Source organism: Zingiber officinale, chromosome 8A (assembly GCF_018446385.1).
Source record: "Zingiber officinale cultivar Zhangliang chromosome 8A, Zo_v1.1, whole genome shotgun sequence".
Taxonomy (NCBI): domain Eukaryota; kingdom Viridiplantae; phylum Streptophyta; class Magnoliopsida; order Zingiberales; family Zingiberaceae; genus Zingiber; species Zingiber officinale.
In genome coordinates, this window is record NC_056000.1 from 129141974 (window position 1) to 129214062 (window position 72089).

Consider the following 72089-nt stretch of genomic DNA (forward strand, 5'->3'; position numbering starts at 1 on the left):
TTGGGAGAATTTAGGAGTCACTTATCAGAAGTAGGGATTCAATCCCAACTAACTGCACCTGGTACACCCCTATAGAATGGTGTAGTAGAAAGAAGGTATAAGACTCTTATAGAAATAAGGAGATTGATGATGAATTACCAAATTCATTTTAAGGATATGCTATGGAAACGAAAGTGAACATAGTACCTTCCAAAGTCATAACTCTCTACTCATATAGAATTACTGAATAGGCGTAAACCTATTTTGAAGCATATTCGGATTCAGGTAGTCCAGCACATATGCTGAAGAGAGACAATGATAAGTTGGACAGGAATTCACTTGTTTGTGGGTTATCCTAGAGAAATGAAAGTAGGTTTATAGTCTTAAATATCAGAAGGTTATTATTAGCATCAATGATCGATTTTTAGAAAAAGACTATGTAATAAATCACGTGCCCATAAGAAAATTTGTTCTTAAGGAAATAATAAAAGACATGTCTAATCTAGTACCAACTGTACAAGATGAGATACCACAAGGAAACTGCAGCACATATCACAAATGATACACAATTGCAGAAAGTACCTCGTCGTAGTGGGAGGGTTGTTAGGCAACCTAAAAAGATTCATGTTTTGGGAGAGTTTTTGGACTCGATCCCTGGAGGACATGAACCTGATCTCCGGATATATGACGAAGCAATCCAAGATAAAGATGCAGCATCTTGGCAAAGAGTAATGAATAACAGAATTAGAATATATGTATTCTAATAAAATCTAGAAGATTGTAGAACCACCAAGTGGTGTAAAAGCTTTTGGGTGTAAAAGGTCTATAATAGGAAAAGAGGGATAGACAGGAAGGTAGAAACTTTCAAAGCAAGGCTTGATGAAAAAGGAAATATTTTCACTGGCAGTCATGCTTAAGTCTATCCGGATTCTTTTATCTATTTGGCAAGTAGATGTCAAGACAGTATTCCTTAATGGAAGTCTTAAAGAAAGCATCCATATAAAGCAACCAGAAGGGTTCATTACAAAGGGCTAAGAGCATCTTGTGTGCAAGCTCAATCAGTTTATGGACTGAGACAAAGCTTCAAAGGTCTTGGAACATCCGGTTTATCAAAGTTATCTAGACCTATGGATTTATTTAGTAACCGGATAAGTCTTGTGTATACAAAAGGTGTGATGAAAACGTGGTGGTATTTCTTATACTATACGTAGATAACATTTTTGGTAGTTGGAAACAATATCAAAATGTTGTCAGAAGTAAGGGTATGGTTGTCCAAACAATTCGATATAAAGGACTTGGGAGAATGTATATATTCTTGAGATCAAAGTAATAAGGGATCGCAAGAAAAGAATATTTTACTTATCCTAAGCTTCATATATTGGAAAAATCCTTGCTCGTTTTAAGCATGCAGAACTCTAAGAAAGGTTTCTTACCTTTTAGGCATGGAGTAGCTTTATCTAAAGAGATGTCTCCAAAGACATTAAAGGAAATAAAGGACATAAAGGCAGTTCCTTATGCTTCGGCTCTGGGAAGCCTAATGTATGCAAGATATCTGTTTTGCCGTGGGCATGGTTAGCAGATATCAAAGTAACCCTAGACAAGGACATTAGTCTGTAGTAAAGCATATATTGAAGTACCTTAGAGGCACTAGAGATTATATACTAGCTTACAAGGCAGCTATTTTGGTCCCTGTGAGTTGCATGGATTTTGACTTCCAATCGAATAAGGACAATAATAAGTCAACCTCGGGGTTTTGTGTTTACTTTAGGAGGTAAAGTCATAACTATGGAAAAGTGATAAGCATAGGTGTTTTTTCTGGACTTCACCATAGAAGCTTAGTATATGGCAAGCCTCTGAGGTAACCATAAAAGCTGAATGACTCAATAACCTCAAGATAGACTTAAATATGATTTCTAGTTTGTCCAAAGATTATTACAATTTATTGTAATAATATTGGTGCAGTAGCAAACACGAAGAAACCATAAGTCTATAAAGCAAGTAAACACAATAGAGCGCAAGTACCACCCAATACGAGAAATCGTATAAACGAGGAGAAGTTGTTGCTGCCTAGATTGCATCAGATGATGATCTATAGATCTATTCACTAAGGTCCTAAAGGCAAGAGCTTTTGATGGACATGTTGAAGGGTTGGGAATCAGATGTATGGTAGCATATATGGCAGCTTAGTCTTTTAGTATAAGTGAGAGATTGTTAGAATGTATACTAAAAGCCTAGCTTTTGGTATAAACATTTATCTAGAAATAAGAATCACATTGGTCAAATGTCTACATTTATGATAAATGTAGTTGTTCAATTAATTTATATTGTAGATAACATGGTGTGTGGTGTCACACACAGAAGATCATGTTATCAGTACCTTATAAATTATAAACAGTAGCTCATGACCAAAATGGAAAGGAACAAACCATTGGAAGGTCGTAGTGTAATTAGGAATTAGTTTATCTTAACTATATAATTACACTAGTACACTTAGAGTGTATTGAGTAGGACCATTAGAGGTAGTTTCTTTTATACTGACTTTATAAAGAAACAAAGACCTCAGTTATTATGGAAGTGTGTGCTCTTAATCCTAATATAATAACAAACACATGTATTTGATATTTATTTCTTTAATTTATCAAAGGGTGAGATTTAGTTCGATGAATCAATAAGCCCGATAAGTTGGGAAATGATATCACTTATAGTGTGTGTTGTTGATTATAGAAGGAAGCTGTGTCCTAGAGATACTAGGTTGATAATGTCCCCAAGAAGAGCTCATAAAGATTGTCATGTTAAACCCTGTAGGTGGACTTAGTCCGACATGACGATAATGTTGAGTGGTACTACTCTTGGACTAAGATATTAATTAAATGAGTTGTTAGTAACTCACTTAATTAGTGGACATTCGATATCTTAAACACAGGGAGACTAACACACTCATAATAAGAAGGAGCTCAAAAATGTAATTTGGGATTGATGTGGTAGTTCAATAATAGTTCTCTAGTGGAATGAATTATTATTGATAAAATTAAGTTGTGTGTTCGGGGCGAACACGGGATGCTTAATTTTATCGGGAGATCAAAACCAATTTCTCCTCTCGGTCCCTATCGTAGCCTCTTATTTATAGAGTACTATACCCACCTATATCCACCTTCTATACCCACCTAAAGGGGGTCGGCCAAGCTAGCTTGAGAATCAAACTAGGGCCGGCCTAAGCTTGGTTTATGGGTGGTCGGCCCTAGCTTGAACCCAAGCTAGAGAGGGCCGGCCATAATAAAATTAAAAAGAATTTTAATTTTAATTTTTTATTATGTGGAAGATATAATTTATTAAAGAGAATTAAAATAAAAATATCTCTCTTAAAAGGATCTACAAAAGATTAAAGAAAGAGATTAGATCTCTTTCCTTATTTGTAGATTGGAAAGATATTTTATTTTCTCTTTGAAAATTATTCATATGTTGAAAAATTAAAATTATAGAAATTTCTTTTTATAAACCATGAAGGGATTTTTGAAGAGAAATTTTATTTTTAAAATTTTCGGAAACAAATTAGGAAGTTTTATTTTGTTGATTGAAACTCTCCTAATTTGTCTATTTGAGGTGGCCGGCCATGATTAATAGATTAAGAAATTTTATTTAATTTTTATTAATTAATTGTTGTCAAGGAAAGTTAAGGAAATTTTATTATAAATAAATTTCCTTATTTGCCAAAGCCAAGGAATATAAAAGAAGGGGTGAGGGTGCCTTCATGGGTGACAACCTCTATTATTTTTCTCCCTCTCTTATTCCTTGGTGTGGCCGGCCAACCTCTCTTCCCCTCTTCTTCTTTGTGGTGGCCGAACCTTTCTCTTGGCTTGGAGCTCTTGTGGTGGTCGGATACTACTTGGAGAAGAAGAAGAAGAAGGAGAGAAAGTTTGCATCCCTTGGAGCTTGGTTGGTGCTTTTTTTCTTCTTCCTTGGTGAAGCTTTCTTGTTTTGGCCGAACCTAGCTAGGAGGAGAAGAAGGTGTTTGGTGGTTTCTCATCTTGGAAGATCGTTGCCCACACAACGTCCGAGGTTAGAAGAGGAATACGGTAGAAGATCAAGAGGTCTTTCTAAAAGGTATAACTAGTAATTTTTCTTTCCGCATCATACTAGTTATTTTTGGAAATAATACCAAATATAAGAGGCATGCGATTCTAGTATTTCGAATTTGTTTTCAATGTTGTGTTCTTTTGTTTTTTCTTTTTCTTGTGATTTGATTGTTCTTTTCGGTTGACCTAAAGTTATTTAAGGAAATTAAATATTAGCTTTCCTTAAAAGACTTTGTCTAGGTGGTGGTGGTTGTTCCCATATCCAAGAAGGCCATGTGCCTCGCCATGCAGTCCTGGAAGCCAATTTTAGAAATTAATATTTAATGGAATTAATAACCTAGGTGATTTGGATCAAATGTGTTAAGTTCCGCAGGAGATCCAAGTCTAAACCTAAAAGAACAAATAGATTAAACTTTGGATCAAACGTGTTAAGTTCCGCAGGCGATCCAAGTTTAATTTAAAAGAACACATGGTAGCTAGGAAAAGGTTCAGACCTTTGTACAAAATTTTTGTTTAGTGGAACCATTAGGTTTTCCGAGTAGCAACCAACAGGACCTAGAAAGGTCAGATTACACCCAAATCAATTCACATGGTTTTTTATGCATCAAGGACTCCAATGATGTCATCTATTGTTGATTTAGATCTCCCCGGAGCTAATCTAATCTTACGATAAATTTTAGCCAAAACGTGGGCTTGATATGGGAACATAGTAGGCCAACCAGTGGACTTAATGTGAGATAATATCAGGCCCAAGCTAGGTCTGGTATGAGAAAATATCATGCCCACAATGGATGGGCATGATATGGGATCATATCAGGCCCAACAGTAGGCTTGATATGAGAAAATATCAAGCTCTTTTTAATCCTAATGTGAGAATTGTATAGTTGAATTATTTCTTGAATAACAAATAGGGTTGTAAATTAAGTTTCAACTCTAAGTTACGACCTAAAAAATAGGGTTTTGTTGTTCTTGTAAAATAAAACTCGAAAGTGTGTGTTGATCATTGAATTTGAGCAACGACATTGTTCCGTGCCAAATGGCACGACACAAAAAATTCATTTACAGTGGTTAGAACCTAGATATGATATCATATCTTCCTTCTCCTCACTTAACCCTTCCCAGTGATCGATATTTTGGTGAAATCTGACTACCCTAGGTCCATCAGTGGATTTTGGTCAAACCCCACCGATGGATCTAGAAATGTTATATTGCACCCAAATCAACTCCTGTTGCTTTTTGATGCATCAAGGACTCCAACGATGCCATCTATTATTTATTTAAATCTCTCCGAAGCTGATCTAATCTTACGATAAATTTTAGCCAGAACGTAAGCTTGATATGGGAAAATAGCAGACCCGCCGGTGGGCCTGATGTGAGATAATAACAAGCCCAAGCTGGGCTTGATATGGGAAAATATTAGGCCCACTGGTGGGCCTGATATGGAAAAATATCAGGCCCTTTTTAATCTTGACGTGAGAATTATATAGTTAAATTATTTCCTGAATAATAAATAGGGTTGTAAATTGAGTTTCAACTCTAAGTTACGACCTAACATGTAGGGTTTTGTTGTGCTTGTAAAATAAAACTCGAAAGTGTGTGATGTTCATTGAATTCCAGCAACTGCACTATTCTGTGCCAAATGGCACGACACAAGAACTTCATTGATAGTGGTTAGAACCTAGGTTTGGCACCATGTCTACCTTCTCCTCACTCAACCCTTCCCAGTGATCGATATTTTGATAAAATCTGACAACCCTAAATCTTTCAACCCACTTAAGGACTTAGAGAGGTCAGATTACACCCAAATCAATTTATGTGACTTTCTGATGTATCAAGGACTCCAACGATGTCGTCTACTGTTGATTTAGATCTATCTAGAGTTGATATAATCTTATGATAAATTTCAGCCAGAACGTGAGCCTAATATGGAAAAATTGCAAGCCCACCGGTGGGCCTGATGTGAGATAATATCAGGCCCAAGCTGGACCTAATATGGGAAAATATCAGGCCCATAGTGGGCTTGATATGGGATCATATCAGGCCTAATGGTGAGTTTGATATGAGAAAATATCATGCCCTTTTTAATCCTGATGTGAGAATTGTATAGTTGAATTATTTCCTGAATAACAAATAGGGTTGTAAATTGAGTTTCAACTCTAAGTTATGACATAAAAAATAGGGTTTTGTTGTGTTTGTAAAATAAAACTCAAAAGTGTGTGTTGTATTGGGACGTTGACGTCTGCCCGCCAGGGGGTGAATAGTATCTCAACTAAAACATCAGTTCCTATAATTGTTTGTATGCAGCAAAATATAAAATAAACTAACAAATAGAAAGACAAACCCAATGACACATTGATTTAACGTGGTTCGGAGATAAAACTCCTACTCCACAACTGTCTGTAAGGTGGAAGATCCCGATCCGTTGACGGATGATTTCTCAAAAAACCTCCGGCTAGCTCACGTAGCTCCTTGTGGGTGGAGAAACCACACCATAACTCACACAAGCATGCTTGGGATGCTAGGGCACTTGGAAGACTACTAATAGGGGTTAACCATCTCTATTTCGTCAACTTTGCCCAAACACTCTGAGCTCTATTAAATAGAGCTCGGGAGGAAAACACCAAGCTCTTTTCCTGCCACCAGTCGACTGGTAAAAACACTAGTCGACTGTTCTTAAGTGGAATTTGACCGTTACAGGTCAACGGCTTGATACCAGTCGACTGATGAAAGTATCAGTCGACTGCTCCACATGGGTTGAGCGAATAGAGGCATTCTGTTCGCTAGCAGTTGACTGATAAAAATATCAGTCAACTACTACAGTATTGCTATAGTAACTACTACGGTAGAACCCTAAACCTAAAATTTTAACCCCTGAGTAAATTCATTCAGTACTCGTCCTTGCCTGACCAACCTAGACCCAGCCTCCTCCATTATCCTTGCGTCCCTTGGATGCTTCCCCATCTTTCACGGCATGCCTTCAAGAGCTTTCTTTGGCCTTGTCATTATTGTCAAATCTTCCTTTGCCAAGAGGTCGCGCCTCCGGGACTTCAACCTTTACCAAGTCACACTTGGACTTACATTGCCAAGACTACATACTTGGACTTACACCGCAAAGACTCCTCTTGGACTTTTCTCCTTTGCCAAGATCACACTTAGACTTTCCTTGTTGTACCTATATCATGCACACTCACAATGCATATTAAATACAACAATAAACTTAACTTAATCTATGCCCAAACATCAAAATCTAGGGCACCTAGATTACTCCAACAATCTTTCCCTTTTTGATGTTTGACAACCCATTTAAGTTAAGTAAATATAAATTCAATAATAAGACAAATAAATATGCATATATACTCATGTATAAGTCATGAAACCTAGCCTTAGGCTCCCCCTTCACCTAAGCTCCCCCTTGAGATATAATTTCTCGCAAAGTGAGACTTCTCCCCCTTTGCCAACAAGTGAGCAATTGCTCCCCCTTCACCTAAGCTCCCCCTTTTGTTAGGACTTCTTGCAAAGGTGTGTAAATTTTCCACTTAAACCGAACACTTCTCCCCCTTTGTCACACATCAAAAAGATCTCTAAAATTATCCACAATTATTGGAATCTTTAACTTCTAATGACCATAAACATAACGTATTAATCTCCCATACGATTACTTACATATTCACCATCCTTTAGGTCATTTCTTATTGCTAAAATACATTTTCAGACTGTGTCAGTCGACTACCATTAACCCCAGTCGACTGACATTAAAACAAGCTTACAGAGACATCTGTTCTCATGAACAATGTTGTTGGGACCGAAATGTAGCTAGAGGGGGGTGAATAGCTCGGCGTGATCTCATGCTCTTCGTTGCTTGTTTCTTGTGGTGAAATACAGCGAAAAATACAAAGAAACAACACTCAATGCTAACACTAGGGATTTACTTGGTATCTACCTCAAGAAGAGGTGACTAATCCAAGGATCCACACACTCACGCACCCTCCACTATGTAAACACTCATTTTCGGTAATTACCGAAGGCGGAGAAGCCCTACAATACTCTCAATACAACAAGAAACAAAGAGAAGCAAATACAAGGGAAAGCTTACACAGTTTACACATTAAACCCTAACCCTAGCTTCTTCTTCTTGCTGTGGATTAGCCTCTTGACTTGGAAATGCCTCTAAGAACCTTCAAGATCTGGCGTGAGAGTGACTATGGAGAAGCTCTGTGGTCGCTGTTATCCCTGGAGAAGAAGCCGAGAGATCTGCCGAGAGAAACGCTCGCCAACAGCTAAATACGACGCCAACGGTCGAATCCCAATCGATTGGGGAGGCTTTGGATCGATCGACCGATCGATCCAGAGTGCCTCTGTGCTCCTGGGAATCGCCTGGATCGATCAGCTGATCGATCCAGGGCTTATCGCGTAAAATCGCAGCTCCCAATCGATTGGAGGCTCCCAATCGATCGGCCGATTGATTGGGAGGTATTCTGTGCGATCGGCAATTCTCCCCAATCGATCCACTGATCGATTGGGAGGTTCTCCTTCCGCGGGACTCACCCAATCGATCAACCGATCGATTGGGCATGAGCCAATCGATCGATTGATCGATCCAACCCATGTAAGACTTGCCAAATCAAGTCCAAACGCCCCTCAAACCAACATCCGATCAACCATTACCTGTTGGGACATCGTGCCTAGCATCCTGTCACCCTTGACCTGCTAGGACTCCCTCACCAAGTGTCCGGTCAATCCTTTTGACCCACTAGGACTTCCACCAGATGTCTGGTCATCCTTTACCCATATGGATTTCCTGTGCCTAGCTTCACTCACTAGGACTTCCCTTCTGCCTAGCTTCACTCATTAGGACTTCCCAACTGTCTGGCTTCACTCACTAGGACTTCTCTTCTGCCTAGCTTCACTCACTAGGACTTCTCCTCTGCTTGGCTTTACTTACCAGGACTTTCACCTAGCTTCACTCACTAGGATTTCCCAACTGCCTAGCTTCATTCACTAGGTCTTTCACCTGGCTTCACTCACCAGGATTTTCTTCTGCTTAGCTTCACTCACTAGGACTTTCACCTGGCTTCACTCACCAGGATTTTCTTCTGCCTAGCTTCACTCACTAGGATTTCCCAACTGTCTAGATTCACTCACTAGGACTTTCACCTAGCTTCACTCACCAGGATTTTCTTCTGCCTAGCTTCACTCACTAGGACTTTCCACAACTGTCTGCCTTCACTCACCAAGACTTTCTAGTCTGCCTAACCTCCCAGTTAGGACCTTCACCTGACTTCACTCACCAGGATTTTATCCAGTCAACCTTGACCTACTTGACTCTTCTTCACACTCTCCCCACATGAACAATTGTACCTGCAACCTCCATGTCTTGTCTCCATGTATTGTCAAATATTGAAATCCAAACATCAAGACTCGAACTTGACCCAATTCAAGCTCAGTCAACCAGGTCAACTTTGACCTAGGGAATATTGCACCAACAATTTCCCCCTTTTTGATGTTTGACAATACCTCCTTTAAGTTAGGCTAATCTCATTGCCTCAACTTCCTTCATGTCAATGAATGAATGAGGGTTTCCTTCATTCTCCCCCTTTCCTAGAGGGCAAACTCCCTCTTTAGGTAATGAAGGCCTAACTTAACCACACATTCTCCCCCTATTGACACACACCAGAAACTCTCCCCCTGAATAGTTACCCAACATTATTTACAACTTCACTCGTTGTTTACAACACAATAACGAAGGTCTCATACCCTTCATTATTCCTAACGCTCATCCTTGAGCATATACCACTTGGTATATTCACACACGATTCAAATGAAGGTCTCATACCCTTCATTGTCATCAAATGCTCATCCGTAAGCATACACCACTTGAATAATGAAGATATCCACTCTCCATTATATTCTAATGCCCAACCTTGAGCATTTTCGCTAAAGAAGGTTAACCACCTTCCAAGGTGTATGAAAAATAGATTTTCATGTCCTTAAAGAGTAACTCCCCCTAAAAACATGCACGTAACTTCTGTCATTGCACCAACAATGACTTGGAATCCCTAAACCTTTAGGAAACCCAAATTTTGAAGTTTTGAGGTTCAAAAATTCAATATTGAAACCAAATCTCAACCTAAACCTCTACTTAGTCTTCCTTGACCAATGCATCCTTGTTTTCATCATGAAAACTCCCCCTAAATATATACAAATATGTTTTGAGAGGTTAGGAATGGTTACCTAGACTAAATATGGTTCAAAATGCTGAAATCAAGTTTTCCCAGCCAAAATCAGCATTCCCAATCGATTGGAGTTGGGTCCCAATCGATTAAACCTGCTTGAATTGATCCACTGATCAATTCAGCTAGTGTGGATCGATCGGTGGATTGATCCAGTGAGCGTCTGTTTGTGAGAAGCTCACTCTCAATCTATCGCCCGATCGATTGAGACCCTTCAATCGATCGGGTGATCGATTGAAGGTATGAAGTTACTAAAATTTCATTTCAGTCAACTTCAGAAACCCTTGGAAAATTCTACAAAATTCCAAAAATTATGAAAATTCATGTAGACATTATTTAGGGTATATATTATCAAGAAAAAATAGTTTTCTATGAAAATACTTTCTATTTTCAAAGATTGACACAAATTTGAAAACTTGGAAAAACCTTAGTGTTTTCTTCAAGTTTGTGTCTAACTATTTAATGATGATCACTATCAAAAGATAGTCTTCATCAAGGTTTTCCAAAAGTATTTTAAAATCATTTTCAAAACCAATTTCCAACCATGTTCTTTGGGCTCAATGCACATAACTTGTACATTAGCTTTCCCAATGATTGGAAAACACATAACTATGTGTTTTGATGAACTTAAAACTCAAAAGAATGCACTAAATCAACATCTTGAGTTTTGTTCATCATCCTAACATCTCACTTGTATTCAATGTGTATGAAACCACATACAAGTCACCTTATAATTCTTAGTGAGATGTAAACTTTGGTTTTTCCCTAATCTAGGGATCATGCATATCTATCTAGACATTTTAAGGTTAGGAACATCCACCAAGAATGTTACTTGTTAATGAATACCATTTGTCCTTAGTTTGCAAGGAATTAAAAACAATGCATGATGTTTTATGGCATACATCAAAGATAAATAATTTTTAAAAAAAAAATTCCTATGACTACATGATGTATGTATGACATGACATGATATTTTTGTGTTTTTCATAATAAAACATGAATGCAAAATATGATGTCATGACATATGATGGGCAAACAACGCATGGTAAATTAGCATAAATGAAATACCTAGATTATCTATCTACGTATCCTTAATCCTTAGCTAAATTAAAATTTAAACCCTAGATTGCCCACTATTTCCTAAGAAAATGCCAAAATTCAATTTTGACATTTCTTTTAATTTTTCTAATTTTGTGCCAATTTAAATTAAGCAAATTCCTCAAATTTTTGGCATAAATTACTCTTTTAAAGAATAACAAATTAAGTTAAGGCTTAAATTGCCTTTAATTCCTAAGAACATACCACAATCCCAACTTGGTAGTTCTTATGATTTTCCTAAATGTGCCAATTTAATTTTAAAATCAAATTTCTCACATTATGGCACATCTTACCATTTCCAAGAGTAACTTAGTTATCCATTTCATTTTCAAAGGTTAATAATAACCTTGAAAATGCTCTCCGAGTGTCAACTTCATCAAAGTTGGGTTAACTACCCTTCTAATCAGAGTTGACACTCTCTATTCCATCTAAGGAGTAGAGAAAATGCTCCTAGGAACCCAAAACCTATTGGTGCTCTTTGGATGCTCTAGATATTCACTAGGGATAACTTCCCTAGATACCTTCCTAGTGACCTTGTTAGACTTCTTGGAAGCCTTAGTTACATTTCCTAGATCAACTCTAGGGATTGCCTCCCTTGTGATCTTCTCAGTGACTTTCTTGGACTTCTTAGAAGTCTTAGTCACGTTTGTTGCAAAAATACTCTTAGGAATAACCTCCCTAGTATTTTTGACTTGACCATTTGACCTAGGGTTGGTTCCATAATTATATGGAACCATATGGTAATAAGGCACATCCTTTTTAATTTTAGGTTTGTATCCTAAACCCCTATGGCCCGTGGATGACCCTTGTAGTGCTAAACCTAGGTTTTACTCATTTTGCCCTTTTAGGATACTTTCCATCCTCTTTAGGGTCTTTTCCATTTTATCAAGCCTTGACCTTAAGACTTGATTTTCTTCCCATAAATCCCTAGATTTTGATTTTCCCTTTAATCCTTGCCCATTTTTATTTCTAGGCTTATAACTATGGTCCTTAGTATTATTGCCTAAACTTTTACCTACCTTCCTAACCCTAGGTGTGATAGTCCTAGCATGGAGAGCCATATGTTTTTCTTTAATGCTATCATGCTTCCTATTTTTATGGTAAATAGCATTAAAATGATAAAAATTAGAATTAGCATGATTTTTACCAGTATTTAAAGGGGTATACTCAATAAATGATACGTTTCGTTTTACCTTGGAGGCTCCCCCTTGACTCATGCTTCCTCCCTTAGGCTTGACCGCCTTCTTCCCCTTAGGACATTGACTTCTATAATGTACTTTTTGGTTGCACAAGAAACACACAATGTACTCCTTGTTCTTCTTTATTGTGGGGACGGTCTCCTTGGGCTTCTCCTTGCCCTTTGGTGCCACTTGACCCTTTTTCTTGGCTAATTTAGGGCACTTGCTCTTATAATGCCCATGTTCCCTACACTCAAAACATATAATATGATTTTTATTCTTAATTGAAATATTTATACCTTCATGTGTAGAGATGACATCTTCTCCTTTTGATCCAGAGGTAGAAGCTTCCTCTTGATCCGACAATGATCCTCCTCCAATAGATTTGACTTGACTTGTGGAGGATGCATTGTCTTCTTCTCCATTAGACCCGGATGTAGAAGCTTCTCCTTCTTCTTGATCCGGTGTCAATGAAAATCGCTCCCCCTCAATCCTAGAGGTGGAGGCTTCATCATCTTTATCTTGTACATGGAACAAAAAGTATGCTCCTTCTTTTCTCTTTTCATTCCATTCCTTTGAAAATGAGGCTTCGTAGACTTCTTCTTCGGAAGTTGAGCATCTCTCAACGTCGGAGTCCACTTCCTCTTGATCTTGACCCACGGAGTCACCCTCTTTGTATTCTTCTTGAATCGGTACAGTGGAGGGGATCTCATGAATTGTTGCCAATTTGCTCCAAAGCTCCTTGACATCTTTGAATTCTCCGACTCGAGCCAAAATATTGCTTGGCAATAAATTGACCAATAGCTTGGTCACTTTGTCATTTGCCTCGCTCCTTTGTACTTGCTCTTGGCTCCATTTGCTCTTCTTTAAGATCTTACCTTTTGAATTTGTTGGAGCCTCAAAACCTTCCATGAGAGCAAACCATTGCTCTATCTCCACCATCAAGAAATTCTCGATCCTTGATCTCTAAAGATATAAGCTCATCATTGTGAATGGTGGAGGCACCCTTGTATCGAATCCAAGTCCGTCTTGGAATTCCATCTTTAAGTTGAGCCTTTTTGAATTCTTTGACTTGATGAATTTGCTTCAACTTCTTCACCCTCTAGCTTTTTTCCCCTTCCGGCGATGATTCCGGTGAAGAGCGATCTCTCTCTGATACCACTTGTTGGGACCGAAATGTAGCTAGAGGGGGGTGAATAGCTCGGCGCGATCTCGTGCTCTTCATTCTTGTTTCTTATGGTGAAATGCAGCGGAAAATACAAAGAAACAGCACTCAATGCTAACACTAGGGATTTACTTGGTATCCACCTCAAGAAGAGGTGACAAATCCAAGGATTCACACACTCACGCACCCTCCACTATGTAAACACTCCTTTTCGGTAATTACCGAAGGCGGAGAAGCCCTACAATACTCTCAATACAACAAGAAACAAAGAGAAGCAAATACAAGGGAAAACTTACACAGTTTACACAATAAACCCTAACCCTAGCTTCTTCTTCTTGCTGTAGATTCACCTCTTGACTTGGAAATGCCTCCAAGAACCTTCAAGATCTAGCGTGAGAGTGACTGTGGAGAAGCTCTGTGGTCGCTGTTGTCGCTGGAGAAGAAAGCCGAGAGATCTGTCGAGAGAAACGCTCGCCAACAGCTAAGTACGACGCCAACGGTCGAATCTCACTCGATTTGATTGCTCCCAATTGATTGGGGAGGCTTTGGATCGATCGGCCGATCGATCCAGAGTGCCTTTGTGCTCCTGGGAATCGCCTGGATCGATCGGCTGATCGATCCAGGGCTTATCGCGTAAAATCGTAGCTCCCAATCGATCAACCGATCGATTGGAGGCTCCCAATCGATCGGTCGATCGATTGGGAGGTATTTTGTGCGATCGACAATTCTCCCCAATTGATCCACTGATCGATTGGGAGGTTCTCCTTCCGCGGGACTCACCCAATCGATCAACCGATCGATTGGGCATGAGCCAATCGATTGGTTGATCGATCCAGCCCATGTAAGACTTGCCAAATCAAGTCCAAACGTCCCTCAAACCAACATCCGGTCAACCATGACCTGTTGGGACATCGTGCCTAGCATCCGGCCACCCTTGACCTGCTAGGACTCCCTCACCAAGTGTCCGGTCAATCCTTTTGACCCACTAGGACTTCCACCAGATGTCTGGTCATCCTTAACCCATATGGATTTCCTGTGCCTGGCTTCACTCACCAGGACTTCTCTTCTGCCTAGCTTCACTCACTAGGACTTCCCAACTACCTGGCTTCACTCACCAAGACTTCTCTTCTGCCTAGCTTCACTCACTAGGACTTCTCCTCTGCCTGGCTTCACTTACTAGGACTTTCACCTAGTTTCACTCACTAGGATTTCTCAACTGTCTAGCTTCACTCACTAGGTCTTTCACCTGGCTTCACTCACCAGGATTTTCTTCTGCCTAGCTTCACTTACTAGGACTTCCACTTGACTTCACTTATCAGGATTTTCTTCTGCCTAGCTTCACTCACTAGGACTTTCACATGACTTTACTCACCAGGATTTTCTTCTGCCTAGTTTCACTCACTAGGACTTTCCACAACTGCCTGGCTTCACTCACCAAGACTTTCTAGTCTGCCTAACCTCTCAGTTAGGACTTTCACCTAGTTTCACTCACCAGGATTTTCCAGTCAAGTATCCAGTCAACCTTGACCTACTTGACTCTTCTCTCCCCACATGAACAATTGCACTTGCAACCTCCATGTCTTGTCTCCATGTATTGTCAAACATCGAAATTTAAACATCAAGACTCGAGCTTGACCCAATTCAAGCTCAGTCAACCAGGTCAACATTGACCTAGGGAATATTGTACTAACAAGTGTTACCAGTCGACTGGTAAAAGTATCAGTCAACTGGTACATTATTTTAGCTAAAATCAGTATTTCTGATCTAAGTTTAGAAATACACCATAAATTTCATAGACCTCCAAAAATTCTCAAATTTTATGGAGAGGTATATTTTACCAATGTTTACTTGGAAAAATATATATAAAAATATATTGATCATGGATTTCAAGATTGATATAAAATCTAAAACTAGCTAAATGGTTCATTTAAATCTTGACCTAAAGTCCTAGTTTTGACTCCTCTTGATGTATCTACCCATACTAAACTATAATGTATCCCTAACATTGTTTATATGGTATCTATACATAAAAACTAATTTTCATGCAATATGAACTCAATTTATATTTTCATGCATGAAACTAAACCCAATTATGTCAATTTCTTGGATTTGAAATTCAAGTCTGTCTCCAAATCACTTGGCACATTTGATAACCCATCTACCATGAGCCCCAAAGGATCTGCCTAATCTTAGGACTCTTAATGTTAGTCACTTTGCTAGGTGACTCATCTACCATGGCTACACCCACATGGTGTACCTTAGTTGACTTCTTTTTCTTAACCTTGGGCACCTCATCATTTCCATAATCATATGCAACCCTTGCATATTTCTTATCATGGACCTTTGATAATTCTCCCTTGTCCTTTGTCACTCCTCCCTTGTGATTGTCACGTGTCACCCGAGCACTTGACCCCTCTTGGCATGGGAGGGATCCAATTTGACACTTTTGGATCTTTGACCATTCAAACACATGTCAAATCCTCTAGATTTTCCATTTCTTCAAGTCTTACCTTCAAGGCTTGATTTTCCAATTCTAGGGTTCTAACTCTAGAGTCAACATGTCCACCTTGGGCATCCTTAGACCTACCCTCCTTCCTAGACATATGTCTCTCTTTCTTAGGATTAATGCTTAGGTTTTCACTCACTTTCCTTCCCGTAGGCAAAGTGATTTGAGTCTTATTAGGTCTACCCTTAGATTTAGCATCAATAGGTCTCCTAGAGTTATCATCTATATTAACCCTATTCCTATCATTATATTTAATTTCATGATTATGCTTGGGTAAATAATCTACATTGTTTCTAACAAGCATGTAAGAATTAGAGCTTGGATTAAACTTCAAGTTAGGGATTACCTTCCCTTTTACCTTTGAAGCTCCCCCTTGATATGAACTCCTCTTCTTCTCCCATTTCTTCAAGTGCGTAAATTTCTTGAGTTCTCCTCTTCTTGGGCACTTCGTGTGGTCGTGGCCATACTCACCACACGTGAAACAACGAATGTGCTTCTTCTCCTTCCTACAACTCACATTACTTAAATCAACCTTGTTGATTTTAGGAATTACTTTCTTTATCTTCTTGAGCGAAGGACACCTACTCTTGTAGTGTCTCATCTTACCACACAAAATATTTAATGTTGTCCTTTGCACTCTTCTTGGTGGATGAGGTGGAGGGTTGAGCTTCCAAGAACTCCTTTTCCTTGGATGACTCCTCTTGATCTTCACTCAAAGATGTGGGTGGTTCCACTTCCTCTTCTCTTGAAGATGTGGATGACACTTCCTCATCTTCTTTCTCCTCCTCAGATGTTGAACATGTGTCAACATCCGATTGATCCTTCTCCTCGTGGACAAATGAGCCTTTCTCCTTGGGCTCCTCCACTCCTTGGAGTTTTGTAGGATCTTCATGGAATGTAATGACCTTTTTTCAAAGATGACTTGCGTTCTTGTAATTACCTACACTCAACAACACATTAGGAGGCAATAAATTCAATAAAATTTTTGTTACCTCCTTATCCACCTCTGATTACTCCCTTTGTTCCTCGGTCCAATACCGAGGTCAAAGACGCTTGCCCTTCTTGTCCGTTAGAGTCTTGAATGGTTCTTCCAAAGCCATCCAATGATTCCATTCCATTTGAAACCATGTCTCTAACCTCCTCTAATAACTAAAGTCGTCTTGGTAGTACATAGGTGGGATCTAGATATCCCATCTGAGAGGTCCCTCCGACTCCATCTTCTTCTTTAGTGGTTTCTCCTTTGGCGATTAGTCCAACAAAGAGCGACCATGCTCTGATACCACTTGTTATTGTTGGTGCAATCGACCTATAGAGTTTCGATGTTTGACAATGTACCTTATTCTAGTTAGTTTGACTAAGGGTTGATTTAAATAAGACTTAATGTTTGAAAGAGAAAAGCCTAGTCAAGACTAGATGACTAGCAAGGGTAAATCCTAACCGAAGGATAGACAGGTGAGAAGTCTACTAAGTGACTAGTCATAACTGGAGGTTAGGCTGTAAAATACCGGAAAATAGGTGAATATTAATAAGGGAATTTTCCGGAATTTTTGGAAATTTTTCGGGAATTTTTCGGAGTTCGTATGGACAAGTTAACGGGGATAAAAACGGGGCCCGGGAAAGCCTATTTAGGCTACCCCATTTTAAAGAGGAAATGTTTGATTTTCTTTCATTTTCTTTTATTCATTTTCTTTATTTCTCCTCCGTTTCTTTCTTTCTCCCCGAACCCGTGCGTGCCGATCCTCTCCCTGCGCGCGCCCGACGCCTCCGAACCCTAACCGCCGCCGCGGTGGTTTCCTCTTCCCCTCGCCACTGCCGTCGCCCTAGCCGTGGAGATCCCGAGCACAGGCCGCCGACGACGAGAGCCACCCTTTCCTCTTTTCTCCTCTATGGGCCGACACAGACCCCCCCCCCCCCCGATCTGCTGACATCCGAGCCCTAGGATCGACCACTCTTTCTCTTCTTCGAGCGCCGGCCACCAAGTCCTCAAATCGCGCCGGCGCTACTGCCATTTTGAGCCGCCGCCTGAAGTCAGGCCGCTAGCGATACCGGCCACACGCCCGAGCCTTAGCTCCGGTTCCTCACCTCAACACCGGTGCGTTGTGGCCCGACCATGCCACGCCATATAGTGTAGCCGGATCACCACGAGCACTAGCGACACTGCTTCTCCCTTATCGGCCAGTTTATCGCCGTCCCTTTTCCTTACCTTGTCTCCTTCTCAGAACAGTGTTGATCTGGCATTTTGATGGACAGGTGAGGGTTTAGTTGTTGATCTTGTGCTCTGTTCTTGTTTGATTTCGCTATAGTTTATCACCAGATCAGAAATTCTTGGATTTCCATATGCCACCACAGCCGACGGCCGAGCCTCTCTACCGACGCCACCGTGAACCCTAGCCCCGGCCGACCAACTGACCCGAGACTTCTTCTTCCTCTTGAGTCACTCCGACCACAGGAGCACGCCGACTTTCCTCCCTTGTGCCTCTGCTGACCTTAGTGAGGAGGTCATGCTGTTTCGATTTAATGCTCCTTATTGGGGTTGCCCTTATGCTGGCTATTATTGGATGTGATTTTTATCGTGATATATATATACTTGGAGGCACAATTGATGTTCCCTTCTGATATGATTCGCAGGTGTAGGGTTCGGTGGATTAGTGAGCACGAGGGTAGTATTGTGTTGTGTGTTGTTTTTGGTTACCAGCAGCAATAATCCTTATGTGGATCGGTGATCACGACTGTGATTTTGAGGTAAGGTGTAATAATTTGGGATTTCTTAATGTGATTAGGAATTCAGATACGTATTGAGATGATGTGGTCTATGGATTTAATTATTTGCTTAGTTGTAGATCATAAGGGATTGGATTTATGCTATTGATCATGTATATGTTGATTAGGATCTTATCCTATTGGTCGTTGAGATTTTATTTAGCTATTGTTGAGTTCTAGCTAAATAAATGTACATATATGGGTGATACAGGACCTTGACGCGAGACGAGTATCTCGGAGTCGGATTGGACCTTTCTATTTTTCGGAGGCGGGTACTTTTGACTTTTTGTCTTTGATATGCCTAGTAATGAAATTAACATATTGCATCAATTGTGTTTCTTATCTGTTTCGGTTAATCACTACCCAAATCTTGGTACGTGCTTGATTGATTGATTGATTTGCATCTCATGTATATTTTACCTGTTTATACATGCTTATAGGGGGTAGTGATATACTATGCTTCACCATGTTCAGGACCTAGGTTTTTATACCTTCTGTGTACCTTTGATTCGATATGATTCGTTGACCTAGGGTGCACTTTTCTATATATATGGATTAGGTCAGGATGTTTATATGGTTATTGCCATGCATCATTTGCATGATTGCATGCTGTGCGATAGTCCGCTCCATTATTGTTGAGCACATCGCCAGTTACATGGATCTGCACACACCACCACTCATGGGTTAGTGGTCGATTCAGGTAGAGTGTGTTGCAGCAGGGACTCTGTTAGGCACCGTTGGTCCGCTCATGGGTAGTGTGACACAACGTGTTATCCGGCAGGGATTCCTCCCCGTCTTTGAGTACCGGGAGATGAGAGCATTGCGCTCCCCCATTTATGATTTGGGGTAGGAGGATAGGTGTACTCCGACAGCATCCCGTCCACTCGGTCACTCATCAGGAGTAGTGACGACAGAGTGCACGGTTGTCACAGCCCTACCTACTCGGCCTCACTATGTGTGTGAGATGATCGACTAGCGTCAGGGGTGACCAGGACGCATCATTGGCATCATATGCATGATGCATTTATTGCTTGTGTTTGTGGTTGCTGCATTTATATGCTGCATATTGTTTGGATACCTATGTTTGACATGCATACAGGATTCCTATACCACTCGGACTGTTTGACCTTATACTCAGGACCTGGTTAGTACAGCATTCTCCTGTTTACTTCAGATGCATTTTTATCTTTCTTATCAGGAGACTGTACGCATGATTAGTGCTAGGTGTTGTTTCTTTACTTTGCATATCAATTGTACCTGCTGAGTGTTGGACTCACCCCGCCTCCATTGTTGATATTTTCAGGTTGATGCTGTCAGGAGAGAGTTCCAGTTGCTGGTCCCTGCAGACCTCGAGGATGTGATTGGTTTTTTTTGTTTGGTTCCCTTTTCTGTTCTAGACTATTTGAACTTGTTATATTCTGGATTTATTTACTTATGGACATGGTATAGATTTTATTATATCGATGGATTTGGATTTGGTTTTTATTCTACTACATGCCTGCCTGGACGGCAGAAGAGGTGAGTTCGTCGGATTTGAGCTTTACGAGTGTAGTGGAGTAGGGTGGATTTCGAGTCAGAGTTTTATTTTACTGTTTAATTATCTTAACTGCGTGGTTGTGACAGCCAGAGGCTGAATAAATTATATATAACTGCGTGGTGATGTTTTATTTTATTGTTATTATTTCCAGCCGCCTGTGGCTGAGGTATTTGTGAGATGTAGAAAAGTTTCAGATTGTCCACCGTACAGGGGAGATGCTGCCGAAATTTTCTCGGACATGGACTCCTCTGGGGCGTGACATAGGCAAGGGGAAGTCCTGGTGAGTGAAGTCAGGTCCTAGTGAGTGAAGCTAGGTAGTGGAAGTCTTGGTGAGTGAAGTCAGATCCTAGTGAGTAAAGCTAGGTAGTGGAAGTCCTGATGAGTGAAGCCGGACACTAGTGAGTAAAGTTAGGTAGTGAAAGTCCTGGAGAGTGAAGTCGGGTTCTAGTGAGTGAAGCTAGGTAGTGAAAGTCCTAGAGAGTGAAGTCGGGCTCTAGTGAGTGAAGCTAGGTGGTGGAAGTCCTAGTTAGTGAAGCTAAGCAATGGAGGTCATGGTAAGAGAAGTCAGACTCTAGTGAGTGAAGTTAGGTGATGAAAGCCTTAGTAAGTGAAGCCAGCAATGGAAGTCCTAATGAGTGAAGCTGGGCATCCCTAGGGGAAGGTAACCCGTGGTCGACCAGACTAGTGAATTATTAATAATGGTAACATTATTTTATTTTTACTATTTTATATCTATTGTGTTAACTCAGTGTTACAGGCAAGTCTTAGTAGATCAGCTTAGTCAGATACCAAGCAAGGCTAGAGAAAGTCCAAATAGGTCTGAAGGTCCAGATGTTTGGCAGGTAAGTAAAGGTAAGTCACTAGAGGAGACTGACTTCGTGAGGACGCGTCTCGGTTGAGGGACAGTAGACATCGGTCCAGGTTAGGTCCATTTTGTATCCCTAATCTGAGACCTTAACTAGTTCCTGGTCCTGGGAGGACAGGAGCTAATTACTACTTCTTATTATCACTGTGCTAACTTTGTTTTGCAAGTTAGATGTTTTAGTTTTGGACTAACACAACTTGCAGGGCAAAAGGAGCAAAAAGCCTTCAGATGAACGGTATCCGAAGGCGCCTTCAAGCATTGGAAGGTGCCTCCGCACTGTTCATTGAAGGCGCCTTCAATGATTTGAAGGCGCCTTCCAAGGGATAAATTTTGGACCCCGTCATAGATAAAGCACAGCTAAGTTGAATCAGATTTACCATGTTGAAGGTGCCTTCCATGCCCTTTATAAGCTAGTCTTGACCAAGCATCAATACACGACTGATATACGAGCTACTGTGCATTCATTTGAGGTTCCAACTGCTCCAACTTCTTGTTGGGACTCTACTGTGAAGCTGCCGCACCCGACTACTGCTTCGAGGACTTCCAATCATGACCGACAGATCGACATCGACACACGAGCATTTTTCATTTCAATCCCTACGTGTCGGTAACGAAGTTATTTCCTTGTACTTAATTACTGAAAAAGGGAAGTGTAGTATGTTACACTTTGTCTATCTTCTTTGTACTCGATCGCCTCTTCCGGAGGTACTGGAGGAGGTATTTTAGAAGATTACCTATCGATAGGTCCGCGGGACCTGAGTCTTGGAGTAGGAGTCGCCGAAAGCTCCGGACCAAGTAAAACTGATTGTGTTTTATTGTGTTCATTTTCTTACTTAGTTTTTCACTGCGTACTCATCTTTTAAAATTCAAAAAGAATAAATTTTCAAAATCACGTGATTCACCCCCTCTCATGTGCAACTAGATCCAACAGTTGGGACCTTGACGTCCGCTAGAGGAGGGTGAAAAATGTCTCACCCAAAACGTCACTTCCTACAATTGTTAGTATGCAGCGGAATACAAAATAAACTAGCAAATAGAAAGATAAACCCAATGGCACGTTAATTTAACATGGTTCGGAGATAAAGCTCTCACTCCACGGTTGTCCGTAAGGTGGACTATCCCGATCCGTTGGTGGATGATTCCCCGAAAAACCTCTAGCTAGCTCACGTAGCTCCTTGTGGGTGGAGAAACCTCACCACAACTTGCACAAACACACTTGAGATGCTAGGGCACTTAGAAGACTACTAATAGGGGTTAAACACCTCTATTTCATCAACTTTGCCCAAGCACTCCGAGCTCTATTAAATAGAGCTTCAGAAGAAAATACCAAGCTATTTTTTCACCACCAGTTGACTGGTAAAAACACTAGTTGACTATTCCTAAGTGGAATTTGACTGTTATAGGCAAACGGCTCGATACCAATCGACTGATAGTCGACTGATGAAAGTATCAGTTGACTGTTCCACATGGGTTGAGCAAACAGAGGCATTATGTTTGCTAGCAGTCGATTGATAATAACACCAATCGATTGCTACAGAAACTGTTACAGTCCTGCCACAGTAATTGCTATAATAACTGCTTCGGTAAATCCTAAACCTAAGATTTTAACCCCCGAGTACATTCACTTAGCACTCGTCCTTGCCCGACCGACCTAGACCTAGCCTTCTAGTCTCCTCCATCAGTCTTGCGTCCCTCGAATGATTCCTCATCTTTAACGTCTTGCCTTCAAGAGCTTCCTTTGACCTTATCATTATTATAATGGTCTTCCTTTGTCAAGAGGCCAGGCTTCTGGGATTTCAACCTTTACCAAGTCACACTTATACTTACATTGCCAAGACTACATACTTGGATTTACACAGCCAAAAGGGGAGTTCATGCACCAGAGGAGATATGCGTTATTTGTGATTACGCTCTTATTACTGCTACAGTTTTCTTTGCTCTTCATTATTGTCGGTGATTGATTTGAGCGTCGGAAAGCCAACGCAGGGGACCCCTTCCCTAGCCCGGCACTGACGTTCTTAGTTTTGCAAAGCGGAGCGGAGTCTTCACACGTTCAAACATAGAGACACATCCTCAACCAGCTGTCTTCACCACTTTCGGATATGATCATAACCTATCTCAAATACCCTTATATTATTTAATCATTTAGCTGTATAGAAACTAGCAAATAACTTTTACAAATACTCATTCGACCATGTAGAAGTTAGATGCTAGCTTCTATAATGTGTAGAAGCTAGATGGAAACTAGCATCTAGCTTCTATAACTATAGAAACTAGTTGCTACCTTTTACAATTATAGAAGCTAGTTACTAGTTTCGATAATTTTATATCATTTTGAGTCTCTGAATGATAATCTGATTAAATAATATTTCAACGCCTTAACTAAATAATCGAGATTTCATAACACTCGTTAATTTCAAATAAATATAATTTAATCATAATCGAACGTGTAAAAATTAATATGCAATTTTTACAACATGTAACAATTATTGACTAACTTCTATGCATTATAAAAACTAGTTAATAGCTTCTACAATATCACTTAATCTAGGGATATTTTTAAAATAAGCAGCACTCACATTTGACTTTTTTTTCAAAAGAAGGGGCACCCATTTAACGAAAACTTAAATGATAAACGTCCTTTTAATTTTTGCTTAAAAATTGTGGGACTAAACAAATCACCTTAATGATTAGAGTTGAGAAATTAACGGGTGTTCCTAATTTCCGCTTCTTCTCGAAAATAAAAGAGCATACTATGGTAATTGTTTTTAAAATAAAGTAAAATAAAATGCTCTTTTTATACTTTACACTTAGTTGATTGGTGTAAAATAATACTTTTTAGAGCTATTTTATATAAAAAATACATAAAATGTCACTTTAAAATGCTTTCTACAACAAGTTCCTTGAGTAATTATTATTAAAATTGAATTTAATAAATATTTAAGATAAAGTCGTTTTAAAATGCTACAACCTTGATTAAAATAAGTCGAAATATTTTAAAATAAAACAATTATAGATGAAATGATATTTTAATATATTTTTAAATGAAATATTTTTTTAATAATAAGAGGCATTTTTATTTTTTATTTTGGGTTGAGGATTTGTCTCGTGGATGGTTGGCACCAGGGTTGGGTTGGCCGTATTGGGGATGTGTACATGGACAAATGATTTCTCCATTAAAAATTTATTTATTTATTTTAATTAAGTTGTCATTATCTAATTTGCAGTGGATTGATTCAATCCTATAAAAATTTATCATTAATTATTAGGATAAATTAAAAAATACTGATAGCAATCCATCAACTCACTATTCTTAAAAAAAAATCAGGATTAAAAAAAAATCAAGATTTATCACCGATGAAAAATTTTTGTAGAACAGGGATCATTCCAGATTCGACGTTATCTAACTTGATTAATTATTTTTAAAAAAAATCATGCAAAAATAAAATTCGATCCTTGAATACTTACAAAATTGAGAAGACTGGCTACAAGTACACCATTTTCCGGGGTGAATAATTGCTGCATTCAAAGTCTATTGAGGCCACAGCGCTAGGGGTGGTTCAAGATGGTAAGGAATCAAGTTCAGTCGGAGGGAAAAAAAATTAAAAAGACGCCTACTCATTAAAAAGTTGCTTGATTGGTTTAATTAGCAACATTTGGATAATGGTTCTGTTGAAATGATTTAGTTTTGTTGCTTCTGCTTTAGAATTATTTTTTATTTAAGATAAAGCAAGATCGCTTTGTAATTAAAGGCAAAAAAAAAACAAATCTAATTATACCAAACAATCTGTTATTTATTTTATTTTTATGAGCTTCCATCCTAACAATTAGCATATCAATCATCAAGAAAATAAGGGCTTGGCATATGCTTACATTACATGTTCTAATAGCTCAGTAGTATTCATTTTCCCCCATCCACTTGAGGAATTATCATAATTTACCTTTTTTGTATTGATCCTGGAACAGACGGGTGGAAGTACTGGGTGAACGAATCGCCTTTGCCACTTCAATAGTATTCATTTTTTTTTACTTCATTTTTCGACTTCTCAGCAACATAATTATATTTATTTTCATGATGTCTAGCAGAAAGGATAATAGGATGTGTTTAATGTTGGCACAGCCTTTATTTGGCTACCAATAATTATAAACATGGAAGTAGTAGGATGAGTTTGATGCTGGCACATCCTTAATTTCACTACCAATTATCATAAATATGGAACATAGAATTTGTCTCAGCTCTTTTCATGGTAATACTTGCCAATGAGTGTCTCAGAAAATTCTCCAAAAGTAAGAGTTCTGTTTGGTGAGATCAACTGCAATAAGCAATGCAAACTATTCATCAATGAAAGAATGGATGGATAATAACTAGAATAACTAAAAATGTTGATCACTACGTGAGAAGCTTATATTATAGGTGATACAGATGAGAAATGGGAGCTCATTTTGAACTTTAATATTTCCATACTTTCAGAAATAAAAATAAATAAATCAAATGATCTGCAACCCATTCTGTCATCCGTTTTTTTTTCATTTATCCACCCACGAAAATTTTCCTTTATCAATGTGTATAAATCATACCTCTTGGTGATGGCGAATCTCTGCTGGAAACTGAAGTTTCTCATCCCTATAAAAAGGAGAAAAGAAGTATATGACATCGAAGAGAACTAGAATGACATATTCTCTTTTGCATTTTGAACATAAGAAGAGAGGGCAAAAATGAGAAATGAAACAAAGCTTGTCTAGTAATAATTTCACCATGGCATACAGGCCTGTGTGGTGATGGGGTTTTCAACAATTCGGATGAACATTATCTAGAACTCAATTTAACATACTGAAACTAGGATAGTTAATCGCCATGTGATAAATTATCAGTTGGATATACAAAATTCGCATCCAATCATCCAACAAGAATGGAGGCACAGAAGAAGACTATTAGATAAACTAATTAGGTGGACAAATTACAAATATACACATTTATTTGTGGTGAAAGGTTCAGGTTTGCATGCTTAAAGGTATGTGTCTACATAATAACCAGTCTACATTTTCCCAATTTTAGAATGCATTAACTTCTGCATAGGATGATCCACACCAAACTTCTAACGTTGGAATTTGATCATTTTGAACAATTTGTAGCATATGAATAAGTGGCCTTGTGTGTAAAGATATCACTAAAAAAATTGAGTTAGAATGAAATTTGCAGTTCTACAATGAATGATGTAGGTACTAAAAATACTGATCGAGTAAATTAATCAGGCAATACAGATACGCATAATTAATCAGGTATTCTACTCATACTTACATGAGTTCACAAGCAAATAATACTTGAGCAATATTATATACAATATAGATCTTAGTACAATATTACTGTAACAAAATATACCAGTCAGGTTGCAGAAATAATGCAAAGGTTGAGCGTGCCACACCAAGAGCCTTTTCACTGTTAGGTGCCTATCAGATGCAAGAAGGTAGATAGAGGAAAAAAAATCTGAACAAGGAATCTGTATGTTACTCTAAAAATAGCAATTCAAACAAAAAAATAAATTATCTCAAGTACAGCTGCATTTACTTGAAAAAGAGAGAGAGAGAGAGAGAGAGAAATGGATGACTTGAATCCTTTTGCTGGTGAAATGAGTCAAAGCAAGAATGGAACCTCACTCATACTCAATGCAATTTTTTTAAATATATATATTGATAGAATGCATAATAGGCAGCAATGTGGAATCATAAATCACAAGCTTATAATCACAAACTGTACATCCCAAGGAGTATCCATTAATAGTGTATTAGTTGTAACTCATATATTGTTCAAATGCAACTTCAATATGTCATTTGAGAATATTTATATCAAGCAAAAGCATATTGCTAATATATATATAAAAGCAACGCTATTGTCCAAGTATTTGGGTTTGACTCTGGATATTTTTTAGCTATTGGTCTTTGCTATGCAATTAATTGATAATAGGAAGTAATCTTCATGTGTTTTCACATAGCAAGATCCAATCTCAAAAAATAGGGTAGAAAGTGTAGAGCAGTGCCATTTTTAGTTAACATGTAACAGAAAGAAACATTATCTTGGATGACATATAATCAACTTATTTTCTCTCTGCAAAAAAAAAACATACAAGGACTAAATGATGCACCTGTACACAATGTGGAGTAGCACAGAGACATCTTCCTGCAAGTATTTCAGCTGTTTCGCCGATTTGATAAGCTAATTCATCCTCTTCGAAAACAACCTATAGCGTTGAAATAGTAAAATTATCTATTGACCGATACAATTCCCTTTTTGGAATACAAAACTAGTCAAACTGCATATAAGATTTAGAATAGCCTAAAAAAACCTAACCTTAATCAGTAATCATTTGATTTTTTTCTAGATAAGAGCAAGCGTATGAAATATATATTAATACATCTATTCTTAAAGATAGAAATGTGTATGTGTTTAGGTGTAAAATGCCTATGCACGATGCATGAGCAATGCTTTGATTCAAATCTTATAAAGCACATAACATTTTTTATGTGGTTCAAATTGACAATTATATGGTGATTGACATATTTTGAGAATCATGATCACACTTAATGTCAAATTTTAAGAATCTGGCTGTACATGATGATGCCAAGTGAAGCGAATGCCTCGTAATCCAAGTTTGCTTAAGACAATTATAACTTTATAAGTGTCATTTACATTGGGCAAATATCCCAAAACCCCATATCTTGAAAAATGCCAAAACAAGATCCAGATATCTCAAATGATCAAGAAGCCCCCAACCTTTTCTTTGAACTACAAAGCACTCGTGATGTTTCATGAAAACTGTTATGGGTCCCAAAACTGTACTGTTAAATAAATAGATAACTAACAAAAAAAATATTTGTGATTATCAATATATGAATTTTCTTGATTTTAATGTTTCTTGAAATGCTTTGGTCTTTCTAATTACTTTCATATAAATTTCTAGAAGTATATTTTAGAGAAAAAAATTAGTCGCATGTGAGTGATTTTGAAACAAGGGTATTAGGTTTTTCCAAATTCAAGGGCTTTGATGAGGTGATTCCCTCAATAATTCATACAATCGAAAAATCCAAACTTCATTAAGCCAAATTTTGTATTGCACTGAACAACACATGTAGATGTTTTTTTAATACAAATTCCTAGGGTTTAGATAGTGAATAGGGTATATGCATTATGTGTTATATGCTACAACATCCCTTTGAGAAATCTAGCTTTCGATAGTGAATAGGGTTTATGCATCTTAATTTTATCCTCTTTATGCCCATGAACACCTGCCAACCCACCCACCCATCCACACATATATATAGAAGAAATTGTAATGAGTTCAATAAACCCACAAGTGAAGCTATAAGTTTAGTTAATTTTTAATGGAATAGTTAGGACTAAGTTACATGGATATAGTTGTGCTAGTGAATATAGTTGATTGCAAATTGTGCTACAGATTGATCATAACAGTGCGATGTTAGACAAATAAATGTTTATAAGTGTTGAACAAAGAAAAACCTTGACAATTTCATCATTTCGTGTTTTAACATAAAGACCAGCAGCACTATCTGGAGAAGTAATCTTTACCCCATCTCTTGTATACAGGCCACAGGTAAGCCCTACAAGTGTAATTGTTAAATTTCAAAACACAAAGTTCAAAAGCTCTTAATTTGCATATAATTAAGGCATATATGAGTAAACAAGCATGCATTCACCACTGCAACATCTAAAAAGAAACCATGCAGAAACTCATTAGCTTGAAATAACTCAAAACACTGATGCAGGAAAATTTGAGGTATTCACATTACTGAAGACAGTTTTCTGCAGGAAATTAGATTAGGGTTTAAATATCAGAAGAAGAAATTTTTATGACAACAAATTTATAAAGAGTAAATGAGAATGAGTTTAAATGGACTGAGCATTGCTTAACTACTATGGTAACTGACTGATTCCAGATCTACAACTTCATTAAGCAAAAAAACTGATAACTGATAAGTAGAAGAAAACAAACTGTTACGCTGTGTATAAAAAAGAAACGTCATTAATCTAGATTTACTCTAGTGTAATCGATGCCATGATTTATCATTGATTATGAAAAAATGGACCATCTATTATCTCAGTTGTCACCTGTGAGTGAACCATTATCAGTATGCCATCCACACCATGATGATATGGAGCTAATATCATCTCCAGAGTGCCTGTAGCACAGTGAAAGTTATTTTCCTAAAATTTACCTATGAAATAGAAAGGTATTTCAAAAACATGAATCCAACTTGAAGAACAAAGCTAAAGATCCATCCAAATCCTTTTTTTGGGGAAAGGAAAATGTTTATAAAGATATCTCAAAAGAGTACAATCAATACAGTACAATCAAAATCATGCAATTAGGCGCTTACATTCTAAGCACCTACTTCATCGGAGATCCACAAACCGATAGACATGTATCTCGATTTTGTAGAACATCCGACCAACATCCAGCACAAGGTCCTCAAATTAACATCTATTATGGGTTTCCCACAAAACATAAATCAAACAAGAAATAGCTAAGTGTTGCGCCTTCCATCCAAATCCCTTTTATCATGGAAAGTGGATATAGTTTTTTTACATGATATATACCTTCCACTCATGCATAACCAATGCATAAGACACAAGAAAATTTACAAAGATCATAGATGAAGAAAAAGAAAACTCATGACAAACACTCTAGGTTATGATAACTAAAAGTTGAGCAAAAAGCAACCATTACATTTGCATAATACAAAAAAGAGCATAAATAAAAAAATTACAAATACTAAAGAAGAAGAAAAAGAAAGCCCATGATAAACACTCTCAAGTTACGACAACTAAAAGTTCTGTAAAAAGCAACACAATACCTGGAATGTCTTGGAAAGTAGTATAACAAACGACCTTTGTGGCACCTGGACCGTTGAAGCATCTGCTCAAGATTGCCAGCATTGCTATCTTTCATTTTTTTACTTACTAACATTCAAGAGATTATAATCAACATACTTTATAGAGATTCAACATCAATAATGCAAAAAAATGCATGATGCAACCAGATTAACAAGGAAACTATGGAGCGAATTATGATACTATGTGATCAAGTTAATACATTCAAAATTGCCTCCCTCTATATCTGATTATTAAAGATATTGTTTGCACCACAACTCTCATAACAACAGAAGAAAATGCCAAGTGAAAAATTAGAAATTATGACTATGAGCACATGCAATGTCAATCATCACTAAAACACCTGTGATCCAGATTCTAACAACATTGAATTGAAAAAGGAGCGGCAACAATGAAATAAAGCTCACCTTTAACTAGAGAAATGACAAAACATCTGGATGAACATAAAATGTCATAATCTCTCCTCCCCTTCTCCCTCCCTCCCATCAGAGAGGGAGATATGTAAATATTTTGAAAGTTCAATCTAGAATATCAAAATTTCCTAATCTAATAAGGCCATTGTCTATTGAACATAGGTAAAGAACTTTGCTTACAAATGGAAACCCCTTGGATGAACATAAAATGTCATAATCTCTCCTAAAGATTTTGAAAGCTCAATCTAGAGTATCAAAATTTCCTTATCTACGGAGACCATTGTCTATTGAACATAGGTAAAGAAACTTTGCTTACAAATGGAAACCATAAGTGTAAAAATGCTACATGTTTTTCTAATGCCAATGCTGAACTTGGCACAAAAATATTTGCAAAGCTTGAAAGGATGCCACCGTGTCAAAGGGGGAAATGTAAAATTTAAAATGAAAATTGAACTCATAAGAAATAAAGGAAATAATTGTTTATAAGGCTTGAGAAAAACATGGGGTTCTGAGCTATTTAGGCATGCTTCACATACAACATCAAAATCATCAACCTTGCCGTATATAAGATCATTGGCCATTGCTATTTGTTTTCAATACACCTAAACGATTGGATATATAACATGAAGTAACCTTGAATGGAGATAAGTCAGTAAACAAGTAGAATTAACTATACTTTAGTATTGATATAATGCTAGGTAGCAAAGTTATCAAATTGAGGGTCAGTTATATGGATCCTTCTGCGTCATTGGGCTCTATCCCCTAATATATAATCATCTATATTTAAATAAATTTGATCTTGTTTTATTATTACTAACCAAGTCTTTTTTAGTTTTCCTCTTCCTCATTTAATATGCTACCCAAGGTTCATGGTAAACATATAAATAAAATAAATCAAAAAAGTTCTATTTTACTAGAATTTGTAAGAATATCCTATTTAAGACTACAATACTACAACAACAACCAAGCATTATCCCACTAAGTGGGGTCAGTTATATGATTCTTTTATACCATTGAGCTCTATCTCATACTATACATCATCTATATTTAAATAAATTTTATCTTGTTTTATTATTGCTAATCAAATCTTTTTTGGTCTTCCTCTTCTTCGTTTGATATGTTTGTTTGTTATAGTTTCACATCGTCAAACTAGAGCATTTATTGGTTGTCTAAGTACACTGCTCGTACCATCTTAAACGTGTCTCTCGGAGTTTTTCCTCAATAAATACAACTCTGACTTTTTCTCTAATGCTCTCATTTCTTATTCTATCCATCTTCGTATGTCCACACATCCACCTTAACATCCTCATATCTGCAACTCTCATCTTCTGCTCATGTGCTTGAGTCATGCCCAACATTCAACTCCATATAACATAGTGGCATACAACTATTCTAAAGAAGTTGTCTCTATTTGACATCCTCTTAGAAGAAATGATCCAATGGTCCTACCGTTTGTTGAGGATGATGGCTGGGAGGACTTTAGTCAAGACACAAAAAAAGGTCATCGCAGTAGCAACCTCTGATCAAGTAGTTTGTTGTTGAATGTATCTACTAGTGAACCTCGATTGCTAAAGGACTAAAAGTGGAGGCCTCCTGATCAAAGAAGCTCTACGAAGAAGTCAGCCAAGTAGTAGTAGTTTCAGGGATTCAACGTCCTCTAATAAAGTGATATGCTAGTCCACAAAATCTGCCAAGGACAATGCCTGAACACGAAGAAGATTCTGATGAAGATGCAAGCACAGGAAGGAACACCGACAAATGAGACATTTATGACCATGAAAAAGGACATGAGGGTCAGGGACATGCAAACAGTAAACCGTCGAGTACAAAACACAAAGAGGAGTTTTTAAACCATGAATTTACCGTGTCATAATATTTTTAATCGAAGTAAGTTGAATTAACCCAATTCTAGGAATTGAGAAGCGGATTTCAAACTGAATCGGTTTTAATTCTAACTGTATCAGACCGATTCTTGATCTCAACTGATTCAAACATGCAATTTGAATCAAATTGCCTCCAAATTGAATTGAATGGGGCAATACAAACCATGAGTCTTCCGATTATGATAACCGTGCTCAGTAGTTGATACAAATGTACGAATCTTGGCATCTAGTTCCATATAAATGTCCCCATGGCATTTTGAACAATGACAGACAAAATGAAGCACAAATATAAGTATGTAGTTAGTATCTTCGGAATTCAAAAACAATGAAAGTGATCTTCAAGATATGAGTGTAATCTGGATATTGTACAAGCTAATATCCCTACAAAAGGCTCAGCTTTACTTAAAAATCTTTGAAACCCAAAATTGTAAGACAACATCAAGAGTTTGCATCAAATTGAAAAATCCTTCAGTGAATTAGAAGTCCTAGATAGAAGTCCACAGAATAAATTGACTTGGGTTAAAAAAAGCCATACCATACTGATCACAATGATAGGCCAGCATCAACCCAGCCTCCCACATCAACTTCCCAAGAGCTTTAAATGCTACAGTAAAACAATTTTCAAAGTTTTGAGAATATCAGCTTAAATTTTTGCTAGAAAATTGAAGAACCATGTTATAGAAAAGAACAAAAAATTGTCTCGTATCAAGATGACAAGATCTCATTCCAGTTCATCATATTGAAAAGTAAATAATTTATGTCAGAAGATAAAGTTATCATCCAGACTTGCTCGATTCAACCAGGAGTCCAAGATATTTATCCAGTTATCCTATGTGTGCTGCATCATCCTTGATTGCAATATCCTCTCAACTCTACCCATTTGCATTCTGAGCATTGCTCACTCTTAAAAAGATCATTGCTCACATAGAAAATCCTCATCACCAGCTATTCGCTCTTTGCTCTTGTCAGAATACTCCATCAAATTTCACCTTGGTCAAAACAACATGATTGAATTTTGGCACAATCATTGGGTTGAAAATTTTTCCTAAATGCAATTTAATCCATCAAATCACCTCTACCACCTCCCCAAAATGGAACATCTAAGACTCCACACTGCACTCCTTTAAATTGCCTGCATTGTTTTCTTCACTGGTATCCTAGGAGTCAATTAGGTCTTTCATCTATTGTCCGCTTAAGTCCCTGCTAAAGTCAAGTTACTAGCTGGATCATTCTGCACCTAGCTATATGACAAAGATTTCCTTTAAAAAGCTAACATCCCAGTATCCCACCCCTTTGTCCTATACTCATTTCGTGAAACAACATAACACCTATTCTTTCACTAATCCATCACCTTCCTACTTTTCTTGGCCAAGCCCTCATCATTGAGCCCTAAATTATAAAAATGTCTACTTAGTCTGTCTTTTCGTGTGTCTTCTTAGTCTTCCTTGTCTTGTGTGTTGAAAATGGATAATTTTGACTCAGAGCTTAGTTTTCTTAGGCCAACATGGAAGCCCTTATCTAGTGTGCTTAAAACTCTTTGTGCTCTTGTCATAGAACATGATGCAATGCAACAAAATCTTAGTGTTACCCATCATGAATTCTAGCTTGACAATTTATTGTGGTTTTTGACCAGATGACATGAGATCTCATCTGAATTGTTTTTGCTCAAGCTTTACTGCCATTGCTTATGATTCTAGCTAGAGCTGACTTAGTCTATAGATTCATTTGATGCACATGAATACTATCCATTAGTGTCACCCAGGTTAAGTGGGCTGTGTTCGGACATGTGACACAATGTAATCAGTATCTTGAAGAAGTTATGTGATTTGTCTTGTGAACTTATTTGTTTGTCTCATAATCATGTTGTTTTCACTGGTCAATATAGCATATAATTATATGGGCTTTGTCCAGATCAAGCAAATTTTAATTGCCAACCCAAATTACTAACATCTTAGTCACAACGAAAATGGAGGAAAGCAAATAGATGGTGTGGTTTCCAGCTAAACATACAACAACAATTAATTCTTATCCCACTAGGTGGGGTTGGCTAAGTTTCAGGTTAAACATAACAACCAAAATTTCTATGTCATGTGCCTAAGAGGCAGAATAGAGGAAAGCAAATAGATGGTGTGGTTTCCAGCTAAACATACAACAACAACTAATCCTTATCCCACTAGGTGGGGTTGGCTAAGTTTCCAGTTAAACATAACAACCAAAATTTCTATGTCATGTGCCTAAGAGGCAGAATAGAGGCACTATTTGCAATAAATCATGGATAGTAAACAGGCCAGATAAAGATAGGCTAAACTATATGTGGATCTCATCTCAAAAACCATATGGACCTTTCAATATATCAGTAGTGTTGAGGTCCCCTCAAAGACAATAATGTGGACCTTCTATATTTACATAACTATATGTGGATCTCCTCTCAAAAACCATATGGACCTTTCAATATATCAGTAGTGTTGAGGTCCCCTCAAAGACTATTATGTGGACCTTCTAGATTTACATATTACAAAAAGTAGCATCCTGAATGTCAGAGAAAAATACAGGAAGTAGAAATGAAATACTCTGAAGTAGTTTCCACAAGCAAGCATTGTATTCACTGAAGGGATACACAAACCACCAAAAGAAAAGCAAACAAATAAGATGTGGGCAATTGAAAAATAATGCTGATTACATGGAAAGCTACAAGCAGTGAAACAGTAAGTAGCAAGTACTACTTACATACCTACTTCAAGTTCTGGTAATGCATCTGACCATTTATTTGGTCGACAGTATGAAGGGTACCTACAAATAATATAAGAATCATTAATTACATGAGTATATGTGCCCTAATACACTAAGTTATTATCATCACCAAGACAAGTTAGTCCCAACTTTTTGGGGTTAGCTACACTGATCTAATCTCTCAAACTTTATACAACGGCATATAACTAGTGTAATCCAAATCCTTTGAGACATCTTTAATTCCAGTATCTAAGATTTGTTTGGTCTTCTTTTATCCTTCACACCTTTAATTCTAATGGATTCAACTTATCTAATTATAAAATCTAATATTCATCTTTGAATGCATCCATACACTTAGTTATGGGGAGAAAAGAACAAACCTCAAGTCCTATCCGTTTAGGGTTGGATGAACAAAACAGTACACCATATATGGTAAATTGCTAAATGTGGCGTAAACTTTTATTTTATATGTCCCGAATTTACAATTTTAACAACTGTATAGATGAAATTCCTAATTTATAATGGTTATAGTCAATAATTAGTCCACTTGTTATATTCTCTATAGCTTCACTATCCTGGAGATATTACATAGCAAGTACTGAAACGTGAGCAATAGCCATTCAATGGAATGCACTCAACTCCCTTGAAAATTTAGAACATGTAAACTTGAGCTAGACAAATTACATGTCAACCAAAACCTACAAACCTTGCTGTTTACTGAATGATTATTATTTGATGTCGCAACATTAGTCATTTAAGTGGTTCAACTTATTAAAACAATACAAAATTTAATAAGTGGATAATTACTTTATTGGAGCAAAATGTGATATTGCTCACTCCAAGCGGCCTAATATCACTAGCCCCAAGACAAGATACAGGCAGGGGCCTTTTGCCCTAGCGCAGCAGCCCTTTGTATGGGGAAGGTCAGGCACCCAATGAGGTATTTTACACCCGTTAGAAATTGACCCTGAGACTTATTGAAGCAAACTATGCAAGTACCAAATGCGCTAACCTGTGGGGGCAAGTGGATAATTGCTTTATGATTATTGTTGAGGTGGGAATTATTAAAATACTTAATACGAGGAGTGACTGATGGTTCAATGGTTACAAATTAAAAAGTTCATATTGCTTATAAAGGGTGCACAAAGCTCCCGCCAATGCAGGGTTCCGAGGAAAAGTCTATCGTATGCAATCTTATCCTACTTTGCAAAAGGTTGTTTCTATGACTCGAACTCATGATCTCCAGATTACACGGTAGCAACTTTACCGTTGCGCCAAGGCTCCCATTTATATTTCTTAAAATCTGTTTAAGCAATATTGAATCTATCTAAGTAGATACTGCAAGAGAGATGTAAAATCCATTTTCTCATTTTATAACAAACAAGATAATAAAAAAGTTAAGTTATTTTAAATAGGTTGGGTGGATGGGTATTCCATGTACCCTCTCAAATTCCAAAAGATCACTTTAGTACAGGCCAATTTAATAAATCTAAATATGTAAAACAAAAGAAATATAAGTTAAAACAAAAGATTTCCCCTTACTTTCATGCATGGAAGTTTGTAAACAAAGTATCTTATGTAGTACTCAAAGGATGATACACTTGATTAACTTTAGTGAATATATTTCCAACAAAACACAGTGAACTAGTACGTAGCAGCTGTTATGATAAGGACAACATGAGAATAATTCAACCAAATTATGCAGTAAGAAGCAAACCAGCATTTGAGCCAATTTAGAATGGAATATTTGTGCCAATTTAGGCCTTTCAGTAGTCCATATTTGAGCTCAACTATCCCAATAAAATGGACCTTAGAAATTTCGCTATTGTCTATGGCTCTAAGCAATAGATACCTTTTAATTGACAAAAAGTGGAATCTCTCAATTATCTATTTCTAGGTATCCAACATCTTCTATAACCACTAAGAAAAACCAACAGGAAATTATCCAGCAACTGCCAAATTATAGATTTGAATCATACCGGCGTATAGCTACCTCATCAGTTGTAGGAGTGTCTGAAATTGGATTAGCATAAAAAGATCCTTTGAATAAATCTGTGTGAACAGATAAATATCATATTATATCATAAAATCCACTATATTTAAGACATATATATAAAAAAATTCAGATACAAAAAACAAGTGTCGTAGCGATTCTATTTATAATAAATGGTATCAATATACTGCTTGGTCCATATTTGTAACAATCAACCCGGGCTCTTTCGATCAAAATTCTGGCTATTGAAGTTGTTTAAAGATTCTTTTAATCCAAAGATTTATTTTATCTCCTTTTCCTTTCCAAACTCTCTTATACTGGTTGATCCTCTAGATGCACATGCTCAACAATATGATATAAATGCAACAACTATTTAACTATTGAGAAATATTGATGACAGTTTAAACATTGGATCCATAGGTATTATATGTGCTTAAACTCTCATCAATATTTCTCAATATTGATGCAGAAAAACATAATCAGTCAACTGGCTAGGTAGGTGGATGCACATTCTCACTGTCAATGCATAATCAGTCAACTGGACTCAAGCCACATTGCTTGCTCCACGTTGAACAGAAAAACATAGCTTTTGGTTAAAGCCTAATTTTAGTTATGAAATGAAGTGAGTTTTCACAGCACCATGTTTGCAGGAGCCTTTGTTAATTGCTTTAAGTAGAAGGCTAGAAGTCCCTAAAGTCATCTACATATATGATGAGGGAAGGGGTTAGTTGGCTAGGTAGGTTTTGATGTTGTGATGAGAACATTGACTCAGATCTACAAGATTTAGGAATATTGATTACATCTGAGTTTAAACATTGGATCTGTAGGTATTATATGTGCTTAAACTATCATCAATATTTCTCAAGCAATGTGGCTTGAGTCCAGTTGACTGATTATGCATTGACAGTGAAAATGTGCATCGCCCAGTTATAGTGTTGGTACGGCATCATAGTGGTGTTGTAGAAAAGTAAACATGGACCACAGTCAATATTCAAACAGAGATTTAATATATTGTCTAAGTGGACATTACTACAAATATAGGACAAAGATGACAATCTAAATCCTGTAGTGTAGAAGGAAAGGAACACACCTGCTTTACCAGATTCAAGCTTTTCCTTCCCATGGCTCCATCCAAAGTTATATCTACAAAAAGAAAAATAAGGTTATGCTTTGGTAATAAAGAGTTCTCCAAAAAAAAGAATAGTGCCAAAACAGTTTCAAGTCCATGAAATATTTTCACTTGTGATCCTTTACTCTCTCTGACTTTGACATAGAACTTTCATGGTAATTCAATTGCTAATTTTGACCATTTCTAAGGAAAACATCAGTAAACCAATGCTTTCATTGGGAAATTGTCTATTTTCATTTCTTAGAAAATAGAATCTGAAAGTAGAAAAGAAATAACAACAACCATTAACAACCAAATCTTATCCCATTAGGTGGAATCGGCTATATGAATCATTCCACGTCATTGTGTTGTATACCCTTTTATATCATCATCTATATTTAAATAAATTTTAGCTTGTTTTATTGTTGCTAACAAAGTCTTTTTTTTTTTGGCCTTTCTCTCCCTTGTTTGATGTGCGTATGTGTCATAATTTCACATGGCCTAACTAGGACATTTATTGGTCGTCTAAGTATATGTACATGTCATCTTAAACGTGTCTTTCGAAATTTTTCCTCAATAGATGCAACTACGACTCTTTATAATGCTCTCATTCTTTATTTTGTTCATCCTCGTATGTCCACACATCCACCTTAACATCTTCAGCTCTGCAACTTTCATCTTCTGCTTATGCGCTCGAGTCATAACCCAACATTCAGAGTCATATAACATAGCAGATCTAACTATCGTTTTATAGAACTTCCCTTCAAGTTTTAGAGGTACTTTACGATCAAATAAAACACTTGATGATAACCACCATTTCAACCATCCTGCTTGTATTTTATGTAAGACATCGCTCTTAATTCCTCTATCATTTTGCAAAAATGATCCTAAATACTTAAAGCTCTCAGTTCTAGACAACTTGTCATCTCCTAACTTAACAATTGTCTCATTACGTCTAATATTGATAAACTTAAATTCCATATATTATGTCTTTATTACTAAGCTTAAAACTTTTCACTTCTAGTCTTTCTCGCCAAGATTCTAGTTTAGCATTTTATTCCTTCACGTGTCTTATCTATCAAAATAATATCATCTACAAACAACATGTACCATGGTACTGTATCTTGAACGTGTCCAGTAAGTTCGTCCATGATTAGTATAAAAAGATAGGAACTTAGAGCTGATCCTTGATGCAACCCTATCCTTATTGGAAATGTTTCAATTAATCTGCCTGGCATTTTCACTTTGGTCGTTACATCTTCATACATATCCTTAATTAGTTTAATATATGTTATGCTAACACCTGTCTTTTTTAGAATTCTCCATATAATTTTTTGAGGGAACTATCATAAGCTTTTTCTAAGTCAAAGGGGTCGAGCATATATCATATCGCCTGTGTCCTTTTCAAGGCTCAATCTGTCCCAACTTGGACATAGTTGAGCAATATCAATCTCTCCTGCAAAGGGATCAAGCATATATCATATCGTCCATGTCCTTTTTAAGGACCCAAACTGCTCCAACTCGGACATAGTTGAGCATATATCTCAACTGACTTGGACATAGTCAGAGTCGAGATCCTTCCGGCTACGATATCAACCTTTCTCCTATAAAGGCTTTGAGCACATATTGTATCACCCAAGTCCTTTTAAGGGCCCAATTCCCCATTCCCCTAGCTTGAGCATAGTTAGGGTGAGGTAAAAGCCACAACAAAAATCATTAAAATCTTACCAAAATAAAAATCTAGACAAGGAATCAAGGAACCAAAAGTTTCATTATGGGCATGGAGGCCAAGTACAGAAAAGTTATACACAAAGGAAATATTCAGGTGAACTCCACCACGTCTTCTTTGGGGATACTGTCTGAAATCTTGGATAACTTGATGGTTGGTGAAGACTTGTCAGAGGGCAGGTGGCCAAACTCTTATAGTTGCTTCAAGGCGCCATCTACACCATACCGCACCATTCAGGCCAAATGATTGTCGACCATAGAACCTCGAATTTGAGGAATTCCTTCTTCTTAACGGACCCGCACTCTTTTTCGCCAGAATAGTACTCTTGGAGCTCGGTCGTCAAGCATTGATCCGCTTGGGCCTCGAAGATGGCCTGCAGTTCAACCTTGGTGACTTTCAGGGTTTTGTTCTCTACCTGGTTGGTCTTGGCTTCGAAGCAAGTAGTCTCTAGCTCACGAAGTCGAGCCTCAACTTACACTTGGGGATATTTCGCTTCTTGTTGTGCAAACGCCAAGGCCACCCGAAGTTCATTCTCAATTCATGCAAGAGTATCCTCCGCCTCGTTGCGAGTGGATTCCAACTCACACAACTGATCCTCAGCCAGAACTTTGTTGGATCTAGTTTCCTCCTAAGTAGCCGCAAACTCCACCTCCTGAAAGTTAAGCCTCTTTTAGCGGCCTCTAATTCTTCTTTGGTGGCTTTAACCTCCGCTGCAGCCGCCCCAAGTTTGGCCTATTCTTTGCCACCGTGGCTTTCAGCTTCTTTATCTCTTTTCGTTGCCTCTTCTTTCTTGACTCCGACTCCTTAACTTGAGCTTCAAGGGAGTCAATTTGCACTCGTAGTCGACTCACCTCATACTTGGCTTGAATGTTATCCACCGTCTCACTAGCGACAGCTGCTCTGAGTTGACGGATTTTAGATAACGTTGAGGCAAGGTTCTCCTCTAGTTACTTCAAATGGACGAGACTCCCTTGCGACAAAGAAGCTTATATTTTGGAGGCGGTCAATTGAACCTCCAACTGTTCCACATAAGTCTGCATCTCCTAGCGACCTTGCCACAACTCAGGGGGCTGCTGACTAAAAACAACTAGCCCAGGCATGTGGTCAGCACCAGTATTCAAGAGATTGTCGACCAGATTTCTATAGGAAAGGCCCGTTGTCGCTTCGCCATCCGCCCACCGCTTGGCCACAAGGCCAGTGAAAGTCAAGTCCAGTTGGAAGTCTCCTAGGGTTTCTGGTCCTAGGGAGATTCCTATGCCAACAGGGATGGCACCTTCACTCACGATAGGAAGAGAGTGTCGTGTATCATCAGAACGAATCATTAGAGCCAGGTCCGAGAGGGGGGCGCGAGGTGCTAGCACCTAGATCTCCTCACAGGAGGGAGGTTAGGGTTATGGCCTCGAGGGAAATAGGAATGGACGGATGCAAAGAACTTGCGTCTGTTGGATCCCCTATTGTCTCTACAAGCGGAATCGAGACCTAGATAGGCAAATGTGAAAGACCGCCAACAGGCAGAATCCTGACACAAGAATTTTGTGAATTAGGAGGAGACGTCGAGTCCCGTAACAGTAGTGGAGAGGGGTCTCGATCGAATAATCGGCGCCTCTTATGGGTCATCCATAAGGGAGTCATCAAATCCTCGAAGTTTACGGGCTCTGCGTTTGCTGGCACAGGAGGGACGGCTTCTATCAAAACTGGCGCTGGGTAGGGTAAAGCCTCTTCCACCACTACTGGTGTGAGATCAGGAAAAACTTCCCTATTGGTTTCTGCCTCCCTGGTCAGATTGGCAATCTCAAGGCTTCGAGTCTCCAACTCGGCGTCCGACAGCTTTATCGCCTGACCCAAAAAGGCTTTCAACATGGTGGTAGCTACAGCAACAAAGATAAGCTTTCAGTTAGAAATTAAAGTTTAAAGGAGAGAAAAAAGGATTTACCAAAAGGTAATTGAAGGGAGACGGACATAGGGCTTAGCCAAAACATGTGAAGCAACCCCTCCTCCAACAAGGAAGTGTTGTCAAACTTCAAGTCCTATAGTTACTCGGATGCACGGAAATATTCTCGTACCAGGTGATTATCCTTTACAGAGGGGGGTGTCGGCAGGTCACGTTGCCATCAGGTTGGCCAAGACACAGGGTTCCAAAGTCGAATAAAAAAGAACTATGGCTTCCACCCCTTATGCGATGGGGGAAAACCTTTGAGTAGACCATAACCAACTCGGGATGAAAAGAAGAATACTCCATCTTCCATTTTCTTAGGATAAAAGAAGCAATGTAATAGTCGAGCAAACAAAGGGCTAGATACACATGGAATAAGATGACCACTCCGGTTAAGATACGGAATGAATTAGGCCCCAACTGGGACAAAGGGATGTGGAAATATTAAGACACCTCAAAGAAGAAAGTAAGAATAGAAAAGCGGAGTCCGCTTATCAAATGACTTCGAAAGAATGTTACACATCCTGGAGGGGACAATCGGGGTGGTCGTTACCATTGGGAAGTATTAGGACATGGTCAACCAGAATCCCATAAGTAGACCTTATCCGAACTAACGAAGCATTACTAAAGCTAGATTCTAAAGACTGGTACCAAGGAGAAGACAAAGACCCCGCAGCCATCACCAAACCAATACTGGGATGCAGGCGCTGGTAAGGAAAGGGAAGGTCAAAAGATAGGTTGGTAAACCTTTAACAAAGGGAAGATGAGGAACTTACTCAAGGAAAGAAATGCAGAGGATGTGAAGCGAAGACAGAGAAGATCAACATACGCATGAACAAGGGTTACACAGTGAAAACAGTCATCGCAATCTTACTTATAAAGCTGGGAGTCTGATCAGGACCCTTAGATCCAGACCATCTTGAAAAGCGAGAGAGAACATCAACCGTTCGATCAAACACAGATTACGAAAATTCCTAATAATCATTACACAAAGATAGGTGGTCAGTCTTCCTTGCTAAATGATCACCTCACTTAAATGTGATATAACCTCAGAGGCAATGGCGTCTTCCAGGCTTAAAAATCAAAGCTGATAAAGCATGTCCCACATTTAAAGGGCATGACGGCAATTAAAGCGTAGATCTTGTAGAAGAATATACCCCTGATTTGCTCTTTGCCACGTGGCAGAAGAATCAAGAATGAAAGAGAGATGTCCTGCCACATCACATTAGTCCAATCAGTCGGACTTTCACCTCCTTCAACTAAACTTGAGGGGGAGATTATGATAGGGGGTAACAACGAAGGCCACATGGCTAAAAAGATCAAAAGTCTTGCCATAATAGTAGTCAAAGTCAGGGAAGTTGTACTACTGACTTCCAGCTACCGACTCTCAACTCCATGTTACTAACTCTCGACTCCAGGCTACCGACTCTTGGCATCAGATTACAACTCCCGATTCTCGGCTCCAGGCTCCCTCAGACTAAAAACTGAAACCGCCCCAGCTATCAAGAATTAAAACAATGAACCATTATTTTGTAGGGACACGGATAATGCAACCATCATCGCAATAAAAGCGAAAAAAACAGCTATTTACCCAACATAAATGGGTCATAATGGTCATTTATTTAAGGAAACGTGGCTACAATCGCAAGAAACGAGGGGGCATGGGAAGAACGTGGCAGAGAGTCCTGATCCTATAAAAAGTAGTTGACCCTCATGAGTAAAGGTATGCGCACATAATGCATCAAACCCTAATTTTTTGACAACTTCTCCCTCTCCAAAGTCTTACTTAAGCGTCAGAGTGGTTGTGTGGAGAACCCTCTGGCCATCATTCTAACCCACTCCTCTGGGTGTGTTCTTCATCTCAGGTGCTTTAGAAAGGATTCGCGAGATTATGTGGCCTCGTGATCTCCCAAATAGTCAACATCAATGACACCTCACTAGCAAGTTGACCACCAGCATTCTCAGGCAGGATCACTTACAATTTTTACAAATATTTCTATCCCTCTTCCTAACCATAAAAAAGTCAATTTGCAATTTATTATACCCAATTTTGAACGTGATTAAGTGTTCTTTTTTCTTAAAAAACGTATTAACAAGTATAAGATCATATGTTATTGCAAAATTCAATATAGTTTTCCCTTATTCATTTCTTGTTCCAAATCCATAACCCCCATGCACTCTCATATTCCTCATTTTTTACTTTGACATGACAATTTAGATTACCTCCTATTAAAATCATTTCATTTGACGGAATATTTTGTAATACCAAGTCATCCCAAAATCTTGATTGAGTTTCTTCATCTAATCCTACTTGAGGTGCATATACGTTCACAACTTCTTTCGTCATACTATCTTGAGAGCTATAATTCTCTCCCCCTTTCTAATTATCAACTTTTAACAAACTATCTTAAAAAATGTCCACTTTATTTCTTATTTTACTCTTTTCTGTGTATTATAACTTAAAACCTGAGTTTTCTATCATTTTTTATTTCTTAGTCTTTTGTACACGTAATACTAATTCTTCTCTTAATCATCGTATCTACAACCTTTATTGTTTTACCAAGTTCCTATGTTCTATGTTTTAAATCTTAAATTATTAGTCTTCCTATAATGTTTGTTCTTATCCTATCTATGGTGTGAGAACTCTTGCCTATTTAACACTAGGCCCAAGTTCTCATGGAGATGTAGTGGTTTTTGCCGATACGTTACTGTCAGACTCTCCAACGCGAACTCTTACGTATTTAGGATTAGACCCGAATTCTGGAGATATAGCGGTCCTTGCCGAGACGTTACAATCAGACCCTGCAATACGTTCCTTCCAGAGAAGGACCTAGTATTATTACAATAGTTTAATGGATCCATTCATTGAGCATTTGTTATAGTTTAATACTAACTGGTAACCTAACGCAACCCTCCTTCATTCGAGCTTGAACCAACCATGACTGAGTCATAATGGGTGGAGTTTTAGAATATGAAGTAAATTTTTTAGAATTGATATTTTCATACATTTGAATTTATTAGAGATAAATGACATGATAAACATTTATTTAAAAAAAATTAATGAATTTAGTTTAGATAGAGTGGTAAGATAATGACCAAATAATTTTACCAAAAGAAAAGCAAGGCTGAATCAATCTGTCAAAATTGTGTGATTATAATAATCACCCAGAAAAGAGCCCAAAATGCTTATTCCTAAGGATAAGTAGCATCCCAGAAAATGAATAGGTCAGATTCTAACAATTTTATTTCAAATGGTCATTTTAGATATAGGTTAAGTAAAACATTAGATTCTTACCGCCCTTTGTAATTTTCGGCAGTTATGCAACTTGCATCTACAATCAAATAATTAAAATTTGAATAATCTGGTCTTGCTCACCATTGTGGTGTCAACAAAATGTACAACACAACTATCCAATTTCATCCATCATTATTGTGGACAAAGGTAATTTTCCATACAACAACAACAATAACTAAGCCTTATCCTACTAGGTGGGGTCGGCTATATAGATCCTTCTACACTATTAGATTCTATCCCCTACTATATCATCATCTATACTTAAATAAATTTTATCTTATTTTATTGTTGCAAACCAAGTCTTTTTTTTTGTCTTCCTCTTCCTCGTTTGATGTGCACATCATTAATTTTCCATAATCAACAAAATTATGGAACCAACTAGAAGGTGAGACTGACTTTACATTACATGAAGAGAAAATATTGGCGATATCTTAATGCAAAATTTCCTATCCAAAGTGCAATATGAATTACAAAATTTGTTATTCTTTAAAATGCATAAGAAGTTTCACATGAGTAGCAATAAATAGGGTCGTAAATGAACAATTTTCTTGTTAACAAGCTCAATATTCGACTCGATAGGGGTTGATTTATGTTTGTTCACTAGTATAAAATATATCAAACAAACAAGCTCAAATACTAATGAGCTCAGCTCATTAGCATTTATTAACAAAGCTCATCAACAATTTATTATCTATTAACATGTCAAAAGCTAAGGTCTTAACCTAACAGTAAAGTTGCTGCCATGTGGCCTTGAGGTTACAGGTTTGGGTCGCGGAAATAGTCGCTTGCAAAAAATGCAAGGTAAGGCGGTGTACAAACAGAGGCGAAACATGCCCCCTCCTTATAGGGTATATTATCTAGTCCAAATATCAAAGCCCATTATAAATTTTCTAACTAGCCCAATATGTCCTCTTCTCTATAGCAAGACTTCAAATTTAATCCAAATTCCAATAGTTCAAATGTTTTCTAACTAACCCAGATGTTGAATCCACAATAGATGAGTTTGATGAGAAATCTCATAGAGTAAAACACAGTATCAATTAACTTGATTTATTGTATTTCTGGTGCCTTGTATGGTTATTCTCTTTATACTCTTTTAATCTGTTTTTGTCTTTTTGAATTATTGTTTATATTTTGTTGAAATATTATCATTATGATATGAAAGACTTGTTATATAATATGATACATTAATTTTGTTATGAATAAAATTTTTTCATATAAAAAAAATGATGATTTATTTTAAATTGCCCCCCCCCCCCCCGGTTTCGCCCCTGTGTACAAATGATCTAATGTGATTCGACCCTTCTCTGAGACCCCGCATTAGCGGGAGCTTTATGTAATGGGCTGCCATTTTCTTAACATGTCAAAAACTCAATAATAACCTTATCTCCTTATATTTTTATTAACATATATAAAGAATACTCATTTATTTTTTATAATTACAAAATATGTATAATATGTTTAAAAAAAATGAAAACATTATAAGTTTCATTTATTGGAGTTTTATTTTTTACTAAATTATAAGGGCATTAATGTCTAGTTGAGCTCATTAAAAAGCTAAGCTCAGCTTGAGCTTTAAAAGATTCTTCATTAACAAGCTTGAACAGAACCAATATGAAAGTGAACAAGCTTGAACATGGTCGAGTTTAACTCGGCTTGGCTTGTTTACACCCCTAGCAATTGACCCAACAATCAAATTAATCAGTACCTGCTTTCTGGGTCTTCCAGCTCACTTTTCACTTCATCGGGGAGGTTTGCCACTCTAGAAAGAGAAGATAAAGGGAATGACAATTTAGTCCTCATCTAAGTATCTTTGTAGAAAAACGCAAAAGGCAAACAATTGTAATAAGAAATTTCAGGGAAGCTTTGCCTGGGTGCTAACTGTAGAAGTTTCTGACGTAGCAACGGGAAGCCGGGGACCTGCAGCAGTATATCGATGAGGCTCAAAGCCAAAAGGCATATATTTCACAGGTAATAAAAATAGCAAAAATAACAATAACAAGAATAAGAATAAACACTTTGCAACTGAAAAAATAAAGAATCGAACATAGAACATAAGAAAATTGGCATCGTATAGACAGGGAAAAAAAAAGAGAAAGAGATTCGTCATCATACATACATCTGATACCGAGATGATCCCGAGCCCATCTGGCCCAAATCCTTCTTCTATTTTTGCATACAGATCCTTGCCCTTGTCCTGAAACCATTCCCACGAACGCGCCCGTCAAGAGCGACAGCGATGAGATTGAGAAATAACTGAATGGAAATTACTGAGAAGGGAGTTAACTTTGATCTCGGAGTAGGAGATGGTGACTGGCTTGGTCGTCCGAATCGCGCCGGCCGTCTCAGTGGCCATGGAGATCCGGCGCAGAGAACGACGAGCCGACGGAGAACAGGAGGAGGTGCGGCAGAGTAGGTGGGCAGAAGGATGGCGGTGAGCGACGATAGGAGCCGTTCGATCGCTCCCTCTCTCCGGCGGCGTGGAAGCGCTGCGTTGCGTCACGGCACAGAGTGGGCAGACCTCAAAAGGCGGAAAAGGATGCTCAAATAAGAAGGAAATCACGCAACAGTAAGAGGGGAAGAGAAAAATAGGATAGAATTAAAAAAAAAAAAAAAAAAGGAAATGCCAAAAAAAAAATCAAGTTTTGTTTTTCTCGATGATCCGATTCGTTGTCCACTAATTATGAGTCTTTTTAAATTACACGTTAGCTATAAATTTTTAAAATAATAATAATACCTTGGATTAAATTTTTATTTATTCATTTTAAAATAAAAACTATTTTGTTTTTTATCAATCTAAAATATTTTAGATCTTTTAAACTATTTTCATATTATCCAACGGTTCACATGACATAATGTTTTTTTCATTAATAAATTAAATATTATACATTAAAAATATTTTGTTTAAAATAATAATAAATTATTCTTTTTATTCATCCGGAAACTGCTCTTTATAAAACCGTCCGATCCAATGAGATGCTATTTTTTACAAAAGCAACTCTATATGCCCGTGTGGTAAATCGACCGTTACTTTCGAACTAAAAAATTCCAATCCAATTGGACTATTTCTCTCGTCTTTGTATAAATCTCTCTCCTCCATATAAATTAACAGCAACATTGATTTGAAACCAACATTAATACTAATTTGAAACCAACATTAATACTAGTTTGATCAAATGTTGATCTAGTCATCACTACATTGGGGCAACCAGCTCCACGTTGATATTAGTCTTTAAAAATCATCATAATATTCCTGGGGTTATAGTATAACGGTAGGACATTCAGGTTATCACCCAGGAATCTACGGTTCAAGCCCAGTCATGACGAATTTATAGGAATTTTTCTTCCAAATGAGGCACGCAACTAAAAGATGCTGGGCTCCTAGGCTGTCCACTGCGAGCGCTTCCCGATTTACCCCTGGTGGTCAGTGAAAAATTTTCGTAGGGTCGGGTCAGTCACCCCAGGCTCGATGTTATTGATCCCTTGGTGGGCGGCATGAGGGGAGGGGTGAATTGCCCTGCAAAAATAAATTCAACCCTTTCTCGACTTGATTAAGAATACTTGTAATAAAAAAACTAAGAGACTAATTACAGAGACAGAAACACAAGGAGACTTATTTGGTTTGTAATCAGGAGATTGCTAATCCAAGGAAAATTAAATGTACTTTTATGTCAATCTCCTTCGGGCGGAGTAGCCTCTTACAACGTTAACTACACATAACTAAAAGTTGAACAAAAGGAAATGAATTACAAGTGATTGAATGTGTAACGCCCAGCAATTTCATATGAATTCCTTTTAAGAATAAGAGAAAATAGAATCAAAAAGAAAAGAAAAAGAAGAGTGGTCAAGGCTTGAACCTTGAACCTCTTAACAAGGGGCAAGTTCTAAGCAGTATGGGATAACCAATAGCCTAGGAGGAAATATTGGTAGGAAGAAAAGGGAAATTGTAGTTAAGGGTAGGGATGGTGAAAGGACACCTTTCTCCCTTCACTTAGAGGAAAAGTTTATCTTTCCTTTCTCCCCTTCACTTAGCATGAAGAGTTCATTTTCCCTTCTCCCTTCATTTAGAATAAATGAAGGGAAGAATAAAAAGGTGTTTTCCCTTCTCCCTTTCATTTGGAATAAATAGAAGTAAGGGAAAGAAAAACTATTCTTTTCCTTCTTCCTCCTTCTTCTTCCTTCACCGAAACTCCAAGCTTCCCCTCTCCCATTTTCAAATTCAAGCTAAAGGTTTTCTTCCTAGGAAAACTTCACAAAGGGAAGTTCTTAAAACCTACTTCCCCTTACAAGCAAGATAAGCAAAAAGGGAGTTCTAGAAGCAAAAGTTTTCTTCTTCTTCTTCACGTAGGGTATTTTCTTAGTAAACCAAGCAAGAGGATGTAAGTATCTCCCTCACCTGCAGTACAAGTAGTTTTCGAGTATTTTTCCTGTTGGTTGCTACTCGGAAAACCTAGAGGTTCCACTGTACAAAAATTTTGTACAAAGGTCTGAACCTTTTCCTAGCTACCATGTGTTCTTTTAAATTAAATTTTGGATCGCCTGCGGAACTTAACACGTTTGATCCAAAACTTAATTTATTTGTTCTTTTAGGTTTAGACTTGGATCTCCTGCGAAACTTAACACGTTCGACCCAAATCACCTTAAGTTATTAATTCCATTAAATATTAATTTCCAGAATTGGTTCCCAGTACTGACGTGGCGAGACACATGACCTTCTTGGATATGGGAGCAACCACCACCGACTAGACAAAACCTTTTATGGAAAGCTAATATTTAATTTCCTAAAATAACTTTAGGTTAACCGAAAAGAACAATCAAATCACAAGGAAAAGAAAAACAAAAGAACATTATATCGAAAATAAATTCGAAACACTAGAATCGTATGCCTCTTGTATTTAGTATTATTTCCAAAAATAACTAGTATGATGCGGAAAGAAAAATACTAGTTATACCTTTTAGAAAAACCTCTTGATCTTCTACCGTATTCCTCTTCTAACCTCGGACGTTGTGTGGGCAACGATCTTCCGAGATGAGAACCACCAAGCACCTTCTTCTTCCTTGCAAGTTTCGGCCATCAAAACTTCTTCTCGGATGAAGAGGTTCGGCCACCACCACCATGCTCCAAGGGATGCTAGAAAAGAGGCTTCTTTTCTCTCCTTCTTCTCCTTCTTAGATTCGACCACCAAAGCTATCTCCACCATGAGAAAGTTTCGGCCACACAAAGGAGAGGAGAGAAAAGAAAGGGCCGACCACACCCAAAGAAGAAAAGAGGGAGAAAAAATAATAGAGACATTCACCATGAAGCCTCCTCTACCTCCTCTTTTATAATCCTTGGTCTTGGCAAATAAGGAAAATTTAATAAAAACTTCCTTAATTCTTTTGCCATTGAAAAAGAAAATTTATTTAATTAAAAATAATTTTCTTTTCATCATGTTAATGGCCGGCCACCTTAATCCCTTTAATCAAGGAAATTTTAATTCACACAAGAATTAAAATTTCATAATTTGTTTCCGGAAATTTATAAAAATTTCTCAAATAATTTTTCCCTTCATGGTGGTTAATAAAAAGGAAATTTTATAAATTAAAATATTTCTTTTAAACATGTGGATAAAAAGAAAGTTATCTCTAAAAAATTAAAATCTCTTTTAATCTACAAATAAGGAAAGATATCAAATCTTTTCTTAATCTTTTGTAGAAACTTATAAAAGAGAATATTTAATTTTAAACTCTCTTTTAAATCATGAACATGATTAAAAATGAAAGTTTTCTTAAAATTTAAAATCCTCCTTTAATCAACAAATAAGGAAAGATTTCAAATTTTAAACTCTCTTTTAAACATGTAGACGATTTACAAATAAGGAAAGTTTTTACCAAAAAATTAAAACTATCCTTTTAAACTACAAATAAGGAAAGAGATTAATCTCTTCTCTTAATCTTTTGTAGAAAGTTATAAAAGGAAATTTTAAATTTTTAAACTCTCTTTTAAAATCATGATATCCACATAAGAAATAATTTTAATAAAAATCCTTTTTAATATTCTAGTGGCCGGCCACCTAAGCTTGGGACCCAAGCTTTGGCCGGCCACCTACATGACTCATCCACTTGGTCTTGGCCGGCCCTAGCTTGGGTTCCAAGCTAGCTTGGTCGGCCTCATTGGATGGGTAAGAAGGTGGGTATGCGATGAGTATAAATCTCTATATACTAGAGGCTACGATAGGGACCGAGAGGAGGAATTGGTTTTGGTCTCCCGATAAAATTAAGCATCCCGTGTTCGCCCCGAACACACAACTTAATTTCATCAATAATAATTCATTCCACTAAAGAACTATTATTGAACTACCGCACCAATCCCAAATTACATTTTGGGCTCCTTCTTATTATGAGTGTGTTAGTCTCCCTGTGTTTAAGATAACAAATGTCCACTAATTAAGTAAGTTACTGACAACTCACTTAATTAATATCTAACTCCAAGAGTAGCACCACTCAACTTCATCGTCATGTTGGACTAAGTCCACCTGCAGGGTTTAACATGACAATCCTTATGAGCTCCTCTTGGGGACATTCTCAATCTAGATCACTAGGACACAGTTTCCTTCTATAATCAACAACACACACTATAAGTGATATCATTTCCCAACTTATCGGGCTTATTGATTTATCGAATTAAATCTCACCCATTGATAAATTAAAGAAATAAATATCAAATATATGTGCTTGTTATTATATTAGGATTAAGAGCACACACTTCCATAATAACTGAGGTTTTTGTTCCTTTATAAAGTCAGTATAAAAGGAACGACCTCAAATGGTCCTACTCAATACACTCTAAGTGTATTAGTATAATTATATAGTTAAGATAAACTAATACCTAATTACACTACGACTTTCCAATGGTTTGTTCCTTTCCATCTTAGTCGTGAGCTACTGTTTATAATTTATAAGGAAACCGATAATATGATCTTCTGTGTGTGACACCACACACCATGTTATCTACAATATAAATTAATTGAACAACTACATTTATCATAAATGTAGACATTTGACCAATGTGATTCTTATTTCTAGATAAATGTTTATACCAAAAGCTAGGCTTTTAGTATACACTCTAACATTTCCATGTTTTTATGTTGCTTAAAACCTAGGATTAGGTTTTGTAAGTTCGGCCAAGACATGAAACAAGGGTTGAGGAGAGTTAAAAATGTTAACCATGCTTGATTATGTTTTCTCATGATGTGTAAACATTATGTGATAGAGCTCCATGCTTAAAACCTAGGATTAGATTTTGTAAGTTCGGCCAAGACATGAAACAAGGGTTGAGGAGAGTTAAAAATGTTAACCATGCTTGCTTATGTTTCCTCATGATGTGTAAGCTATTATGTGATAGAGCTTCATGCTTAAATATTGTTAAATGAAACCTAGAACCATGCTTTAGAGTTTCGGCCAAGATATGAAGTTAGGGTTAGAAACTCATCTATGCTTGCTAGAAGTCTTATTTGCTATGTCATGCATTCTATGATATTAGTTTAGAGCTTCATGCTTAAATATTGTTAAATAAAACCTAGAACCATGCTTTAGAGGTTCGACCAAGATATGAAGTTAGGGTTAGAAACACATCTATGTTTTCTAAAAGTCTTATTTGCTATGTCATGTATTGTATGATATTAGTTTAGAGTTTCATGCTTAAAGTTGTTTAAGTGAAACCTAGAATCATGCTTTATATGTTCGGCCAAGACTAGAAATTTGGGTTAGAAACTCACCTATGTTGCAAAAAGTCTCACATGTTATGCTATGCATTGTGTGATATTGGTTTAAAGTTTCCATGCTTTATGTTGCTTAAAACCTAGGACTATACCTTTTGTAAGTTTCGGCCAAGAAGGAAATGGAATGGATTAGGAAAGTTTAACTCCAACTAGAATTGTTTATGTTTTCTCCCATGATATACTATGCATTATGTGATGCTTTCCTTGTTTAAAGTTGCTTAAGATTTAAGATCATATTTCATGCAAGTTTCGACCAAGATATGAGTTAGGGTTGGTAGAAAGATCAAACCCCCAACTATGCATGATAATGACTCTTCATGATATGCTATGTGATATGTGAACTTTATGTCACCATGTTATGCTTATGAAAGGCTTATGTATGATGAAATGCCTAAGAGATGTTTTCCTATAAGTTGGGATTAAGAGCACTCTTCATGATATGATAAGAAACATGATATGCTATTTTACTTTTGTATGGCTTGTACCGGACCCTAAGAATGGTCCATGGGATGAGCTCCTACGTTACTCCTAGGTCGAAGCACGGGCATGTTCCCTATTAGGTTCGGGATTAGTTACCTCATATTTTTTTAGGGATGCGCGCAATTCATGTATGTGGTACAATGTCGGGCCCTCATGTTGAGATTTATGTTTAAGTACTGATCCTGTCCGAACCAGGAGTCAACGGACGCTGGGGATGTGGCGCTCCCTGCTGGATCCTCGAATGCTCCGGCGAACCTACAACAAAACCGAGCCGGAGGGGGTTCCCCGGCGACGGCCCTCTGACGCTCAAGTCAGGCGAAGGAATAAGAAAGTATGTGGCTCTGAATATGCGAGACTTGTGTACCTCCGGTTGAAGAAGTGGAGGCCTTATATAGACCTCTCGAAGGAGCCTGGGCACACCAATCGAAGCAATCACTTGCTTTCGACCATGCCTAGGTATGAGCCTGTCAGAAGGGCATCCATAAGACCATACTGCTACTGTATCAACCTTTCCGTGACGTGATGGTGGGGCCTTTAATAGCGTCATCTTGCGTACAGTCTAATCATCATGCCTTTGCTGACATACCATATCCCGAGCCGAGCGAATAGGCCACTCGGCTAACCACTGTTCCCTCGCCACGATTCCGGCCGAGCGGAGACCTCCGCTCGGCCATTCTGTCCTCGGCCGAGCGGGCACCTCCGCTCGGCCACTCGACTCCGGTTCTCCTGCTTTGGCGTCGGAAACCCAAACCTTTGGTTGGGTAATCTCTGGTTCCGCTCGGACGGGACCCCATCTGTGGGTCCCCCATTCTTACCGCCGGATCACTTGCCTCCCCTTCAAGTCTAGTCGAAGGAGGCAGTGAGTCCGACTGACTGGACTGTGTGTCCGAGCGGGCGGTCGTCGCCTTACCGCTGCTGCTGATATCCCTTGAGCCGTTCGGCTCTCATGCCAAATTTAACCGCTCGGCTCTTCGCTTGGTATGCTTTGGCACCCAATGCGGATGTTTGCTTGTCTAAATCCTCTTGAAAATCGCGCAAGTCTTTTTCCTTAAGCCGAAGCATGCGCGGTATGGGCGCATTAATTGCGCTTGGTGACAGAGCACCACGTGGCTCGTCTCTAGTGGCGGTGACGCTCCGTACGATGGGACGCCCTTTGTTTTGAAATGGACGGCTAGATGATGACCTCGTCTCTTGTGCCCTACATCCGACGGACGAGGCTGAGCGGTCTCGTTCGTATAAAGCCCTCGTTCTGGCCTTTACGCCACACTCTCCGTCTCATCGCGCGTCCTCTGTCGAAGCTGCCTGCTGCTGGCTTACTCCGGCGACTCCTAGTGCTTGCTTTCCGGCGATTTTCGAGTTCCTGGGGATTCTTTCCTTTGATTTTCCCTCAGTAAGCTTCTTCTCTTCTCTCGTCCCCTTGTTTCCGAGTATTGCTAGGCTTCTTCTCTTCACATGTCTTTACTTATGATATCATTTCATGCCATGTCATCATCTCTTGCATTAATAATCAATGAAATTGATTTAAGGATGAAAAACACATTTTGATATTGAGATCAAATTTGTGTTTAGAAAATGCATGAGACCTTAGTCTAAGATACCTAAACCCATATCTCACATCAACATTGACTTGGATGTGTTTGATACACTTTAGATGTATGTGAGATATTAGGATCATGAGTTAGGATCAAGGTGCATAGTTTTTGTACCTAGATGAGCCTAATTCAAGAAATGGAGGATCATAGGGAAAACTTGTGTACAAGTCATGTACATATAGTCCTAAGATTATGGTCCTAAATTCAAATGGTTTTAAAAGCATTTTAAAATTGATTTGAAAAACATTGATGAAGCCATCTTAGTGATTGCATTCATCATTGAACATTGTGATACAAAGTTGGTTTAAACTTGAACTATTTCAAAGTTTTTGAACTTTGTATCAAGATTGAAAAATGGAAACTATTTTCATAGAAAACTATTTTTCCATGATAGTGTATGATATGAGGAATGTATCCTCAAAGTTTCGTAATTTTTGGAATTTTTCTTGAATTTATTAAGAGTTTCTGATTTTCCGGAAGGGAAAATCAGAAGTTCTGATTTCAGTGGCTGGATCGGTCCGGGGACCGATCCAGGGAAGATCTGATCGGTCTGCGGACCGATCCAGAGTATTGTGGATCGGTCTGCAGACCGATCCAGTGAGTTCCAGTAGCACGAGTGCGATCTGGTGAAGGCCTGATCGGTCCGGGGACCGATCAGGGCATGCTGGTTTTTCTGATTTTCAGCAGGTGTCTGAAATTTCAGTTTTTAGGAGTTGATTTTCAGATTTCTAAAGGTTTGAAACTCTCCAAGACATTGTTGGTGCAATGGTCAAGGGGGAGTTGACCTTTAGGGGGAGTTTTAACTAATTGTCAAGGGGAAGTTGACTTTTAGGGGGAGTTTTTACTCCTTAAGACTTTCGAGGATTAGTGATATGGGATTATCACTAAGTTGATTGTTAAGTTTAGTATCAAGGGGGAAATTAAGAGTTTCAATGAAAGGTATGAGACTTTCATTAGGAAGAAACTCTTGACCTTGATACTCTCCTTTTTCTTTTTGATGTGTGTCAAAAAGGGGAGAGTGTTCATTGGAGAATTATTGGAGAACCCAAGTTAGGTTATCGGGTTAACCTAAGCTAGGGGAAGAATGTCAAGGAATGTTCGAGGAAGAACATTGGAATTCTTTTTGATGTGTGTCAAAAAGGGGGAGAATTATTGGAGAACCCAAGTTAGGTTATCGGGTTAACCTAAGGGGAGAATGTCCAGAGAATGTTCAAGGAAAGAACATTGGACATTGGAAGATGGTTGGAAAACCTAAGTTAGGTTATCGGGTTAACCTAACTTGATTATGGGTTTTGTCAAACATCAAAGGGGAGATTGTTGGACCTTGGAAGATGGTTGGAAAACCTGAGTTACCTGACTCGAGTTGTATTTTGATGTTTGACTTAGGAAGATTGTTGGTGCAACCTTAGGTCAAGGTTGACCTAGTTGAGTTGCATGTTGATGTTTGACGAAGAGAGTTCTATTCTTGATGTTTGACAAGAATAGATGTTTGGGAGATGGTTGGTGCAACCGTAGGTCAAGGTTGACCTGGTTGACCTGATTCAGGAAAAGTCCAAGTATGGAGACTTGGCACTGGAAAAGTCCAAGTAGGGAGCTTGGCACCGGAAAAGTCCAAGTATGGAGACTTGGAACGGAAAAGTCCAAACAGGAGTTTGGCACGGGAAAGTCCTGGTGAGTGAAGGCAGTTGGAGAAGTCCCGTGAGTGAAGCCAAGAGTTGGAAAGTCCCGTGAGTGAAGCCAGGCAGTGGGAAGTCCTAACTGGATGTTAGGCTTGGAAAGTCCCGTGAGTGAAGCCAAAGGAGAAAGTCCTAACTGGATGTTAGGCGGTGTGAAAGTCCCGTGAGTGAAGCCAGCAATGGAAATCTCGTGAGTGAAGCGGTGAAAATCCTAGTGAGTGAAGCTAGGTGAAAGTGAAAGTCCCGGTGAGTGAAGCCAGCCGGATGGAAATCCTGTGAGTGAAGCTGTGAAACCCTAGTGAGTGAAGCTAGGTGAAAGTCCCGTGAGTGAAGCCGAGGAAAATCCAGATGGATCAAGGGTGATCGGACATCCGGTGTTGAGAAGGTCAAGTAGGTCAAGGAGTGACCGGATACTTGACACGAAGAGAAAGTCCAAGTGGGTCAAACGATTGACCGGACACTTGGTGGGAAGTCTTAGCAGTCAATGGAGTGACCGGATGCTAAGTATGATATACCAACAGTCAAGGTTGACCGGATGTTGGTTTGAAAGGTTTGGGACTTGGTTTGGGCAAAATCCGCTGGATCGATCGCTGGATCGATCCAAGGATACATTGGTTATCTGATCGGTCCGGTGACCGATCAAGAATTAAACAAGATGTTATCAGATGTTATCTCGATCGGTCCGCACCGATCGAAGCCAACGTAAGGCAAAGAGAAAGGAGAGGATCGGTCCGTGGACCGATCCACATGGACGATCGTCCACGATCGATCAGAGACGAACGAGAACTTGGGTGAGTTCTTCGCGAAGAGTGCCGATCGTCCGGGACCGATCAGAAAGTCCCGATCGTGCCGGACGATCGAGATCGACCTGCTCCAGTCGATCGTCCACGATTAGCCGCGACACAACGACTAGATTCGTGTCTTCTTTATCTTCTTCGCAGTGCGGTATAAAGGGGTCCGGGGCTTCGTTGCTGGGACTTAATCTCTTCCTCTAGAACTTCTGTTCTTCTGCTGCTGAAGCTTCTGCTTCAACTGAGCTTTGATTGAGCTCGCCTCCGAAGCTTCGCATAAGCTTCCCGTCGTCGACAAGCTGCTGCGTTTGGGTTGTGAAGTTGCTGCTTCACCTCCAGTCGACAAGAAAGCAAGAAATTGGTAGAGTGCTATTGTATTCATATTGTATTGCTTTTCTTACTGTTCTTGTACTCTTTGTTTGCTGTTGCAAACGTTTGTGGCGAGGTTTCTCCACCCACAAGGAGTATATTGTATTAGCCGGTTCTCCGGGGACTCATCCACCGACGGATTGACTGGACTCGTCCACCTTACGGACACGCCGAGGAGTAGGAGCCCTAATCTCCGAACCTCGTTACATCCTTGTGTTAAGGTTTGTCTTTCTTCTCCTGTTTTCTTTCTACGTTGTATTTCCGCTGCACTAACCTAATCGTAGGAAGAAACGCGAAAGATTGTGGTCGGTTATTCACACCCCCCCTCTCTAGCCGAGTACGAAGGATCCTAACAATCCCCAGTCGCCTGGCAGATGCAGGAGAGGGGGGGACGCAGTCCGCCCCTGAAATAGAAGTTGCTCAATCCGCTTCAACGGAGGTTGTGGCGGATCCTATTTCCTCTGCTCCAGCCGAGCTGGGAGTCCCCCAGGCCGGGGATTCACTACTGGAAGTTCGGCAGAAACGTCGAAGGGACTCCAGCCTTCCGCCGACCCCAGAGGGCGAACCACAGGCGCCGATCGAGATCGCTTCTCCAGATCGCACGCTGTCGCAGATCGGGACCCCCGTGGCGTCGCCCACCGCCCAGCCCTCTGGCTCTCCTCCACGGACTCGTCGTCGCTTACGACGGTTGGGCGAAACTTCAACCATAGGGGAGTCGTCGGGCCTGGTGACTGCGGCTGAGGAAGTGCCGGCCGGCCACCCGACTATCAAGACTACCCTTCGATTCCCATCAGAGGAATATTTATTGTCTGTCGATCGGCCATCAAGTCCTGTTCATGAAATAACCTTGACGGGTCCGCTCGCCAAACTTTTCGAGGACGCCCAGATTCGGGTAGCCCTCATGACGCCAAAGCAGCTCGGCGATAACCACATGCAGCAGGCCACTCAGGTAGGTTCATTTTTCTTCCTGCGCCATGCTATTGTTTGGTTCCTGATTTTATTATTTCACTTACAGCATTGGGCGGAGCAAATCGCCACTAGCCATCGGCTGGCCGAGCTGGAGGATCTCATGGAAAAACTCCAAGTCTCGGGGGGTCCATCGGCCGAGCGAGAGAAACAAGCCCGCGAGGCCGAACAGAAGAAGGCCGCCGACCTGGCTACAGAGGTGGCTCGACTTGAAGGCCTGGTGAAGAAACGCGACGCAGACGTGAAGCGCGCCAGTAGCCGGAAGAGACGGGCGATTGCTGTTCTGGACAAGATGAAAGTTGAAGTCCGAGCCCTAGATCAGCAATGTAAGGACCTGGAAGCCCAATTAACTGCCGAACGGGATGGATGCTCAGCTGAACGCACTAAAGCAGAGGTGGACCAGAAAGTTCTCCAAGATTCACTAATTGCCTCCCGGGCGACGCTCAGAAAATATAAGGAGGGAGAGCCGAGTCGCCTAGCAGCAGCGCGCCAAGAATACCTCCGCTCGGAATGCACATTCCCGCCTCCTCAACTTTCGCCGAGGCGGTCAAGGTCACCATGGCGTACTTGAAGAAGGGTGGCCACCTCCCGGCGGGAATGCACATTCCCGCCTCCGATCTGGCGGCCATGATAGACGACATTCTGGACGGTTTCTTCAACTTCGAAGACCCCGAGTGAAGAGTGTTCCTCGTCTCTATCTTGTTTTTGCGTTTCTCACGCCCAGCGTAACTTTTTGTACTTGCCGTTCGGCATGCTTTCCCTTTAATGCAATTATGTCTCTGCTTGCGTCTTCCTGATTATTATCCATAATATTCTTCTGTTTGCATAACGTTTATGCTCAGGGTCAGTCATGCTCTAAGTGTTCTCCGTTACGCGGCCGATCGGCTTAACCCATTAATCAATGTCCGAGCGGGAGGGCCTACTCGGTCTGTACGTATCTAGCCTGTGTGAAGTCAACAAACGCCAAGTATCGAAGGACCAACGCCCGAGCGGGCCTAAATGTTTTAATACAACCCTCTGATATTCGTTCGTCCGCCCGGGGTATTTATATTCGCCGGACCGACTCGATTTTTAACGATGGTGATCGTCGGTTTTCCGCTCGGTCTTTATAGACGCCGGCTCGTCTCCCGGTTTCCCGGCCGGAGGGTTTATAGACGCCGGACCGTCTCTCGATCTTTAATGTCGGAGCTCGACGGCGCGGATAGTTATAGCCGGTCGGCGCGACTCTCGATCTTTAACGACGGAGCTCGTCGGCGCGGATATTTATAGCCGGTCGGCACGGCTCTCGACGGTCGTCGCCTTATCGCTGCTGCTGATATCCTTGAGCCGTTCGGCCCTCATACCATATTTATAGCTGCTCGATCTTTAACGACGGAGCTCGCCGGTCTTCCGACGGGATTTATAGACGCCTCGTCTCCTTTCCGAGGGTTTATGACGCCGACCGCCTCGATCTTTAACGCCGAGCTCGACGCGCGATATTTATAGTCGGTCGCGGCTCTCGATCTTTAACGACTGAAGCTCGTCGGCGCGGATAACGACTCGATCTTTAACGACGGAGGCTCGTCGGGCTTTTAAGCCTAATTTGACAACGCGGCCGAACCAAGACAGGTCTTAATTGAGCCTTGACTCAGACAATATACCTCCTCCGAGCACGGACCTTCGTCGCCGAGCTGCTTCGAGCACTTACCTCCGGCAAGACGGGCCTTGAGTTGAGCCTTTGGCTCTGCATAACATACCTCCAAATGAGTGGGCCTTCGCCGCCGAGCTGCTTCGAGCATTTACCTCCGAGCACGGCCTTCGGAGTTGAGCCTTTGGCTCGTACAACATACCTCCGGCTGAGCAGCTCGGGGCCTTCGTCGTCGAGCGCTTGGCTTCCATAATTTACCTCCGGCCGAGCGGCACGGGGCCTTCGGAGAACTAACCGTTCGGCTATGAACACAGAATGCCTTGGGAATAATTTGTTTCCTGCGATAAAAGGAGTACAGCTATTTTGAATTTACACAAAATAGAGCAAAAGTGCACCTCTCACCCAGCTCTATATGGCTGCAGGTGATTTGCACTCCATGGCCGATCCAGCATCCGACCTTCCGCATCCTTGAGGTAATAAGCGCCCGAACGGAGCTTCTCGACCACTTCAAAGGGTCCTGCCCAGGGAGCTTCCAACTTGCCGACATCTCCGACTGGCTTGACTTTCTTCCAAACTAGGTCGCCTACTTGAAAGGCTCTAGGGATCATGCGCCGGTTGTAGTTCTGCTTCATACGCTGCGCCATCAACCGGACGGACGCTTTAGCTCTTTCCTCTTCGACTAAGTCTAGCTCCATGTTCCTCCGTTCGGCGTTATTTTCGTCATAATTTTGTACCCGAACGGACTCCACCCCAACTTCAATCGGGATAACTGCTTCGCCTCCATATACCAAGTGAAATGGAGTGACGCCTGCCCTCCTTTGGTGTCGTGCGGAGAGCCCATAGGGCCTGGCACTTGTCTACCCACTGCCTCCTTCATGGTCGAGCCGAGCCCGAAAATTCGAGAATCTCTCGGTTGGTTATTTCGGCTTTACTTTGAGGGTATGCCACCGATGTGAAGTGCTGCTCGATGCCATAACTTTCGCACCACTTCCCGAGCAGCTTCCCAGTGAATTGACGTCCGTTGTCGGAGACGAGTCGTCTTGGGATGCCAAAGCGGCAGATGATATTTTGCCATATGAACTTTTTAACCATCTGCTCGGATATTTTTGCAAGTGGCTCAGCTTCTACCCATTTTGAGAAGTAGTCGACCGCCACCAATAAGAACTTCTGCTGCCCGGTAGCCATGGGGAAGGGTCCCACGATGTCCATCCCCCATTGGTCGAACGGGCAGGCCACATTTGATGCTTTCATCTCCTCTACCGGTCGGTGGGACATGCTGTGATACTTCTGACAGGATAGACAATTTGCAACGGTCCAGGCAGCATCCTTTTGAAGTGTTGGCCAAAAATACCCAGCTAGCAAAATCTTCCTGGTTAAGGACCGCCCGCCTGGATGTCCACCGCACGCACCTTGGTGCACTTCTTGAAGGATGTACTCGGCATCTTCCCAGCTGACGCATTTTAGGAGCGGACGGGAGAAGGCCTTCTTGTAGAGTTGATCTCCTACGAGGGTGAACCGACTAGCCCTTCTCTTCAGCAAATGAGCTTCTTCCCGGTCGGAGGGGGTAGCTCCCGAGCACAAAAACTCCACAATAGTTGTCCTCCAATGGCTCGGGTATGTGATGCCCTCCATCCGATCGACATGTGCTACTAAAGATACTTGCTCGATCGGCTTCTGATAGCCGACCGGGGATAACGCGCTTGCCAGCTTGGCCAATTCATCCGCCACTTGATTCTCCACCCGGGGGATCTTCTGAATAATCACCTCCCTAAAGTTGAGCTTAAGTTTTTCAATAGCCTCCACGTAGAGCTTGAGCCTTGTACTATTTATCTCGAAAATCCCCGAGATTTGCTGAGCAGCCAACTGGGAATCTGAATAGAGGATGACCCGGACGGCTCCAACGTGCCGAGCGGCCTGCAATCCAGCAATAAGGGCTTCTTCGTTGTTGGTCGCTCGGTAATCTAGCCGGACGGAGAGCTGCATCCGCTCTCCTTGTGGGGACAGCAAAACTATGCCAATTCCGCTCCCGTGTCTAGTGGACGATCCATCCACGAACACTTTCCACACAGCTTCGGGTTCCGGGTCCTGCACCTCCGTCACAAAATCGGCTAAGGCTTGTGCCTTGATAGCCGAGCGGGGCTGATATTGGATATCAAATTCGCTTAGCTCGGTTGTCCATTTGATGAGCCGTCCGGAAGCTTCTGGATTTAAAAGCACTCGTCCCAACGGGCTATTGGTCTTGACGATAATCGTGTGCGCCAAAAAATAAGGACGAAGTCTCCGAGCGGCTAGGATCAGAGCAAAGGCCAACTTCTCGAGTCCGGTGTAGCGGGTTTCAACATCTTTCAAGATATGACTAAGGAAATATACAGGTTGCTCCTCACTTCCCGACCGGACTAACGCTGATCCCACTGCCTGCTCGGTTGAGGATAAATAAATGTACAACGGTTCGCCGACAGCTGGCTTGGCCAGCACAGGTAGGGAGTTTAAGTACGTCTTCAATTCTTCAAAAGCCCGATCGCAGTCTTCATTCCATTGGAACTTTGTAGCTTTGCGGAGGATTTTGAAGAATGGAAGGCTCAAGTCGGCAGTCTTGGAGATGAAGCGTGATAGCGCTGTAATCCGACTGGTCAGCCTCTGTACTTCCCTTATGTTTCTGGGCGGTAGCATGTCCTGAAGAGCCTTCACCTTGCTAGGATTAGCTTCAATACCCCGTTCGGTCACAATATAGCCCAAAAAACGTCCTCCTTTGGCGCCGAACAAACACTTATGAGGATTTAGCTTGACCCCATATTTTCTAAGTGTACGGAAGGTTTCTTCTATATCTTTGCATAAAGTGGCCGCTCGAAAGGATTTGATGAGGATGTCATCTACATAGACCTCCAGGTTGTGTCCGATTTGCTCGCGGAAGACCTTATTCATCAATCTTTGATATGTTGCTCCGGCATTCTTCAGCCCGAACGGCATCACCGTATAGCAATATGTCCCGTCCGGTGTAACGAAGCTAACTTTTTCTTGATCCTCCGGGGCGAGCGGCACTTGATGATAGCCTTGGTAGGCGTCCAGCATACATATAAGCTCGCATCCGACTGTAGAATCTATGAGCTGGTCGATTCGGGGCAGAGGGTAGAAATCCTTCGGGCAAGCTTTGTTCAGATCTCTGAAGTCGATGCACACCCTCCATTTGTTGCCTGGCTTGGAGACGAGCACCACATTTGCTAACCAGCTTGGGAATTGAACCTCCCGTATGTGGCCGGCCTCTAAGAGTCTTTCTACCTCCGCTCGAATGATAATATTCTACTCGGCGCTGAAATCTCTCCTCCTTTGTTTTACCGGCCGAGCGTCCGGCCGGACGTGAAGCTTATGTTGGGCTATGCTGGGGGAGACACCGGGCAGCTCATGCGTCGACCAAACGAAGACGTCATGATTCATCTGGAGGCACTTGACCACTTCTTCTTTCTGTCCGTCCTCCAGGTCGGCGGCAATAAAGGTTGTAGCCTCCGATAGCCTCCAGGTCGGCGGCAATAAAGCGAAGACGTCATGATTCATCGGCGGATGGATCTGAACCTCCTCCTTTTCATCATAAATTAAAGCAGGAGGTTTCTCGGTTATGGCGTGTACCTCGATCCGTGGAGCCTTTCGCGCGGCGCTGGATTCGGCTCGGACCATTTCCACATAGCATTTCCGAGCGGCCAACTGATCTCCTCGTACTTCACCGATTTTGTCCTCGACCGGGAATTTGATCTTTTGGTAGAACGTCGACACAACAGCTCGGAATTCGCTTAACGCCGGTCGCCCCAGTATCACGTTGTAGGATGAAAGGGAGTCGACCACCACAAAGTTTGTTGTCCTCGTTCTCCGGAGCGGTTCTTCCCCTAAGGAGATAGCCAGTCTTACCTGTCCGACCGGGAGAACCTCGTTGCCCGTAAACCCGTAGAGGGGGGTTGTCATGGGCAGCAGCTCGGCTTGATCGATTTGTAGTTGATCAAAGGCCTTTCTGAAGATGATGTTGACCGAGCTGCCAGTATCAATGAAGATATGGTGGATGGTGTAGTTGGCTATCACCGCTTTGATGATAAGGGCATCATCATGCGGCACTTCAACTCCCTCAAGATCCTTGGGCCCGAAACTGATCTCGGGCCCGCTCGCCTTTTCTTGGCTGCAACCCACCTCATGGATTCTGAGCTGCCGGGCGCTTGCCTTTCTTACCCTGTGTGAATCTCCTCCGGTCGGCCCACCCGCAATAATATTGATTTCTCCCCGGGAGGTGTTGTTTCTGTTCTCCTCTTCCCGAGCGGACTGCCTAGGTCGCTCATTGGACCGAGAACGATCTTCATGCCTTGGAGGGAAGCGTTGTTCGGGAGATCTCCTATATGTTCGCCGACCGGACTCTTGATGCCGCTGCCGGCAGTCGACGCGGGCCACCCCTGTCGTACGGGATGGGTGATTGAAGGCAAGCCCCGGTGTTGTGGGAGTCAATATTATGGAAAGAGCAAAACATTGGGGTCCATACCTCTTTTTCTTCATCTTTGACCGCGGCCGCTACCTCTTGGACCACCGGGACTTCGCATGATGTGCCCGGATGCCTCAACTCTTGGTCCTCTTGGTGGATGGCGGGCGGCTTTCGTTCGTAGGATGGGCCCGCTCGGTTGAGTTCCTTCCATCGCCACCTCCGCCTCTTCCACGCTTATATACTCATTGCCGTGCAGCATGTGGTCGTAGTCTCGGGCCGGCAGCGCGGAAGAAGTCCCTTCCACGAGGCCTTGCGTGAAGGCGCTTACCATTGTCTCCGAGGTGGTGTGGGGATGTCCACCGCCACCGATTAAATCGCTGTATATACCGAGAGATTCTCTTGGTTCTTGTTTGATGGTGAACAGGCTGACGCTTGTCCTTTGATAACGCCGGTCGCAGTGATGAAGAAATGCCGCTCGAACTCCGAAACTAATGATAGAGCCGTCCCAAGAACCTCCGAAACCACCTATGTGCGGATTCCGATGAGTGGTGAGAAATACCCGGCACTTTACGCCATCGAGTATTGATGCAAGGTGGCGATGCTGTCGAACTTCCCCAAATGATCGTCTGGTCGTCCCATTGTAAGCTCCGATCGGCGGTGGTGTATAGTATTTTGCAACGGATCCCGATGTATGGCTTCAGAGAACTGTCGGTGAACTGCTCGGGCGGTGCGTTCTCTCGGGGAGCTTTGCCCTTCCTATGATCCCGAACGGGAGGCTCATCAGATGAAGATCCTTGCTCCCCGTGAGCGGGCGCGATTTCTGGGGGAGTACGGAAGAGTGCCTGAGGGAACCCTCCTGTTGAAACATATTCCGGGCGGTCTGCTTGCGCCGCCCGGCCTGCTGAAGCCGAGGTTTGTGCTTTCTCCTTTTGCTGCGCCACTATCTTGGCTGCCCTCGCCTCGACTATAGCGTCCAACTCTTCTTGTGAGAGTACCACGGTATGTAGTCTTCCAGCCTCGTCCATTGCCTCTGCTCGGATGCAGGTGCGTTCCCACAGACGGCGCCAAATTGATCCTGTCCGAACCGGGAGTCAACGGACGCTGGGGATGTGGCGCTCCCTGCTGGATCCTCGAATGCTCCGGCGAACCTGCAACAAAACCGAGCCGGAGGGGGTTCCCCGGCGACGGCCCTCCGACGCTCAAGTCAGGTGAAGGAATAAGAAAGTATGTGGCTCTGAATATGCGAGACTTGTGTACCTCCGGTTGAAGAAGTGGAGGCCTTATATAGACCTCTCGAAGGAGCCTGGGCACACCAATCGAAGCAATCACCTGCTTTTGACCATGCCTAGGTATGGGCCTGTCAGAAGGGCATCCATAAGACCATACTGCTACTGTATCAACCTTTCCGTGACGTGATGGTGGGGCCTTTAATAGCGCCATCTTGCGTACAGTCTAATCATCATGCCTTTGCTGACATACCATATCCCGAGCCGAGCGAATAGGCCACTCGGCTAACCACTGTTCCCTCGCCACGATTCCGGCCGAGCGGAGACCTCCGCTCGGCCATTCTGTCCTCGGCCGAGCGGGCACCTCCGCTCGGCCACTCGACTCCGGTTCTCCTTCTTTGGCGTCGGAAACTCAAACCTTTGATTGGGTAATCTCTGGTTCCGCTCGGACGGGACCCCATCTGTGGGTCCCCCATTCTTACCGCCGGATCAAGTACCTATATGATATACGTTTTCAAAAGAACATCTTGCATATACTTATTTCATGCTATATGATTTTGATACATGTTTTCAAAAGAACATCTTGCATATACTTATTTCATGCTATATGATCATTATGCTTTAGGAGGATGCTCTTTTGAGATATGTCTATGATACCTAGATGAACATGCTACTACTTTATGTTTATGCTCTCATATGCTATGTTTATGAATTGCCCAAATGAGTATGACACTACTTTATGCTAGCATGAAATGTTAAATCTAGATATTGGTTAAATGAATATATCACTATTCCATATTTAATTCATGATTTATGGGTTTTTTTTGTGAGTAGGAAAGGATCTTACTAAGCCTATGTGCTTATAATTTTAAATTTCCTTGTATTGCAGAAAAGGATAAAGAATGGCTAAACTAAATGGAGCAGCAGAGAGGGCAAAGATGTATGTAGCAGTGGCATGGTAGAAGAGATCTGTGTTTTGTGCTTCAAGACTTATATATGTTTTAAGCTTTTGCATGTGAACTATTTCTTTTCTTGTTACTTTTTGATGATATTAACTTGAGCTTGTTTGGATGGTTTATACTTAAGGTGAACTTATACTTGCTCTTGTTTCCATGAAACCTTGAAATGTTAAGTACTTGTTTAATTAGAGAATTGTTAGTTATCATGAACTCTAGAGAATAATATACATGTTTAGTTTCCTTCTTATTTAGTACGCTTTATGCTCTAAGTAAACAAGCATGTATCATGTTTCAAGTAATAGATAGTAAATAAATTTTATATGCACGAATGCTGGCATGTTCACATGGTTTGTTGTATGATTAAGTTTTAAAATTTTTCTTCTTCCGCTGCAATGATTGCATTATGCATGTATGTATGTTTGCGTAGCGCCGCCCTTGCTATCAGTAAGGGGAAGGGCGGGCGTTACAGAATGAATTGCTGAAATCAGAACTATATTTATAGTACTGTTTCGGGCACCTGGAAGGGTTCCGAGTGCCTGGAGTGAGATAGAATTTTATCCCCGGCGCGTCAGTCAAAGACCACGTCACTTTTGATAATATTTGGGTTCCGGGCGCCAGGACTGAATAGGCTCCGAGCGCCTGGACCACATAAGTCAACACAGTTGACTTTTTGCGGTCTGGGTCCTCTGCTCCGGTTCTGCTTGTATCGGTCTAGGTCTTCCGCTCTGGCTCCACTAGCTTGGGTAATTTCGGTCATTCGGAATAGGGTTCATCCGAACCCAACTTCCAGCCTTCTCCTCGAGCAGCCTTCCTCCCCGACTTCTTGTCCCTCGAACGTCGCGTACGTTCTTCTCGTCCACCGGTGTACTCTTCCGCGGCACCTCGTCCCTCGAACACACCGAGTCCGTCGGCTCTCTCCCGTGTCATCCTTCTCGCTAGTCGCGTCTTCCGCTCGACTTCTTGTGCTCCTAAGCTCCTGCACACTTAGACACAAGGGTTAAACCAAACATGACCTAACTTAACTTGTTTGATTATATAAAAAATAATTTTGGGGTTCAAACAGATGTTACCCAGCCTGATTAATCATTTTTTTAAAGAACATCACAAACACCAACGAGCACCAACATGATGCCAAAAATCAGCACAAATGCTGATTTCAAACCAACACCAATGCTGATTTCAAACCAACACCAACCAGCACGACATTGATGCTTATCTTTAAAAACTAGAACTAGCAGTTGCTAGTTTCAAACCAGCATTGATGCTGGTCTTTAAAGACCAACACTAACATTGGTGCAGGTCTTGAAAGACCAGCACCAACGTGTGTGTGTGTGTATATATATATATATATATATATATGAAATAAGAATTAGCTCAAGATAGGTTTTAAAAAAAATCTTCTTGAGAAAATAAGAGCAGGAAATAAAGAACAAAAGAGATGTAGTCGTAACGTGACTTAAACAAAATCAATTGATTCAATATCAAAATAACTTGTTCCCAAACATCATCAAAACTTAGATTTATATAGCTCTCAAAACCCTCAAAAAAATCTAAACAGAAAAATAACAACTAGATTTATTTCCTAAGATTTAGGATAAATTAACTATCAAGACTCAGTTTCTAAGATTTAGGACAAAATTAAATATAAAAAATAAATTAAACTTAATTAACGGATAACTACTTAAAAAATCCTAATTTTGAATTCTCTCCTACATCAACATCTTTACGTAAATGACTGTAGGTGACATCCAACATAGACGATTTGACAGCTAAAACTTAATTTTTTATTTCTTCTCTTATTTGTATGCAATAATTCTTTTCTTTCTCCTTTGATTACTTATAGGCTGCGTTTGGTAGCCTGTAATCTACCTTGTAATGTAATCCAGATTACATTACAAAGTTGATTATTTTGTTTGGTTTGATTTAAAACTTGTAATGTAATGTAATCTGGATTACAAAAGGTAGTGAAGATTTGTAATCTGGATTACAAAGCAAATGCTATGTAATCCGATTACATTACGAGGTCATTGTTTCACCAAAGTTTAAATGCCGAATATACCCCTAGCCTGTTGTCGACCGCCGCCCGCCACCGGTAGCCGACCTTCGTCACCGGCCGCCGCCGGTCGTCGGCCGCCGGTCGTCGGCCGGTCGCCGGTCGCCGGCCGCCGCCGATCGCCGGCCGTTGGTTGCCGATGGTTACCGTAAACTCTGGCAGAGGTGTGGCAACCGCCGATAGAGGTCACAGGATATTTTTGTCATTTTATAATAATATGAATTACATTCCTTATAAAAAATAATGGACACCAAACAAAAGAATGTAATCACCTTTGTAATCAAAGATTACATTCATTACATTACCAAACGTAGTAATGTAATCAAGATTACATTATATTACATTACAAATTTGATTATATTACAAGCTAAATTACATTACACCCAACCAAACGTAGTCATAAGGTAGTGCGAATTTTTAAATATCAACACTAAGATGGTGCCTTGGTGCTAATTTGCATCCACCACTAAGGTTGGTGTTGATTTGATGGTACCAGTACTACTTTAATGCTAATTTTTATAAACCTATAAACCAACAGCTCTTTACATATAATCAAAGGAGAAAGAAAAAATTATTATATAAAAATGAGAAAAAAAAATAATAAATTAAAGTTTAACAACATCGGATCACCCACATTGAATGTCATCCACATTTATTCACGTAAATATGTCGGACATCATTCTTATATATATATATATATATCATTCTTTTATATATATATATATATATATAATAATTTTTCTTTTTCATTTTAAAATTTAAATATTTTTTAATTTCACACCAATCCTAATGGGATAGACATAGACCCAAATCAAATTAAAACCTCTAGGCAAAGGTATATTGCAAGACAAAAATTAAAGCCGGAATATTGATTTGATAATTTTTAAAAAGCGCTGGTTTAATAATTTTCTGCCTGATATGTTCATTCTTTTGGAAATCATCCAAAGATAATCTCAATTAATATCACAAGTAACGATGCTACAGTATGGGTATCGGGTAGACGGGATCCTCTAATCCATAATTTATAGACCAAAAGATGATCCACTATATAGATTAATTCATTTTGATAGACTTTACCTATTAAATAGATGGAGTTTATCATAATCCACCAATCAAAAGCAGTGGGCCATCATTTGGTCCATAAATTATGGACCATCCTTTGGTCTATAAATTGCGGACCAAAGGATCTGTCCTCGGCACCGGGTGCAGTGGAAGTGGCAGACAAAGCCAGACGGGATTCTCTGGACAGCGACCCCAGGTCCGTTCCTGGACCAGGGTCGTTCATAGGTGGAATTCTATGGATCCGTGCTCAGACAAAGCACCAAACAATACCTTGAGTTCACCACCATGGCGTGTGGTAGCCCCCTTACTTTGAACAACGTAGGGTTGTCCAAGCCAAGTCTTGCAAGAAAGAGACTTGACATTCCAATAGGCGTGGTATGGGCGCTAGCCATACCAAGCAACAGACTGGCAGTACGCGGGGCACTATCCAAGCCCAAGTTTGCAGGAGGCAGACTTGGCATTCCAGCGAGCGTGACATGGGCGTAAGCCATGCCAAGCAACATGACGACGTAGGACTGTCCAAGCCCAAGTATGGCAGGAGGCGAACTTAGCATTCTAGCGGGTGTGACATGGGCACAAGCCATGCTAAGCAACAGACCGGTAGTGCGCAGGGCACTATCCAAGCCTAAGTCTACAAGAAGAAGACTTGGCAAGTGTCTAAGTCGGGCATGCGCGCAAAGCATGCTTAGATGCGGCAAAGGATTTGGCAATGCACGAGGCATTGTCCAAGCCCAAGTCTATAGAAGGAAGACTTGGCAAAGAAGTGGGTGTGGCATGTGTGCAAGATACGTCAAGCAGCCAGTGGATTGGCAGCGCGGGGCTGCCTAAGCCCAAGTCATGCAAAAGGCAAAGACTTGGCAATCCAGCGAGCATGGCGTGCACGCAAGGCATGTCAAGCATTGAAGCAGTACGCGGGGTGCTGCTCAAGCCCAAGTATGCAAGAGGCAGACTTGGCAATCTCTCGAGCATGGCCTATGCGCAAGGCAAGCCGAATAGTAGAGACTTGTGACAATACGTGGAGTGCTATCCAATGCACCAGACATTGTTGGAGTGTATACTTAAAAGTTTAGCTTTTGTACACATTTATTTTGAAATAAAGAATCACATTGGTCAAATGTTTACATTTATTTGTTAAATATAATTGTTCAATTAATTTATATAGTAGATAACATGGAGTGTGGAGTCACACTTAGAAGATCATGTTGTCGGATCTCTATAAATTATAAACAGTTGCTCACGACTAAGATGGAAAGGAACAAACCATCAGAATAGACGTAGTGTAATTAAGTATTAGTTTATCTTGACTAATAAATTACACTGATACACTTTAAGTGTATTGAGTAGGATCATTTAGGTAAGTTCTTTTTGTACTGACTTAGTAAAAGAACTAGACCTTAGTTATTATAGAAATGTGTGCTCTTAATCCTAATATAATAACAAGCATGTATATTTAATATTTATTTCTTTGACTTATCAAAGGGTGAGGTTTAGCTCGATAAATCAATATGTCCGATAAGTTGGGAAATGATATTACTTATAGTATGTGTTTTTGATTATAGAAGGAATCTGTGTCCTAGTTATCTAGGTTGAGAATGCTCCCAAGAGGAGCTCATAAGGATTGTCATGTTAAACCCTGCAGGTGGACCTATTCCAACATGACAATAAAGTTGGGTGGTACTACTCTTGGAGCTAGAT

General features: G+C 40.1%; 1 protein-coding gene across 1 annotated transcript; it reads right to left on the bottom strand.

Moving 5' to 3' along the window:
* Positions 1–25493: 25493 nt before the first annotated feature.
* Positions 25494–47940, bottom strand: LOC122010218. Its single transcript, XM_042566678.1, has 15 exons — positions 47668–47940; positions 47500–47577; positions 47251–47300; positions 47089–47142; positions 38406–38458; positions 37302–37374; positions 35324–35382; positions 33128–33196; positions 30260–30365; positions 29514–29584; positions 28905–29005; positions 27532–27627; positions 26772–26839; positions 25970–26015; positions 25494–25704 (listed from the first exon to the last, which is right to left on the bottom strand). Exons 1-15 carry the CDS (start codon positions 47734–47736, stop codon positions 25624–25626), a joined length of 1074 nt encoding a protein of 357 aa, XP_042422612.1. The 5' UTR covers positions 47737–47940; the 3' UTR covers positions 25494–25623.
* Positions 47941–72089: the final 24149 nt, after the last annotated feature.

Bases quoted from the DNA above. Each gene is read 5' to 3' on its own strand.
- LOC122010218 (XM_042566678.1), bottom strand. From the start codon at position 47,736: ATGGCCACTGAGACGGCCGGCGCGATTCGGACGACCAAGCCAGTCACC. The intron at 47,301-47,499 runs GTATGTATGATG...ATACTGCTGCAG, and splicing joins GGATCATCTCGGTATCAGAT to GTCCCCGGCTTCCCGTTGCT. The intron at 29,585-30,259 runs GTATTGTGTTGC...ACTGTGCTACAG, and splicing joins TACTTTCCAAGACATTCCAG to GCACTCTGGAGATGATATTA.